Below are 72,089 nucleotides of genomic sequence, written 5' to 3' on the forward strand. Positions count from 1 at the left end.
ATCTTGATGCCCTAAATGCTATTGCAAGAGGGCTATGCAATGTTAGTTTCAGGTTCTTATCAGTAATTGGACATTTATCATTTTGGCCATGATTGATGTGTGCCTCCTATGAACTTGAGCCCTACATGTGTTTTGAAGTATGCCATGCCATCTTTACAGGGGTATATGCCATGTATTTTTGTGATCCTTGTGGTGACTAGCACAAGCATGCAAAGTAGCTCTCATAATGTTGCTGATTTCAGGGACTTAGAATTCTTCTATGTCTTTGTCCTGTTAATATTTTTATGCCATGTATCCTTGTTGCTACAGAGTGATCCATGCCTCTTTTGAGCATGATCAGTAAGGGTGTTTTGTAGATATTAGTGTGTTCTATCCATCCATGTCTTTGTTTGCAATTATGGAGCACCCTAGCTTGACTCAATCCAGCTCTACTTTTGCTATAAAATGTTCCTGGTAGAATGTTTACATGTTGAGCATTTTTGCCGAGGTTGTTGTAGTTGATCCATGCATGTTATGATGTTGCTCTTGCCATGTTTAGATTCTATGCCATGTCTACTTGCTGCGTGTATGCTTAGTTTATCATGCAATGCCTTGTGGTGAGTGCATCGAGCTCGTAAACATGCCTACTTGATATTTGTTTTGCCATGTTCAAGTTTTTCTACTAAGTCTGAATCTGTTAACGATAATTGCTATATTCACATGGTTGCCATTGTATTTTCTGATCCCTTTTGGCTTATGGTCAGTAAGGGATTTTTGTTGTATGCTTTGAGTAGCTTCATGCCATGCCTTTCTTTGCCATGTTATGTTCCTGTAGCATGTGGTTATCGTGCTCTAAACATTGCTTCCTGATGTTAAATTCCTGACATGTTGTTAATTTCACTAAGTCTGTAACCTATTATCTTTTGCACTTTTGCCATGCTTGTTTGAACCTGCTATTGAACGAATTAACTGTAGCTTAGTGTTCATCTTTTGTCAATCATCTTGAGTGGATCCCTGCCATGTATTTTGTTGCTATGTTAGAGTGTAGTAGCATGTTGTTCTTGATGCATTTAGATGGCCTCGTGCTATTAATCGCAGATCGGTGCCATATTTGTTTTGCTTGTCATTTGCAAACCGTGCATCCGATTCCGGTGATCTTTATATCTATTTCGACCGAAATCAACTCATCTTTCCAGTGGCACTCTTAGTTTTCCAAGTTTAGGCCAGCTTCAATCTTTCCTTTCTGAAACATGCATATGCATCGCATATCGCATCCCGCATATCATGCCATGTTTTGCATCATGTTGCTTGTGCATTGCACGTGGTTGATTGTGTCTCCCTTTGCTTGTGTTCTTGCTTTGGGTAGAGCCGGGAGACGAGTATGTGATCGAGGAGCCCGTTGAGTACGCTTACGAGGATCAAGCTAACGTCAACTCGGAGAACTTTGCAGGCAAGATGACCATACCCTCGAAATCACTTCTATCTTTGCTTGCTAGATGCTCGCTCTTTTGCTATGCCTATGCTACGATACCTACCACTTGCTTATCATGCCAACCTCTAACCCACCTTGTCTAGCAAACCGCTATTTGGCTATGTTACCGCTTTGCTCAGCCCCTCTTATAGCGTTGCTAGTTGCAGGTGAAGATTGGAGTTTGTTCCTTGTTGGAACATGTTTATTGTTGGGATATCATTATTATATCTTGTCTACTTTAATGCATCTATATACTTGGTAAAGGGTGGAAGGCTCGGCCTTATGCCTGGTGTTTTGTTCCACTCTTGCCGCCCTAGTTTCCGTCATACCGGTGTTATGTTCCATGATTTTGCGTTCCTTACATGGTTGGGTTATAATGGGAAACCCTTGACAGTTCGCCTTGAATAAAACTCTTCCAGGAATGCCCAACATTGGTTTTACCATTCGCCACCTAGCCTTTTGCCTTGGGTTTCATGGACTCAAGGGTCATCTTTATTTTAAACCCCCGGGCCAGTGCTCCTCTGAGTGTTGGTCCAAACTGAGCTGCCTGCGGGGCCACCTCGGGGAAACTTGAGGGTTGGTTTTACTCGTAGCTAGTCTCATCCGTTGTGCCCTGAGAATGATATATGTGCAGCTCCTATCGGGATTTGTCGGCACATTCGGGTGGCTTTGCTGGTTTAGTTTTACCATTGTCGAGATGTCTTGTAACCGGGATTCCGAGTCTGATCGGGTTGTCTTGGGAGAAGGAATATCCTTCGTTGACCGTGAGAGCTTGTGATGGGCTAAGTTGGGACACCCCTGCAGGGATTGCAACTTTAGAATGCCGTGCCGGCGGTTATGGGCAGATGGGAATCTGTTAATGTCTGGTTGTAGAAAACCAGAAACTTAACTTAATTAAAATGAATCAATAGAGTGTGTGGCCATGATGGTCTCTTTTCGGTGGAGTCCGGGAAGAGAACACGGCCTCGTGTTATGCTTGATCGTAGGTTGTTCTAGGATCACTTCTTGATCATAGTTCATCGATCATGCCTTTGCCTTCTCTTCTCGCTCTCTTGTGCGTATGTTAGCCACCATGTATGCTAGTGCTTGCTGCAGCTCCACCTCAAACCTTTTACCTACCTATAAGCTTAAATAGTCTTGATCACGAGGGTGTGAGATTGCTGAGTCCCCGTGACTCACAGATTACTTCCAAAACCAGATGCAGGGACCGATGATACCGCTCCAGGAGATTCGACTGAGCTCAAGTGTGAGTTCGATGAGGACTCAGGACGATACTACGTTTCCTTTCCAGACAATCAGTAGTGGTGCTCAGTTGGGGCGATCGGGGACTTTGTTGCATTTGGGGTTGTTCTTTATTTTGGTTCCGTAGTCGGACCTTGATTGTATCTGGATGAATGTAATGATATTAATGCTATTGTGTGACGTGGCAAGTGTAAGCCAACTATGTACCTTTTTCCCTTATTCATTACATGGGATGTGTGAAGATTACCCCACTTGCGACATTGCTTACAATGCGGTCATGCCTCTAAGTCGTGCTTTGATACGTGGGAGATATAGCCGCATCGTGGGTGTTACAAGTTGGTAATAAGAGCCTTCCCCGACTTAGGAGCCCCTGCTTGATCGAATCGCTGGCGTTGTTAAGTCTAGAAAAATGTTTTGAGTCATTTAGGATTATATATATCGGAGAGTAGGATTCTTTTTACTCCTTAGTCCCTTTGTCGCTCTGGTGAGGCATCCTGACGTAGAGTTTGACTCTTCTCTTCTCAAATTTCACAAAAAAAAATTTAGGATCACGTGGGTATCTTGGAATCGTTCTGATGGATTTGTGACGAGAACATTGTTCTTGGTGCCTCCTGACATTTAGGGGTTGTGGCAGTGTCCCGGGGAGTTGAGCTCCGAGGTGTTGTCGTCATAATTTTATCATTCAGTTCTGGAATACCTGAGTTTCGTCGACATCAAAAATCTCTTTTATGTAGTTGTTGGTGAGATAACCTCGACGCCACCCAATATTGGGGCGGGAGTTCGGGAGTATCGCCATAACTCGTATAACGGATGCTTTTCGAAGGTTGAGGTAAATGATTTCCGAAGGTTTCTTGGTTATGTGTTGAAGGATGGATACAGCTGGATGTAGGATTTGCTAGCTTTGGGTGAGATATTATGCTTCCCCTGTATCCCCAACACCTGATTGCTTAACCGGGAGAATTTCGGGAGTTTCATAGGTGGGAATTCTTGTAGCTCTAGTATTTCTTCCGCGGATATTTGGTTTGTGATTGGGTAATCCTCACCAAGTATTTGTTCTTGTCCGTACCTTGTTGTTTTATTCATCTGCCTCTATCTAAGTGGCTTCTCAATTTATGGAAGTGTGACCATTTCAATTGGATTGCATTCATTCATTTTTGTTCGGATGTTAAGACTATATGTTGCAATTTTGATCCATTTGATTCAGCTTGAATATATGTCTGTCATGATGCTAACGGATGTCACCCTCTTCAGGATGGCTCCTCCAACGCGTCAGAATCCTGAACTGCCGCCACCACCTCCACCTCCGGAGGCATGGCAAGCTGTGATGGCCGCTACCAATGCCAACACGCAGCTGATCATGCAAATATTGCAAGAGCACAACCAAGGGAACCAAGGCCATGGCAACAATCAGAATCAGTTTGCTACACTCAACCAGTTCCTCGCTAACCAGCCAAAGACCTTCAGTAACTGTGTTGAGGCAACAAATGCTGATGATTGGCTCGTGGATATCTGCAAGCATTTCGAGTGCAGCAATGTCAGGCCTAAGGACTTTGTCAAGTTTGCCTCGTTCCAACTCAAAGACCAAGCTACAGAATGCTTTCAGCAATACAAAGATTCCAGAGGAGTTCGTGTGATTACCTGGGATGAATTCCGTCAAGACTTAAAGCTCACCACATTCCTCAGAGTGTTGTTGAGAGCAAGCGTGAGGAGTTCCGCAACCTGAAGAAAGGCAGCTTGTCTGTTTAACAGTATAACATCATGTTCCAGAAGCTCGCTCGTTTCGCTAAGCAAGACGTCCCTGACAAGAAGAGCATGATTTATTAGTTCAGAGGTGGCCTCAGGGAAGATCTCCAACTATCTCTTGTGCTTTTCGAGCCGCAGAAGTACGATGAGTTTTACAACATGGCACTGAAACAAGAGACTGATCAACTCAAGTGCGATGCTTCCAAGAAACGAGTCAGGGATGCAACTCCTTCCTCAACTCAAGTGGCAACTAAGCAGCAAAAGTATTGGTTGCCTCCTCCTCCGTTCCATTAGCCTTATCAGCAGAGGAGCAAAGGTGGCAATGGATCTTCCCACCCACCCAACCTAGGCTTTCAGAACAAGACTTCGTCTCATGCTCCAAGATCAAGTGCTCCGTATCACCGTCCGCTCTCGGAGGTCACGTGCAACAAGTGTCAGCAGAAGGGTCACTATGCAAACAAATGCTTCAATCAGAGGCATCTTCCTCCTCCTCCTGTGAGATCTGCTAGCACCGCAGTGGTCAAGCATTATCCCAAGCATGCCAAGGTCAACTTGTTGAATGCAGCTCAGGCCGAGGACTCGTCAGCTGTGATTATGGGTAACCTTCCTGTTAACGATATTCCTGCAAAAGTTCTTTTTGACTCTGGTGCATCGCATTATTTCATGCCATTCCCATTTGCATCGGAGCACAGCTTTGGTACTAAGGCATTACCTAAAGCATTGCAAGTTGTTTCTCCGGCTAAGCGTTTGAGTTCTAGCATGATGGTCCCGGATATTTCTATCATGATGGGCGACTTCAAGTTTCTGGCTTCTCCAATGGTCCTTGGTAACTTGGATATTGATCTTATTCTCGGAATGGACTGGCTGTCTAAGCACAAGGCTCAGCTTGATTGTGCTGCCAAGAAGATTCAATTGACACATTCGTCTGAGGATGTAATCATCTTTGCTGCTCGTGATGATACCATTCGACTGTTTTCTCTCAATGAGAAGGCTGAGTTGGATGCCATCTCTCAGATTCTAGTCGTTTGCGAATATTAAGACGTCTTTCTAGAAGAGCTTCCAGGAATGCCTCCGCACCGGCTAGTTGAATTCGTCATCGATCTTGAGCCTGGCACGGAACCTGTTTGCAAACGTCCTTACAAGCTTGGACCTGAAGAGTTGAAGAAGCTGAACAAACAACTCGATATTCAAGAGCGTATGGTCTCAACCGAGCAAGTTCTTCTCCATGGGGTTGTGGTGTTATTTTTGTCAAGAAGAAGGATGGAATGGACCGACTTTGTGTCGACTACTGTCGGCGTTCTAGGAACGGGGGTCCCTAGACTTGCCTGCCTGCGGCGTGGCTCAAGTGGGGGCCCAGCGCGGCCCATCTTCATCAGCTCAAGCTCAAGACCCTCGCGAGGGGCCAAGCCTCGCGGGGTGGATGACAGAGAGCTTCCTCAAAGGCAGCCTCATCAGGCAGGCTTGCGAGGAGGCGGAGAGATCAAGGCAGGGGTACCTCGCAAGGTGCCCATGACGCAAGCCATGACGATCGAGACCAGGCGGGCGTCGTCCTGCGCAGTGTCCTTGTTTCCCATTTGGTGCAAAGGGGGCAAGCACAGGCCAAGGCATCGGGCAAAGGTTACCATTCCGGTGCAACGAGACCAAGACCAACAGAGCGGCAGGACGGAGGTCACCGTGGAGCCCAAGACGGCGTCATCACCAGTACTTTTGGCAATCGAAGACCACCTTTGGTCAGGATAACTTGTACTAGATGTTCCCCATCAAAATGGCCAATTGTTGGTGCCCTTCCCACTCATTATTTGGGGAGAGGCCCAGGGCGCCTATAAATAGAGCTAGCCACCACAGAGTAGGGGGATCCAGAGATCCACACAATGATCTAGGAGAGGGACATCTAGAAATCTGATAGAGCCCTAGCAGAGAGAGAGAGGGGGGGCGACCGAACTCACCAAAGCAGTTCATCGCACCAGCTCAAGAACACCTCTCGCGAGGTTGTTCTTCCTTTGTACTATTCATCGCCAGCCCCGGAGGCAATCCACCACACCACACACTGGAGTAGGGTATTACACCACAACGGTGGCCTGAACCAGTATAAACCTCGTGTCCCGTGTGTTGTTCGTTGTTTCCTGCTTAGATCACGCAAGGAGATTGGACATAGATCTGTAGGGGAGAGATCTCCACGCGCACCCCAGTGTTCGAACCGCAAGGAAATGCTGGAACCCGAAATCCGACATTTGGCGCGCCAGGTAGGGGTGCGCCGGAATCTTTCTTCCGATGTTCGCGTGTGATCTTCCGTCGTGTCCATGGCTAACGCTCGTTGGGCTCGCGCCGAGCGCCGGGCTGCTCTCGCCACCCGCGTCGCCCAGACGGTGCCCGTCGGCGGACACCCTCGTCGTTCCCCGTCACCTGCCGCCAACGCCGCCACCGGCCCGGCGTGGAACGAGCAGCGGGCCTCGTCCCAGCATCCTTCGGTACGGTGGGAGGGCCGCACCACGACACCATCGCTAACTCCAGCCGCTTCGTCGTCCCATGCCCGTCGCGCCCCCACGGACGCGCACGCCGCGCTGCTCCTGGCAAGAGAGCTCTTCACTACCGCCCCATCGACGACCTCTACGAGGACTGGCTCGCCCGCATCACCGAGCTCGTCAGCGCTGCAGGGGGTCCCCTTGCCGTCCTTTTCGCTGCCTCGCCCTCCATTCCGCGCAGGAGGCGAGGATCAGGAGGTGCCTCCACCACCTCCTCCCCAAGAAGGTGCCCTGGCTCCAAGGCGCGTAGCCCCAGGGCGATACCCTCCGCGTCCGGCACCTGTGCAGCAAGAAAGGAGCTGCCAAGAGATCCCTCGTCCCCAAGAAGGTGCTCGCGCGCTCCCAGCGCCGGCGCGCCAAGATCGCGTCCCTGCACCTCCACGCCAAGACTCCGCGCTGCTCCAAGCGGCGGCGCGCGGTAATCCCCAGGAACAAGCCCAGCACCAGCAAAAGGCACCGGTGGCCACAGCAGGCTGCCGCGCCCTCACCCCCGAGCTGTGCGGCGTCGCATGGCCAAGCAAGTTCAAGCCTGACCTGTCCCCTCGCTACGATGGCACGGCGGACCCCGCGGAGTTCCTACAGCTCTACGAGCTGTGCATAGAAGCCGCCAACGGAGATGAAAGGGTCATGGCGAACTGGTTTCCCATGGCGCTCAAGGACAGGGCCCGCACCTGGCTCCTGGCACAATCTCCTGGGACGAGATGCGCACTCGCTTCATCGCCAACTTCCAGGGCACTCGCGACCGGCCCCCGGCCATGAGCGATCTGCGCCGCATCAAGCAGCAGCAAGAGGAAACCCTGCAGAAATACATCCAGTGCTTCAAGAACGCTTGCCTCAGGATCCCCAAGGTGACTAAAGAAGCCATCATCTCGGCCTTCTCCGATGGCGTACGCGACATCAAGATGAAGGAGGAGCTAGCAATCCATGAAGACCTGTGCACATCCCTGGAGCTGTTCAACTTAGCGACCAAGTGCGCCAAGGCTGAGGAAAGGCGCCTTTCCCTCCTTGAACTCTCGGCTGCCGACCCAGAAGAGAAGAAGCCCAAGGCCAAGGACGTGAGGCGCAAGGGGGCTGACGCGATTGCAGCGGAACCGGACACCAAGCGAGGCAGGGATCAGCCTGAGTCATCCAAAGGCAGCCGGTACTGCGTGTACCACGACCTCCACACCCACAACACCAACGAATGTCAAGAACTCAAGGCTGTGAGAGATGGACGTGTCGGCCGACGCCCCGAGCGCAACGATAGGGGCTATGCCCGAGGAGGAGGAAGAGGTGGCAGACGATGGGAAGACCGTGGCCCTCGCCAAGGGTGGCGTGACCGACCTCGCGAGGATCGCTGGCAGGACCAGCCTCGTGAGGGAGGCTAGAGAGATCAGCCTCGTGAGGATCGCCCGCACGACAACGCAGGCCTTCCTCCTCTGCCGCCAGCGCCAAGGAGGAACAAAGACCAACATCAAGACGAGGGAGCTGGGGGCTTCCAGGAGCCGCGCGCAATCGCTTGCATCTTGGGTGGAGCGCAGGCCCCAGCCTCACAGCGCATCTTCAAGAAGTTTGCTCGCGAGGTGAATGCAGTCCTCCCCAAGCTTGAGGCCACGCGCCTTCTCAGGTGGTCTGCATGCGCTATCATGTTCAGCTCAGCGGATCAGCTCAAGTGTGCGGCAACGGCCGGAGTCCTCCCGATGTTTCGCTCCCCGGTCATCAGCAACATGCAAGTCACCAGGACCCTCATTGACGGCGGAGCAGGACTCAACGTCCTGTCCGTCGAGACGTTCAACAATCTCCAAGTGCCATACGATCAGCTTCAGCCAACCAAGCCCTTCTCAGGAGTCACTGATGGTTCCACTGTTCCAATAGGGCAGGTTCGCCTTCCAGTCACCTTCGGGCAGCGCAACAACTACCGCACCGAGCTCATCGACTTCGACGTCGCCCACATCCGTCTGCCATACAACGCCATCCTCGGGTACCCAGCCGTGGCCAAGTTATGGCAGTGACTCACCATGGATACAATGTCCTCAAGATGACAGGAAGTGGTGGAGTCATCACCGTACCCTGTGAAGAAAGGGACGCAATGTGTTCACTTGAGCGCACGTTCCAAGCCGCAGCAATCAAAGACCCGGACCACAGGAACGGAAGACTTCCCGAGGTGACCCGCAAGAAGAAGAAGGTTTCGCCTGGCCCAAGCCATAAGGAGGCAGGCACCTCCGGAGGTGTTGCGTCAAGATCTGCGCCCAATCAGGGAGCGCCACCCTCTCTTGCATAGGAAGGCGCGCCCGGCGCCCTCCTCAGGCAGGGCTCGGGGGCTCTTTCTTGGAGAGCCACCGACTTTGCCAAGGTCGTGAGGGAGGTGCTCGGGCACCACTTGGAGGGGTGCTTCCAAGCACGTTTCCCTCGGGAAGGTACAAGGCAAGGAAGACCAAACCCTCAGGAGTTCATCGCAAGAAACACCCAGGAGCTACAGGAGTCGAGAGTCATGCGCGGTAGCCGCCGCCTACCCACCGTAGAGCCACCTCTAGGGGAGGATGGTGGGCTGCGTGTCTACGTCGACGTGCCAGGGCTCAACCAAGCTGCGTCTCAGGAGCGCCTGTGGCCTTCGCGCATGGGGCGTTGTGAGGGTCCACCTCACAGCTACGTTCGCATGCCTTTCGGCTTGCCGAACGCGGTCGCCGCTCATCAGCGCCTGCTGAGGAGCATTCTGGAGGCCCAGGAGGTCAGGCATTGTGCGGTCCTGGTGGAGATGGAGATGGCCCTCGGAGACCCACTAGTGCCCCCGGAGCCTCCCGAGGCTCCTGGGCCTGGGGGCTCGTGAGGATCGACGTCTTCATCGCGCATTGCTCGCTTCTTCAACATCACTTCATCTTCAACGGCACTAGGTGACATCTTTCTAAGTTCTGTTTTTAGCTGGGAGCGCCCATAGGGCCGCATCATTCCTAGGTCGCGTGGGTCCGTCCCTGCGGCATATATCCGTTTTGCTTATGCTCTTTACTTACCTTGTTGGGGGCGCCCCTCGGGCTGCATCATCCCTGAGCTGCTCGGGCCTGGCCTAGTGGCGTTTGCTTTTCTCGTGTTTATTTAAAATGAATTTCCTTCTATGTGCTTAACATACCCGACCTAATTGCCTGCTCGATTGACGCCTACCTATGGAGCCACTCGCTCTGGCACGGCATTTGCGCACGGGTCCGTCCCTGCAACATCGGTAAATCTGAGTGGTCGAGCTCTGGCCGCGGCAGCCCCGCAAGGCGCCATCTCACCAGGCCCTCAGTGCCCCAATCACCTCCCCGGAGCGACAAAAGGTTGGATGGCAACAGTAACAATAGGTCTTGTTTCTCTTATGGTTGGTGTGCAGGACCTACTCTAGGAGCAATGCTAGGGACGTCGCGAGCTGTCTCTCCCTCTCTCCGGCACGGACCGCTTGCACGTTAAAAGGGGGGCGCCTGAGCATCGCGACTCATGGGCTCCTACTGGCTCTCCAGCCCTCACCCCCTGGCCTTGACCCATGGCATCGTGACCTGTCATACCAGCGGCAGCTGAGCTCGCTCGAGGGCCGGGACCTGAGGACGTAGAGCATTAAGGAAAGTGTGGGGGAGCGGGAAGAAGCTCGCGACCTAATCCAGCAGTGCCTCAGCGGCCACCACTCGGGCCGGGCGCTTTGTCGAGGAACTACACCAAACTCAAGAGGTAAGTCACGCCCTTACAAGAGTTGGACCAACACAGTGCAAAACCCTCGCTCAGTGCGGCTCTGTCACGGCAACGTTGCCTTCCTTTCTCGCCCAGCGAGGGCTACTTGAGCGCTAAAGGGGACCTCCCGAGCATCGCGACTCGGAGGCTCTTACCGAACCTCGGGCCGCTCACCTCCTGGCCTTGACCACGACATCGTGACCTGGCATACCAGGGACGGCTGAAGCCTGCCTGGGGACTGGGACCTGTCAGCGTAGAGTGCCAAGTCCTTGTGAGGATAGAAAGGGGGAGCCGAGACAGGACAAGCACCTCGCATTGATTCAGATTAAGATATAATATTCACAAAAGACATGGCAGGTGCCTTACATATCCCCACGGGGTGTTGCTTCGATTCCTCGCAGGGAACAAAGGTACTAATCCTAAGGAACGCTAATCGCCTGCACCTCCGCAAGGGACGCCATCATCAACAGTGGGCTGCCCAACGCCGGCGCCAACCCCATCCAGATCAGTGGCGTCGGCGGCTGAACGTAGCTGCCCCGCTCCGAGCACGGTGTGAGCTCGGGGGCTCGTAGCTGTCGTCACTCGTCTCCGGAGTCGCGAGGAGCTCGGGGGAGCCGCTGGATTCCCCAGCTCCTCTGCTGCTGCCTGAGGAGCTGCTGGGGGGCCGATGGGCGGGCCAGGTCCTCGCCGGTTCGTTGCCCCTGCCGCTTTCACTAGGGCAGCACTCCAGTCGGCGCCCTTCAACACCAAAGACCTTGAAGAACATCAGGGAGGCACCGTCGTATTCAAGATGAATTATGAGGGCACCTACCATCCGGCAGACCCGGGCAATTTTGCCCCAGCCTTGGGTCATGAAGACCTTGCCCGGAGCGATGACCGCGACCTCTGCTCCGGTCGCAAGGTTACTAAAGTCAGCGTGTGCAGCCAGAGCTCCAGAGCACCGCTCGGCGGCATCTCGAAGGAGAAGGAAGGAGGAAGGCGAATCCAAGAGCTTGGAGGCATGGCGGCGTGGAGCACGAGCTCACGAAAGGAGCGCTCGGTGTGGACTCCAGGAGGAACGACGCGCACCACCGTGACTCGCCGGCGTCGACGGCGGCACCGTCGGTGTCGCTCGATGCCTTCTCCCCTAGGACCCACGACGCGGGCATACAAGGGTAGCAGAAACCCAGGCGGTGGCCGCTCGTACCAGGGCCTCGATGCCTCCTGCTGAGCACCCTCATCTCGGTGGCAGAGGACCAGCCGCTTCTTCGGCGGAAGTGGGTCAGGACCCTCTCAGGGGGCCTTTCCCTTCTCTTTTGCAGAAAACCGGCGGATTGGTCACATTGGCGCAAGTAGGAGAAATAACAAGGAAGAAGAAGGAAAGGAGCAGCAGGAAGGGATGGACTAAAGGGGCTCGCGCAGCCCTGTACTTATAGCCAGAGGAGGCCAACCGAGGAGCAACACGATCGCAGGTAATCATGACCGGTTTCTCTGCATGCAGGGACTTCTCAAGTCGTGCGGTCGCCGAGGCATCATGGGGAAGCGCAGACGCCCACGTCCAATCAATCGCCACGTGGAGCCCAAGGCCGCAGGCTATTGGGGCCCGCGGAGCTTCGCGCTTGCCCCTTCGCTTCCCTGCCATGTCAAGCCCGGGTGCGCCTTGGGCCCGGGGGCTACTGTTGGCATTCTGGGAATGGGATTCCCCAGACTTGCCTGCCTGCGGCCTGCAGCGTGGCCCAAGTGGGGGCCCAGTGCAGCCCATCTTCATCAGCTCAAGCTCAAGATCCTCGCGAGGGGCCAAGCCTCGCAGAGCGGACGACAGAGAGCTTCCTCAGAGGCAGCCTCATCAGGCAGGCTTGCGAGGAGGCGGAGAGATCAAGGCAGGGGTACCTCGCGAGGTGCCCGTGACGCAAGCCATGACGATGGAGACAGGCGGGCGCCAGGCGGGCATCGGCCTGCGTAGTGTCCTTGTTTCCCCTTTGGTGCAAAGGGGGCAAGCACAGGCCAAGGCACCGGGCAAAGGTTACCATTCCAGTGCAACGAGACCAATCAATCGCCACGTGGAGCCCAAGGCCGCAGGCTATTGGGGCCCGCGGAGCTTCGCGCTTGCCCCATCGCTTCCCTGCCATGTCAAGCCCGGGTGCGCCTTGGGCCCGGGGGCTACTGTTGGCATTCTGGGAATGGGATTCCCCAGACTTGCCTGCCTGCGGCCTGTAGCGTGGCCCAAGTGGGGGCCCAGTGCAGCCCATCTTCATCAGCTCAAGCTCAAGATCCTCGCGAGGGGCCAAGCCTCGCAGAGCGGACGACAGAGAGCTTCCTCAGAGGCAGCCTCATTAGGCAGGCTCGCGAGGAGGCGGAGAGATCAAGGCAGGGGTACCTCGCGAGGTGCCCGTGACGCAAGCCATGACGATGGAGACAGGCGGGCGCCAGGCGGGCATCGGCCTGCGTAGTGTCCTTGTTTCCCCTTTGGTGCAAAGGGGGCAAGCACAGGCCAAGGCACCGGGCAAAGGTTACCATTCCGGTGCAACGAGACCAAGACCAACAGAGCGGCAGGACGGAGGTCACCGTGGAGCCCAAGACGGTGTCATCACCAGTAATTTTGGCAGCCGAAGACCACCTTTGGTCAGGATAACTTGTACTAGATGTTCCCCTTCAAAATGGCCAATTGTTGGCGCCCTTCCCGCTCATTATTTGGGGAGAGGCCCTGGGCCCCTATAAATAGAGCTAGCCACCACAGAGTAGGGGGATCCAGAAATCCAGACAACAATCTAGGAGAGGGACATCTAGAAATATGATAGAGCCCTAGCAGAGAGAGAGAGAGAGGCGACTGAACTCACAAAAGCAGTTCATCGCACCAGCTCAAGAACACCTCTCGCGAGGCTATTCTTCCTTTGTACTGTTCATCGTCAGCCCCTGAGGCCATCCACCACACCACACACTGGAGTAGGGTATTACACCACAACGGTGGCTCGAACCAGTATAAACCTCGTGTCCCATGTGTTGTTCGTTGTTTCCAGCTTAGATCACGCGAGGAGATTGGACGTAGATCGGTAGGGGAGAGATCTCCGCGCGCACCCTAGTGTTCGAACCTCAAGGAAATGCCGGAACCCGAAATCCGACAACTACCGTCCATTGAACAAGAAGACCATAAAGAACAAGTACCCACTTCCGAACATCAACGAGCTTTTCGAACAACTCAAAGGTGCTCAAGTATTCTCCAAGCTTGACCTCCGTATGGGCTATCATCAGATTCGCATTCATGAAGAAGATATCCCCAAGACAGCTTTCAGAACAAGCTATGGTTCATATGAATACACTGTCATGTCTTTCGGCCTCGTCAACGCCCCTCCAACATTCTCCCGCATGATGAACTTCATCTTCAATGCCTACACAAATGACTTCATCTTGGTCTACCTCAATGACATTTTGGTCTTTTCCAAGAACAAAGAGGATCATGCCAAGCACTTGAGATTGGTGCTAGATAAACTCAGAGAACATCAGTTCTATGCAAAGTTTTCTAAGTGCGAGTTTTGGCTCGATGAGGTTCTCTACCTTGGGCATATCATCTCTGCCAAGGGCATAGCTGTTAATCCTGAGAAGGTGTCCGCAATTGTGAATTGGGAACCGCCTAAGAATGTGAAGCAACTCCGCAGCTTCCTTGGGCTCGCAAGCTATTGTCGAAGGTTCGTTGAGAACTTCTCTAAGATCGCGAAGCCTCTTTCCAACCTTCTCTAGAAGCATGTCGAGTATGTCTGGTCGCCTAAATGTGACAGCGCTTTCAACACCCTGAAAGAGAAGTTAGTCACTGCTCCAGTTCTGACTCCTCCTGATGAATCCAACCGTTCGAGGTCTTCTGTGATGCTTCCATTCACGGTCTTGGTGCAGTGTTGATGCCAGAGAAGAAAGTTGTGGACTATACCTCTCGCCAGTTGAAGCCCAATGAAAAGAACTACCCCACTCACGACCTCGAGTTGGCGGCAGTTGTCCATGCTCTTTTAAATTGGAGACATCTCTTGTTGGGAAGGAAATTGGACATCTTCACTGATCATAAGAGTCTCAAGTACATATTCACTCAGCCAAACCTCAACCTCAGGCAGACTCGTTGGGTCAAGATGATTCAAGAGTATAATCCGAGTATCGAATATACTCCAGGCAAGGCCAATGTAATTGCTGACGCATTGAGCAGGAAGGCTTACTGCAACAATTTGATTCTCAAGCCCTACCAACCAGAGCTTTGTGAAGCTTTCCGCAAACTCAATCTCCAAGTTGTTCCTCAAGGATTCCTTGCCAACCTCCAAGTCTCTCCTACTTTGGAAGATCAGATTCGCGAGGCTCAACTTCTTGATGCCATGGTGAAGAAGGTGAAGATTGGGATTGCCAAGAGTCAACCCAAGTACAAGTGCTATCGTCTTGATGACAAGGATACTCTATTCTTCGAGGATCACATTGTTGTTCCTAAAGGTGACCTTCGTAAAGTCATTATGAACGAGGCTCACAATTCACTCCTCTCTATCCACCCTAGAAGTACAAAGATGTACTAGGATCTCAAGCAGTCATATTAGTGGAATCGAATGAAGCATGAGATAGCTCAGTTCGTGAACGAATGTGATGTCTGCAGAAGAGTGAAAGCAGAACACCAATGACCAGCTGGTCTCCTCCAACCTCTTGCCATTCCAGAATGGAAGTTTGACCATATTGAGATGGACTTCGTGACAGGATTTCCAAAGTCCAAGCGTGGCAATGATGCTATCTTTGTTGTCATCGACAAGCTCACTAAAGTGGCTCATTTTCTTCCTATCAAAGAATCTATCACAGCAGCTTAGTTGGCAGAGCTATATACCTCCAGGATTGTCTCTCTGCAGGGCATTCCGTAGTTGATATCTTCAGATCGTGGCAGCATCTTTACCTCTAAGTTCTGGGATTCTTTTCAGAAGGCCATGGGCACCAACATCCGTTTCAGCACAGCTTTTCATCCTCAAACTAGTGGCCAAGTCGAGCGAGTAAATCAAATTCTTGAAGATATGCTCAGGGAATGTGTCACCTCTTTCGGTATGAAGTGGGAAGATTTTCTTCCATATGCCGAGTTCTCCTACAACAACAGCTTCCAAGAGAGTTCGGGCAAGGCTCCATTCGAGATTCTCTATGGCAGGAAGTGTTGTACTCCTCTAAACTGGTCAGAGACTGGTGAACGCCAACTTCTTGGCAATGACTTGATCACAGAGGCTGAAGAAATGTGCAAAGTCATTCATGAAAATCTCAAAGCCGCGCAATTGTGCCAGAAGAGTTACTATGATAGCAAGCATCGTGACTTGGCTTTCGAGATCGGAGACCAGGCCTACCTCCGCGTCTCTCCAATGAAAGGTACTCGTCGCTTCGGTATCAAAGGGAAGCTTGCCCCTAGATATGTGGGTCCTTTCAAGATCATCGGCAAAAGAGGCGATCTAGCCAATCAACTTGAGCTTCCGTCCAACTTTGCAAACGTGCACGACATGTTTCACGTGTCTCAACTCCGCAAGTGTTTCAAGACTCCTGACCGCACAATCAACTTTGAAGAGATTGATCTCCAAGAAGACATGTCTTATCATGAGCACCCTGTTCCTATTCTTGAAGAAATAGAGCGCAAGGCTCGCAACAAGTCTATCAAATTCCTGAAAGTCAAGTGGTCACATCATTTCGACCGTGAAGCCACCTGGGAACGCGAGGATCACCTCCGTTCTGAGTACCCGGAGTTTTTCCAGTCCTAGATCTCAGGACGAGATCTTTCGTAGTGGTGGAGTGTTGTAACATCCCATATGTAACCTACCATATTTGTATTCCACCTCTTGCCATTTCCGGCACTAAGTTATGATATTTCCTTGCTGTCGGGTTTTTGTCTTCGTGTTGTTTTTGTCTTTGTCATGCATCTCATATCATGTCATCATGTGCATTGCATTTGCATTCGTGTTCGTCTCATGCATTCGAGCATTATCCCCGTTGTCCATTTTGCATTCCGGCGCTCCTATGTCCTCCAGTGTCCCTTTCTACCTCTTTTCATGAGCGGGTGTTAAACATTCTCGGATTGGACCGAGACTTGCCAAGCGGCCTTAGTTTACTACCGGTAGACCGCATGTCAAGTTTCGTGCCATTTGGACTTCATTTGATACTCCAACGGTTAACCGAGGAACCGAGAAGGCCTCGTGTGTGTTGCAGCCCAACACCTCTCCAAAGTGGCCCAAAACCCACCAAAACCCTTTCCATCATCTAGGCCGTTCGATCATGATCGTGTGGCCGAAAACTGTGCTCAATTTGGAGCCTCCTAGCTCCTCCTACCTATATAAAGGCCTCTCCCCTGAAATTCCGGATCCCTACCTACCCTAACCCTAGCCCTGCTCCTCTCCGCGCGTCGGACGCGTTCGCCGGCGCCGGACACACCTTGCCGCCGCCATTCAGCACCTGACACGTGGCAGCGCCACCGCCTCCGCGCCGCCGGCCCGCCGAAGCCCACGGCGGGCCCTCTCACGCCGCCAACCGGGCCGCGCCCCGCCGCCCATCTCCTCCTCGCCGGCGTCGGCCCCGCCGCCGCATGCTCCGCTCCGGGCGCCGCCCGCCATCGCCGCCCCGCCGCGCCACCGTTGCCCGCCGCGCCTTGCTGCCCCTCGCCGCCGTGCTCCACCCGGCTCTGGATCCGGTCGGCCACCCCCTCTCCGGCGAGCCCCCGCACCCGCTCCGGCTGCCCCCGCTTCAACTCCGGCGGAGATCCGGCGAAATCCGCCGCCATCTCGGATTGCGTGCAAACCCTGGATCCGATCTGAGATGGTTGACTTCTCTCCTAACTCCCAGTATTTTTAGCGTTTTTCGTCATGCCATAACTCTCCATCCGTGGCTTCGTTTTGGGCGTGTAGCATATCAAATTGTTCGTCTCGACGAGTACTTCGTTTCATTCCATTGCACCATGTTCATTTGAGTTCATCTTGATGCCCTAAATGCTGTTGAAAGAGGGCTATGCAATGTTAGTTTCAGGTTCTTATCAGTAATTGGACATTTGTCATTTTTGCCATGATTGATGTGTGCCTTCTATGAACTTGAGCCCTACATGTGTTTTGAAGTATGCCATGCCATCTTTACAGGGATGTATGCCATGTATTTTTGTTATCCTTGTGGTGACTAGCACAAGCATGCAAAGTAGATCTCGTAATGTTGCTGATTTCAGGGACTTAGAATTCTTCTAAGTCTTTGTCCTGTTAATATTTTTATGCCATGTATCCTTGTTGCTACAGAGTGATCCATGCCTCTTTGTCCTATTAATATTTTTATTCCGGTGATCTTTATATCGATTTCGACCGAAATCAACTCATCTTTCCAGTGGCACTCTTAGTTTTCCAAGTTGAGGCCAGCTTCAATCTTTCCTTTCTGAAACATGCATATGCATCGCATATCGCATCCCGCATATCATGCCATGTTTTGCATCATGTTGCTTGCGCATTGCATGTGGTTGATTGTATCTTCCTTTGCTTGTGTTCTTGCTTTGGGTAGAGCCGGGAGACCAGTACGTGATCGAGGAGCCCGTTGAGTACGCTTACGAGGATCAAGCTAACGTCAACTCGGAGAACTTTGCAGGCAAGATGACCATACCCTCGAAATCACTTCTATCTTTGCTTGCTAGATGCTCGCTCTTTTGCTATGCCTATGCTACAATACCTACCACTTGCTTATCATGCCTCCCATATTGCCATGACAAACCTCTAACCCACATTGTCCTAGCAAACCGCTGTTTGGCTATGTTACCGCTTTGCTCAGCCCCTCTTATAGCATTGCTAGTTGCAGGTGAAGATTGGAGTTTGTTCCTTGTTGGAACATGTTTATTGTTTGGATATCATTATTATATCTTGTCTACTTTAATGCATCTATATACTGGGTAAAGGGTGGAAGGCTCGGCCTTATGCCTGGTGTTTTGTTCCACCCTTGTCGCCCTAGTTTCCATCATACCGGTTTTATGTTCCTTGATTTTGCGTTCCTTACACGGTTGGGTTATAATGGGAACCCCTTGACAGTTCGCCTTGAATAAAACTCTTCCAGCAATGCCAAACATTGGTTTTACCATTCGCCACCTAGCCTTTTCCCTTGGGTTTCGCGGACTCAAGGGTCATCTTTATTTAAAACCCCCGGGCCAATGCTCCTCTGAGTGTTGGTCCAAACTGAGCTGCCTGCGGGGCCACCTCGGGGAAACTTGAGGGTTGGTTTTACTCGTAGCTAGTGTCATCCGTTGTGCCCCGAGGACGAGATATGTGCAGCTCCTATCGGGATTTGTCGGCACATTCGGGTGGCTTTGCTAGTTTAGTTTTACCATTGTCGAGATGTCTTGTAACCGGGATTCCGAGCCTGATCGGGTTGTCTTCGGAGAAGGAATATCCTTCGTTGACCGTGAGAGCTTGTGATGGGCGAACATGGGACACCCCTGCAGGGATTTGAACTTTCGAAAGCCGTGCCCGCGGTTATGGGCAGATGGGAATTTCTTAATGTCCGGTTATAGAAAACCTGAAATTTAACTTAATTAAAATGAATTAACAGAGTGTGTGGCCGTGATGGTCTCTTTTCGGTGGAGTCCGGGGAAAGAACACGGTCTCGTGTTATGCTTGATCATAGGTTGTTCTAGGATCCCTTCTTGATCATAGTTCATCGATCGTGCCTTTTCCTTCTCTTCTCGCTCTCTTGTGCGTATGTTAGCCACCATATATCCTAGTGCTTGGTGCAGCTCCACCTCAAACCTTTTACCTACCTATAAGCTTAAATATTCTTGATCGCGAGGGTGTGAGATTGCTGAGTCCCCGTGACTCACAGATTACTTCCAAAACCAGATGCAGGGACCGATGATACCGCTCCAGGAGATTCGACTGAGCTCAAGTGGGAGTTCGATGAGGACTCAGGACGATACTACGTTTGTTTTCCAGAGGATCAGTAGTGGTGCCCAGTTGGGGCGATCGGGGAATTTGTTGCATTTGGGGTTGTTCTTTATTTTGGTTCCGTAGTCGGACCTTGATTGTATCTGGATGAATGTAATGATATTAATGCTATTGTGTGACGTGGCGAGTGTAAGCCAACTATGTACCCTTTTCCCTTATTCATTACATGGGTTGTGTGAAGATTACCCCACTTGCGACATTGCTTACAATGCGGTTATGCCTCTAAGTCATGCTTCGACACGTGGGAGATATAGCCGCATCGTGGGCGTTACAGTTCTCATATTTGAGTTTTATCAAATATCGTAACAAGGATCACTTTGGTTTTAATTATTTTTCTCCCCAAAAATATTTCATATTAAAATTATATGAGAGGAAATAATATGACTTCTCCAAAATAAATGAAATGTTGGAGGAAAATTATTAAAATCAATTTGTATATTTTATTTGGGATTTTATCTACATTTTATTTGGATTAGGAAAAAATATGCGTTTTCCAAAATTGCATTAGAGGCCTAAGTAAATGTTCACCTTGTCTGGTTTATTTCAGGATTTTTGGAGTCTGTTTAGTATTTCTTTTTTTCGTTTTTCTGCGCGTCGGTTTTAAAAAAAAATTGGCCGGACCGCACAGGGCCGAGGCCCAACCGGCCCAGCCGCCAGCCGCGCCGCCTTCCCGCCCTGTACCAGAGACGGACTTGCCGGAGGAGTCCGACATCGCCTCCGCCTCATCGCCCCCTGCCCCAAGCCACGCCCCCCGGCCCCTTTATATGTCGCCCTCCCCACCGCCTCGACCACCACCACCACCAGCCGCCGCCGCCGCCGCAAGCAGCAGCAGCCACAGCCCGCGCCTGCCGCCACCGCCGTCGTTGCCCGCGACACCCGCTGCTCCGCCGCCCGCGCCGTTGCCCGCTCCGCCGAGCCGTCGCCCCGCTGGAGTGCCTCGCCTCACCGGAATCCGAGCCGCCGCCGACGGATCTCGCCGTTCGTTTTTTTGGTTTTTAGGTAAAACCCTGGTTTTTTTCAAAAACCCTAGTTCCGTTTTTTTAGATCGGTTTTATTTTTTCCCGGTTTAGTTATTTAGCGAACGCCCTCGTACATTCGTTTTAACGAACCGTTTTCACCCGCTAAGCACAGACAGCGAACGTTCGTTCGTTACCATGTTCGTTAGTTTTTTCTTTTTCTAGGGTTTTCAGCGATTATTTTCGATCGCAATTTCTGCCCTGATCTTCGTTTTAGTTTATCTTTTCGCTTGTTTATCGGAATCAGGCGATTCAAGCGCCTGGATCTTCGTCTCGAAGCCCTCTTTACGTTTAACCAACTTGAACAAGATTTTGGTACTATAAAATTTGACTTTAGTCCATAATAGTAATCAGACCTTGTTTCTTTCGCAGTTTGAGTTTCGTTGCTCCGTTTGATTTGTGTCTTTTTGCAAACCGAAGTTCTTCAGTTGAACTTTCTGGTTGGATCTTCTTATTTGAGATTTACCCGTGCATCCTTTCTTGATTGCTTATGTAAGCTATTGTTTGTTTGCGATAGAACACCCGGAGTGCGATATAAATAAACCTATTATCATGTAGTGGGAGGTAGACTACACTAAGCAAGCCATAGTCAATTATTCAATGAAGTGAAAGCACAACGACTAATAGCAGCTAGGCAGTATAGATCAGGTAGGAAGATAGTGTGAAGCCAATCAGAACAAGCGGTCACTCAGTGAAGACAAAAGATAATGCAATCATACAATGACTTCACTAGATCCAATAGTAAGTAAAGGAATGAGAAGGATGAAACTAGTGACTCGTTGAAGACAATGATTTGTTGGACCAGTTCCAGTTGTTGTGACAATTGTACGTCTGGTTAGGGAGGCTGAGATTCAACTCAGAAGACCACGTCTTCACCTTATTCCCCTTGAGCTAAGGACACCCAGTCCTCACCCAATCACTCTAGTAAGTCTTCAAGGTAGACTCCCAAACCTTCACAGACTTCGTTCACCGGTGATCCACAATGACTCTTGGATACTCAGAATGCGACGCCTAACCGGCTGGAGGATTCACAGTCCTCAAGTGTAATAAGTCTTCAGATCACACAGACAGGAAGACTTCAGTGATGCCTAACACTCTTTGGCTCTGGGTGGTTAGGGCTTTATCCTCGCAAGGAATTCTCTCTCAAAGGCTTCGAGGTGGGTTGCTCTCAAACGACAAAAGCCGTGCACTAACTCTGAGCAGCCAACCGTTTATGGTTGTAGGGGGTGGGCTATTTATAGCCACTAGGAAACCTGACCTGATTTGTCCGAAATGACCCTAGGTCACTAAGGAACTGAGACGTGTTCCAACAGTCTGATTTTAAACACACGCGACAACTTTACTTGGGCTACAAGCAAAGCTGACTCATCCAGCTCTGGATAAGATTTGCTCTCATTGTCTTCGCTCGAAGACATAGGATTTTGGTTGAGCATCACTTCAGTCACTCTGACTTTGTTCACTTGGACCCCACTTAACAGTACGGTGGTTCCTATGACTCAACAAAGAAGAAAATGAGACAACAAAACAACTAAGTCTTCGCGCCCCATAGTCTTCACGCAATGTCTTCTCTTGTCATAGTCTTCAGTGTGAATATCTGCACATACCACCATTGTCTTCAATGTCTTCATACATTTTTAGGGGTCATCCCTGGTAGATAAACCGAATCAATGAGGGACTACTACCTGTGTTATCCTATAATTCTCACAAACACATTAGTCCCTCAACCAGGTTTGTCCTCAATACTCCAAAACCAGCTAGGGGTGGCACTAGATGCACTTACAATCTCCCCCTTTTTGGTGATTGATGACAAACTGGTTGAAGTTTTCAACGGGGATAAAAGTATGTGAAATGTCAAGGATTTAGGTATTGTCTTCATAAGTGGCAAAGGCTCCCCCTGAAGATGTGCATATAAGTAATTTGCTTTTGGAATGCAAATGCACATGGCAGGTTGTACTTGTGGAGATCCTCTTCAACTTATGACAACAATTCATCATGCATGAAATGTATGTGAAGATAATGACATGCATAATGAAAAATGGACGTCTGCAGAATGACCTAAGTGCGGAAGTTATCATCGCACATGCGGAATTTATCATCGCATCACAGAATAGCAAATAAGTAGCAGACGACAATCGAGTTTAAGTGTTACAACTCAAAGAACCAAGTGTATCAAAAAGCAAGAGTTGTAAACACTAGGCAAAATATAAAACCACCGCCCATATGGACCCGCTTGAAGACTATCAAACTCATATGCTTCTCCCCCTTTTGTCAGTAAGGACCAAAAAGGTTTGAAGACATAGAGCACCTACTCGTTCCCATGAGGAGTTGGTGAAGCAGAAGGGTCGTCGGTGTTGGTTGGCGGTGGAGACGAACTTGGTGCAGTGTTGTTTCGCGCTGAAGGTAGTGAAGTAGCATCGTCTTCATCATCGATGACACGTGCATTCACTGTTGTAGCAGAGGAGGAGAACTCGGAGTCTTCAAGAGACGGAGTACGCCGCAGCACAGTCCTTCTCGGAGGTGTTGAGTCAAACTTGAAGCGTTCAGAGAAGCCATCATCTTCAACATTATCATGGTGACCAATGTCTTCAGCAGCGGTGGGGTCAACTGTTGGAATGTCTTCAGCTTCAGGAGCCTCTGTGGAAGCAGGCTCATGAACTACCATCCGTCGTTCTTGATGCGAAGAGTCAGGACGAGCAACCGAGATGGGCTCGACAACAAGGAGCTCTGTGGGAGCAGCCCGATCTTTCTTGGTTTTGCACTTCTTCTTGGAGGGAGCGACATCAGAAGCTTCAGGATTTTTCCTCTTTCTGGCTTCAGCCTCGTCAGCCTTTGTCTTCTTCAGTTCTGAAACGGTTGACTTGACCTTTGGCTTCGAGACGGACATGCTGCTTGGGAAGACAATGCGAGGTTCTTCCCGCCTTGAAGGTGCAGATTTGTCAGTCGATGGCTTCTTCTTCTTTGCAGCCATTCTGGGGTCGATGCCAGGACACCCAAGAGCCTCGCGCTTCTCAACTTCATTGTAGGCTTGCACGCACTTGTCAGCCAGACTCTTCATGTGCTCACGAGAACCTTTAGCTTCTTCTCGTTTCTTGAGAAAAGCTTCCTTGAGCTCGTGCAGCATAACCTTGAAGTTTTTGACATCTTGCACGCCAAGCTTTGCCATGTGCTTCTTGAACTGAGCTTTCTCATAGTCGATCTTGTGCTTCAGTTCAACGATGCACTGAGCTAGAGCTAGCTCAGAAGCAATGGCGCCAGTGAAAGAGACGCTGAGGCCAATTAGAAGTTGCAGATCGTCAAAGTTGAGATTGGGGGTTTCAAACCACTCATCAAGGAAGTTGTGGATGATTTCCATGTCAAAGAGAGGCAAATCATTGAAGATTTCTGCTTCTTCCTTGCTCTTAATCAGTTGCTCAAGAGCGTCATCTGCAAGATCTTCATCACTGGACAGATCAATGTGTTCGTCTCGCAGAATGGTAGCAGGGGTCAATGCCTGATCAGTATTCTTTTTCATCCTCATCTTCTTGGAGATACGTGATAGATCTTCAGACTGCACACTGTGTTCAGGAGGTGCAGTAGCCAGTGGCTTCGCACGTGAAGCTTTTGGAGGAGCAGCTAACTTTGAAGCTTTAGCCTTCTTTTGCTTCTGCGGCTTTGGAGTAGGAGCTGTGGCTTCATCAGTGTCGGCATCATCATCAGAATGATCCACTTTTCCACCTTGAACAGAAATGTGAGTGATAAGGCCATCAAGGTTGTAGAAAGGTCCGACGATATTGGGTTCAGCATCGCGTGTGCCGTCAGCCCGGGGAGCAGAAGGACCAGGGTTGAAGTCTAGTCCCAATGACTTCTTGTTTTCCTTGGCCAATGCCTTTGCATGCTGGAAGTTGCCTTTGAAGAGATTATCGTCACGACACCAGAGAAGTGATGATGGGTCGGCATTTTCAGGCTGTGGTCCACGGACCATACAGGGATAGAAGCCCTGAGCAATAGCTTCAGCTCTGGTCTTGGGTGGAAGGCTTCGGAAGAGAATGTCACCCCAAGGACTCTTGATGGCATTCTTCTCAGCATACTCCTAGGTCACAAACTTGTATTTAAACCATTGTTCGGCCCAATATCTTCGAATCCATTGGATTCGTGTCTTGCGCTGATTGTAATCCTCTTCTGGATCTGTCTTGTACAGCTCTGAGAGGTCATCAGGCAGATCTCTTGATGTTCCCCCTCGACGCTATCTTCCACCCTTCCTTGTTGATTTCTCTGTAGCCATGAACTTCAAACTGAATGGCTTCAACACGTTCAAAGGCTTCAAAGGCTTCCGCTTGCTGGTCAAACAGGAACTGGCTTCGGGAGAGTTAATGTGATGCTGTAAGAATTCTGCAAACGAATGCAGACTATGAGAACCAAGGGATTCTCCCACGGACATGTAGCTGTGACAGCATTAGAGATGTGAGGGAAGGGGAGAGGTCATATGCATTCTCAGAAGATTTTCAAGATAAATCAGTTTGAAGACATTGACCTCATGGTGCGAAGACATTCACTTATGTGTTTGAAGTTGGTTCCAGATTTGTACAAATCCAGGAATAGGTACAAGTGAGGAATCTAACTCGTTATGAAGCTTAAGTGAATATACTAGGCATTATATGAGATGCAGACAGGATAGATCTACATTGAGTAGGCAGAAACCACTTTCGGTAAACAGGATGAATCTTTTATGATCAAAAAGATGGTAAAAAGAGAGTTTTATTTACCACACAATGAACTGCTATATGGGAAGAGTAGGAGACTAAGCAGTTCAATCCACCATGCCATAACTTGGCGACGGAGGACACCTACGGTGGCGACGGAGAGGACGATGACCACGGCCGGCGTGAGGACGGCGTCGGTCAAGTCGCGGCAGCTAAGCGCTTCGTCGCCAGCATCGTTGAGAGCTATGGTGGCTCTAGGGTTTTGACGATGTGGAGAGGTGGAAGAAGGTTTTCTTGACCGCAGGGGACATGTATTTATAAGGAAGTATGCGGCACAGCATAATTATGCAGATGCCCCTAGCGGTTCACATCTGAGGGACACGTGGCAAGCATGCAACATACTCGGAGTTGTCCCATGTTCCCACTCCCGCCCGAACTGTCGGATGGTTGTTCCGGCTTCTCTGGGTTTTAGGTAATAAGGACAGAGCATTTAAAACAGACTTAATGTTTGTCTCTGTATCTTCTGTTGACAAGGACGCGGAGAAGTCATTCGATAGTTTCAATAGAATGCATATGATTTGGACAGATAGAGTTTGAGATAGAAAGCATAGAGAGATTAGGGTCCGATCACATTCACTTAGTTCAAAAGATTCAACAAGGAAGATGTAGCCATAAGTGAATGCTGTAGAGGACAGAACACTAATATGTATATATCAGAAGACAATCAAATCAACATAGTGAAGATAATCATGAAGACAAGTTGAAATTGAAGAGAAACCAAATGTGAAGACATAGCAAATGTAACGCCATGAGTAAAACACTTCAAACAGAAGAATTTGGTGGTGGCGTTACCCACCATACAGGAAGTATTAGACCCAGACGACGCACAATTATCGTGGCGCTCTGAAGTCAAATTCCACGTTAATGTATTCACACTCAGAATGTAAGTCTTCATTGATTGAAGATATACTTTACTTCGTGTGTTGCACATCTATATCATCAACATGCTTAAGTGTTAGGTTGTGTGCCTGATCACGGGACATTTGAGAATTCCAAGATATTTAGCTCACACCGTAACTTGCAAAACCTCTTCTCATCCATGGGCTCGGTGAAGATATCTGCCAATTGCTCTTCAGTGTTGACGTGTATGATATCAATATCTTCCTTCATAACATGATCTCTGAGAAAGTGATGATGAATTTCAATGTGCTTTGTCTTCGAGTGCTGAACTGGGTTGTTGGCAATCTTGATGGCGCTTTCATTGTCGCAGTAGAGTGGCACTTGCTTCAGATGAATGTCATAGTCTTTGACTATTTGCTTCATCCATAGAAACTGAGCGCAGCAAGATCCAGCAGCAATGTATTCAGATTCAGCAGTGGAGAGAGATACATAGTTCTGCTTCTTTGAAGACCAACATACAAGTGATCGTCCCAGAAAATGACATGTGCCTGATGTAGACTTGCGATCCACCTTGTCACCAGCATAATCAGCATCCGAGAATCCAACTAGATCAAACTCTGAGCCCTTTGGATACCATAATCCTAGTGTTGAGGTGTGAGCAAGATATCTGAGAATTCGCTTCACAGCTAAGTGATGCGATTCCTTTGGTGCCGCTTGGAACCGGGCACACATGCAAACACTAAGCATGATATCTGGCCTAGATGCACATAAATAAAGCAAGGAACCAATCTTGGAGCGGTATACCTTTTGATCGAGCTCTTTACCATTGTCGTCGGGACCCAGATTATGTTTGGCTGGCATTGGCGTCGTGAAGCCTTTGCAATCTTGCATCCCAAATTTCTTCAGGCAATCCTTGAGGTATTTCTCTTGAGATATAAAGATGTCGTTGCATTGCTAACGTATTTGAAGACCAAGGAAGAACTTCAGCTCACCCATCATGGACATCTGATATTGCTCTTGCATCATATATCCAAACTCGTCACTGTATTTCTGATTGGTGCAGCCAAAGATAATGTCATCAACATATATTTGGCACACAAACAGTTCACCATCATATGTCTTCGTGAAGAGAGTGGCGTCGAGGGGACCAGGTTTGAAGCCTTTGCTCTTCAGGAAGTCTTTGAGTGTGTCATACCAAGCCCGAGGGGCTTGTTTGAGGCCATACAGTGCCTTGTTGAGCTTGTACACCATGTCAGGATGTTTTGGATCTTCAAAGCCAGGCGGTTGTGCAACATACACTTCTTCTTCAATCTTGCCATTGAGAAAAGCGCTCTTCACATCCATTTGATACAGAAGAATGTTATGATGATTTGCATAGGCCAGTAGTATGCGTATGGCTTCAAGCCTAGCCACAGGAGTAAATGTTTCATCGAAGTCAATCCCTTCAACTTGAGTGTATCCTTGAGCAACGAGACAAGCTTTGTTTCTGACAACTTGACCATGCTCATCTTGCTTGTTGCGATATATCCATTTAGTGCCTATTATATTGTTCTTACGAGGATCAGAACGCTTAACCAGTTCCCATACATTATTCAGCTCAAACTGTTGAAGCTCTTCTTGCATAGCTTGAATCCATTCAGGTTCCATGAAGGCTTCGTCAACTTTCTTGGGTTCAGATATTGATACAAATGCGAAGTGCCCACCGAAATTTGCTAGCTGTGTTGCCCTTGAACAAGTGAGTGGACCTGGTGCATTGATGCTATCAATTATTCTCTCAATCTGTACTTCATTTGCAACACGAGGATGTACATGACGAAGATTTTGTTCTTGCTGATCATTGTCATCGTTAGAAGGATTGTCTTCAGGCTGAGCATTGTCTTCAGGTTGATCAGGTGCGGAGATGATAAGTTCCTCTTTAGGCTGAGCTTCAGATGGTATGATTTCTCTAGTTCCCATAAGTTTGATTGATTCACTGGATGGAACTTCATCTAGCACATTTGGCAGGTGCTCTCTTTGCGAGCCGTTAGTCTCATCGAACCGCACATCCACAGTTTCAACCACTTTATAGTGAAAGAGGTTGAAGACTCTATAGGAGTGTGAATCCTTTCCATATCCAAGCATAAAACCTGCATGTGCTTTCGGTGCAAATTTTGAAGTGTGATGTGGATCCTTGATCCAGCACCTGTCACCAAATACTCTAAAGTAACTGACATTTGGCTTCTTCCCCGTAAGGAGCTCATAGGATGTCTTGTTGAGAAGCTTGTGAAGATAAACACGGTTGATGATATGGCATGCAGTATCAATGGCTTCAGGCCAGAATTTTCTTTGAGTCTTGTATTCATCAAGCATTATCCGGGCCATCTCAATAAGTGTTCCGTTCTTGCGTTCCACGATGCCATTCTGCTGCGGCGTGTACGGAGCTGAGAATTCATGTGTGATGCCCAAAGTATCAAGATACGTATCTAGGCCAGTGTTCTTGAATTCAGTGCCATTGTCACTTCTGATGTGCTTTATCTTGACGCCATAGTTGTTCATGGCTCGATTGGCGAAGCGTCTAAAGACATCCTGCACTTCAGTCTTGTAGAGGATTATATGCACCCAAGTATATATTGAATAATCATCAACAATGACAAAGCCATAGAGACAAGCAGTAGTAGTAAGAGTTGAGTAATGAGTGGGACTGAAAAGGTCCATGTGGAGCAGTTCGAAGGGTTGAGTCGTTGTCATGATTGTCTTCGAGGGATGCTTGGCCCTCGTCATCTTTCCTGCTTCACAGGCACTGCATAAGTGATCCTTCTTGAACTTGATGCCCTTGATGCCTATGACATGCTTCTTTCTTGCAAGAGTGTGCAAGTTCCTCATGCCAGCATGCCCTAGCCTCCGATGCTAGAGCCAGCATTCTGAAGCTTTTGCTAGAAGACATACGGCAAGTTGTGGTCCTGCTACAAAATCTACTACGTACAAATCATCTTTCCGATAACCTTCAAAAACTAGAGACTTGTCAGATTCCATTAGAACAAGGCAACGATATTTTCCAAACATCACAATCATGTTTAAATCACAAAGCATCGAGACAGACATTAAGTTGAAACCAAGGGATTCAACAAGCATGACTTTATCCATGTGTTGATCCCTTGAGATTGCAACTCTACCTAGACCCAATACCTTGTTTTTTCCAGTGTCAGCAAATGTGATGTGACTTTTGTCAGATGGACGTAAGGTTGAGTCCATGAGAAGACTTCGCTTGCCAGTCATGTGATTAGTACACCCACTATCAATAATCCATTCTGAAGCAGTTGGTGTCGTACCCTACAGTGCAGTTAGGGGGATAGGCTTCACGAAGAGAATTGTGAAGCATAAACATTTGACGAGCAAGTGGATTATGAAAGCTTAGATCGAGGTTAGGACTGATAGGGCAAGTAGCAAGCGACTCAGGAACAAAATACATAATAAGCCCATTTGGGCATTTGATCTTGCGCCCTACAAGATGTTTAAGGTCCCCAGCAATAGCTTCAGACGATTTTGGTTTTCGGCTGGAGACCTTTCCCTACAAAAGAGAGTTAAGCTTTCTCAGCCACCCACATCCTCAAGGGTGGCTTCGAAGCAATGAGTCTAAGTGCAGCATCTGAGAACTTTGGCTTTGGAGCCCTAGCAAAAAGTCTTGCAGGTGGACAATAGTACTCATAAGAATAAGCAGAGTAGTTCTTGGTCTTATGAACATGGCGGTTTGATGAACCGCGCTCATATTCATAGGCCCGAGTATGGCTTCCCTGCAAAACATTTGCATTAGTGCGACTCAGGTGAGTCCTTTGTCTGTATGAAGCTTTTGGACCATATGAAGCCTGTGGTCTGGGGTTTGTCTTCTTCACTTGTGGTGTCATGATGACATTCACAGGAAGATTCTCCAGCAACCTTTTCAGCACCCAGACTTTCTTCACATGTGACCCATTCCTGCAGTTAGTACCAATATACCTGGCAAACACTTCACCATTCTGATTCTTAAACATTTTATAGTTTGCATCAAAGGATTCATCAATAACAATGGGATTAGCACAAGTGAAGCCAGATAGGGTGGATGCATCCGCTGATGGTTCCTTTGCAGCAACCCATGTGGTTTTGGGGTACTACTCAGGTTTCCAGTAAGAGCCATCAGCATTCATTTTCCTTTCGAACCCAACACCCTCTTTCCTAGGGTTTTGGTTCAGGATCTGCCTTTTGAGGACATCACATAGTGTCTGATGCCCTTTGAGACTTTTGAACATCCCTGTTTCAAGCAATGTCTTCAACCTAGCATTCTCATCAGCAATAGCAGTGGCATCCTCAGCAGAGGGGTTAGTTACCACATCTGCAGTTGAAGATGTTGCAACAGTAACAGCAGTAGAACATTCAGCAACAGAAGTAGCGTTATCACGCTCAATGCATTTAAGACATGGTGGTTCAAATCCTTCCTGAGAGGAACTGATCTGTTTGGCGCGAAGTGACTCGTTTTCCTTCTCAAGATCTTGCTTCCTTTGAAGATAATCATAGGAAAGCTTTTCATGAGTTGTTGAGAGCGTTTCATGATGACTTTCAAATTCCTCATACTTAACATGAAGATTTTTTATGTCTTCAATTAAGGACTGAGATCGAGTCATTTCAGCGTCTAACAGGTCATCGCTTTTGTCTAATAGTTTTTGAATATGTTCCATAGCTTTCTATTGTTCAGTTGAAATTTTTGCAAGTGTTTTGTAGCTGGGTTTGGAACCACAATCAGAGTCATATTCACTTGATGTTTGATAGTGAGTGGCACGTGAGTTTACCTTGGCACCGTGTGCCATGAAGCAGTAGGTGGGAGTGGAGTTGTCCTTGTCATTAGCATCAGCGTTGGTGACGGAGTCATTGTCTTCAGTGTTGAAGATGGACTTGGCAACGTAGGCTGTAGCCAGATTTGCAACGCCAGGATCGGACTCCTCCTCAAACTCCACCTCCGCCTCCTCAGAAGCGGACTCCTCCTCTGAACCCATTTCCTTGCCAACAAATGCACGAACCTTTCCAGATGAGCTCTTCTTGTGTGATGAAGACTTTGAGGAAGACTTGGAAGAAGACTTTGAGTATTTCTTCTTCTTCTTGTCGTCAGAATCATACTCCTTGATCTTCTTTTTTATTCTTGTTCTCATTGTCCCACTGCAGACACTCAGAGATGTAGTGGCCAGATTTCTTGCACTTGTGGCATGTTCTCTTCTTGTAGTCATGAGCAGAAGCTTCATCATTCCTTGAGCTTGATTGTGAAGACTTTCTGAAGCCTTTCTTCTTGGTGAATTTTTGGAACTTCTTCACAAGCATAGCAAGCTCCTTTCCAATGTCTTCAGGATCATCAGAACTGCTGTCAGATTCTTCTTCAGATGAGGAGACAACTTTTGCCTTGAAGGCACGAGTTCGCCCATAGTTGGGACCATAGATGTCTCTTTTCTCAGAAAGCTGAAACTCATGTGTGTTGAGCCTCTCAAGTATGTCAGACGGATTGAGTGTCTTGAAGTCAGGATGTTCTTGAATCATCAGGGCTAGGGTGTCAAACAAGCTGTCAAGTGATCTCAGGAGTGTCTTGACGACTTCATGCTTGGTGATCTCAGTAGCGCCGAGGGCTTGAAGCTCATTTGTGATGTCAGTGAGTCGATCAAATGTGAGCTGGACATTCTCATTGTCATTTCTCTTGAAACGGTTGAAGAGGTTGCGAAGGACACTGATTCTCTGATCTCTCTGGGTTGAGACGCCTTTGTTGACCTTGGAGAGCCAGTCCCAGACTAGCTTAGATGTTTCCAAAGCACTCACACGGCCATACTGTCCTTTGTTCAGATGACCACAGATGATGTTCTTGGCAGTGGAGTCCAGTTGAACGAACTTCTTGACATCAGCAGCGGTGACACCTTCACCAGCCTTGGGAATGCCATTCTTGACGACATACCATAGGTCGACATCAATGGCTTCAAGATGCATGCGCATCTTATTCTTCCAGTAGGGATATTCAGTTCCATCGAAGACTGGGCACGCAGCGGAGACTTTGATTATCCCTGCAGTCGACATAGCTAAAACTCCAGGTGGTTAAACCGAATCACACAGAACAAGGGAGTTCCTTGATACCGAAAGTGCTAGTGATCGACTAGAGGGGGGGTGAATAGGCGATTTTTATGAAAGTCTTCAAAACATGGAAGTTTTAAAGACAAACGATAGAAATAAACCTATTATCATGCAGCGGAAGGTAGACTACACTAAGCAAGCCATAGTCAAGTATTCAATGAAGTGAAAGCACAACGACTAATAGCAGCTAGGCAGTATAGATCAGGTAGGAAGATAGTGTGAAGCCAATCAGAACAAGAGGTCACTCAGTGAAGACAAAAGATAATGCAATCATACAATGACTTCACTAGAGCCAACAGTAAGTAAAGGAATGAGAAGGATGAAACCAGTGACTCGTTGAAGACAATGATTTGTTGGACCAGTTCCAGTTGCTGTGACAACTGTATGTCTGGTTAGGGAGGGTGAGATTCAACTAAGAAGACCACGTCTTCACCTTATTCCTCTTGAGCTAAGGACACCCAGTCCTCGCCCAATCACTCTGGTAAGTCTTCAAGGTAGACTCCCAAACCTTCACAGACTTCGTTCACCGGCGATCCATAATGACTCTTGGATGCTCAGAACGCGACGCCTAACCGGCTGGAGGATTCACAGTCCTCAAGTGTAATAAGCCTTTAGATCACACAGACAGGAAGACTTCAGTGATGCCTAACACTCTTTGGCTCTGGGTGGTTAGGGCTTTATCCTCGCAAGGAATTCTCTCTCAAAGGCTTCGAGGTGGGTTGCTCTCAAACGACAAAATCCGTACACTAACTCTGAGCAGCCAACCGTTTATGGTAGTAGGGGGTGGGCTATTTATAGCCACTAGGCAACCCGACCTGACTTATCCGAAATGACCCTGGGTCACTAAGGAACTGACATGTGTTCCAATGGTCAGATTTCAAACACACGCGGCAACTTTACTTGGGCTACAAGCAAAGCTGACTCATCCAGCTCTAGATAAGATTTGCTCTCATTGTCTTCGCTTGAATACATAGGATTTTGGTTGAGCATCACTTCAGTCACTCTGACTTTGTTCACTTGGACCCCACTTAACAGTACGGTGGTTCCTAAGACTCAACAAAGAAGAAAAGGAGACAATGAAACAACTAAGTCTTCGCGCCCCATAGTCTTCATGCAATGTCTTCTCTTGTCATAGTCTTCAGTATGAATATCTTCACATAGCACCATTGTCTTCAATGTCTTCATACATTTTTAGGGGTCATCTCTGGTAGATAAACCGAATCAATGAGGGACTACTACCTGTGTTACCCTGTAATTCTCACAAACACATTAGTCCCTCAACCAGGTTTGTCGTCAATACTCCAAAACCAACTAGGGCTGGCACTAGATGCACTTACACTAGGATATCCCAGAGTACCAGTGTGATCATCCTACAATCCGCCACCCAGGCTCAAAGGGATAATAAGACTATTAATGCTAGAAACTTCCGTGTGTAGCCACAACCAATTATGGGCTCTAGCATAGTTGAGTAAGTTGCGTGAGTTCTTGAAGAGGTGGACTAGGAGATGTAGGGGATTGTAGGTGTACCGGTCCACCCAGAGTAGAGAACAAATGCTTCTGAAAGATTGTATCTCGGTCATCCGTTTCTCAAACACCCTGTAGTGCGAGAAATCCAACGAAGGAGATCGAGTCTTGTGGGGAAAAGTGTGCAAACCTCTGTAGAGTGTATAAACTAATCGTGGTTAGCCGTGTCCCCGGTTGTGGACATCTTGAGTATCTGGTTCTAGGATTATCATATGGATCTCATCACTCTAAATTAATTTGTTGGGTTGATAATTAGTTTTAATTGGGATTGAGTTGGAGGAACCTTCTCAATATTGTTCAACTACCATGATAGTTAAATAAAATATATTCCTTTGTTGTAGGGAAAAATTGGCTTTTCGCAAAACATATTAACCATACAATCTCCACTACCCATATATGCATGTAGTGATAGCATTTATCTGTTCATTAATCTCCTGTGTTACATTGCCAGCATATTCCATGTGCTGACCCGATTTCGGGCTGCAACGTATCATGTTGCAGACTTTTCTGACGAGGAGTAAGGTGTGATAGGTCGTTTGTCATGCACTCAGCTATGTCGTTGGAGTTGATGGACTCACTTTATCTTCCAAGCCTTCCGTTGTTATCGTATTAGATGGCCTTAAGCCATATTTTATTGTAATAAGTTCTCTCTTGAGACATTCGATGTAATAAGTGTGTGACTGCCAGTCTGTTATAAATCCTTTGAGTACTCTGTGTGTCAGCATTACCGATCCAGGGATGACACTGAAGCACAGAGACTTGACCGTTTAAGGTCGGGTCGCTACAAGATGGTATCAGAGCACACGCTGAATGTAGGACACGACCACTAAGAAAAGCCATTGGCCACTCTTCTCTACTTATTTCTGACTCCTCTCCATTTTCTACTCTTTAGGATGGTGGATACGAGGAACAGGTTTGCACAACCAGATGAAGACACACCTTTTGGACGACACTTGAAGGAAGTCACTGTAACACCCACGATGCGGCTATATCTCCCACGTGTCGAGGCACGACTTAGAGGCATAGCCGCATGGTAGGTTTGTCGGAAGAGGGGTAATCTTCAGACAATCCCATGTACTGAATAAGAAAGGGATAAAGAGTTGGCTTACAATCGCCACTTCACACAAATACAAGTTAAACATACGTCATCCAGAATAGAATCAGGGTCCGACTACGGAACCAAAATAAAAGAAGACAACCCCAAATGCTAGATCCCCGATCGTCCCAACTGGGCTCCACTACTGATCAAAAGGAAACTAAACAACACAAGGAACAAGATCTTCATCGAGCTCCCACTTGAGCTCGGTTGCGTCATCTGCACTGGCATCATCGGCACCTGCATCTGTTTGGAAGTATCTGTGAGTCACGGGGACTCAGTAATCTCACACCCGCGAGATCAAGACTATTTAAGCTTATGGGTAGGAAAGGGTAGTGAGGTGGAGTTGCGGCAAGCACTAGCATATATGGTGGCTAACATACGCAAATAAGAGCGAGAAGAGAAGCAACGCAATGGTCGTGAATGCTAGAAGTGATCAAGAAGTGATCCTGAAGCTACTTACATTCAAGCATAACACAAGAACCGTGTTCACTTCCCGGACTCTGCCGAAAAGGGACCATCACGGCAACACACGTGCTTGATTCATTTTAATTAAGTTAAGTTTCAAGTTCTCTACAACCGGACATTAACAAATTCCCATCTGCCCATAACCGCGGGCACGGCTTTCGAAAGTTCAAAACCCTGCAGGGGTGTCCCAACTTAGCCCATCACAAGCTCTCACGGTCAATGAAGGATATTCCTTCTCCCAGGAAGACCCGATCAGGCTCGGAATCCCGGTTACAAGACATTTTGACAATGGTAAAACAAGACCAGCAAGACCACCCGCTGTGCCGACAAATCCCGATAGGAGCTGCACATATCTCGTTCTCAGGGCACACCGAATAAGCTAAGCGTACAGGAACCAACATAACCCAAGTTGCCAAGGGACGGTCCCGCACGGTGCTCTTGTTTGGACCAACACTTAGTGGAGCACTGGCCCGGGGGTTTAAAATAAAGATAACCCTTGAGTCCGCGGAACCCAAGGGAAAAGGCTTAGGTGGCAAATGCTAAAACCAAGGTTGGGCCTTGCTGGAGGAGTTTTATTCAAGGCGAACTGTCAAGGGGTTCCCATAACACCCAACCGCGTAAGGAATGCAAAATCAAGGAACATAACACCGGTATGACGGAAACTAGGGCGGCAAGAGTGGAACAAAACACCAGGCATCAGGCCGAGCCTTCCACCATTTACCAAGTATATAGAGGCATTAAAGTAAACAAGATATTAATAATGATATCGCAACAATAACCATGTTCCAACATGGAACAAACTTCAACTCCACCTGCAACTAGCAACGCTATAAGAGGGGCTGCGCAAAGTGGTAACATAGCCAAACAATGGTTTGCTAGGAAAAGGTGGGTTAGAGGCTTGACATGGCAATATGGGAGGCATGATAAAGCAAGTGTTAGGTATCGCGGCATAGCAATAGAGTGAACAACTAGCAAGCAAAGATAGAAGTGATTTCGAGGGTATGGTCATCTTGCCTGCAAAGTTCTCAGAGTTGACGAAAGCTTGATCCTCGTTAGCGTACTCAACGGGTTCCTCGATCACGTACTTGTATCCCGGCTCTACCCAAAGCAAGATCACAAGCAAAGGAAACAACAATCAACCACGGTGCAATGCGCAAGCAACATGATGCAAACATGGCATGATATGCGAGATGTGATATGCAATGCATATGCATGCTCCGGAAGGAAAAGATTGATCAAGGCATAAACTTGGCAAACCAAGTGTGCCTCTGGAAAGATGAGATGATTTCGGTCAAAATCGATATAAAGATCACCGGAATCGGATGCACGGTTTGCAAATGGCAAGCAAAACAAGAATGGCACAATTCTGCGATTAACAGCATGATGCCATCTAGAATGCAACAAGAAACTAAGCTACCGCACTCCAACATAGCAAAAACGCACATGGCAGTGATCTACTCAAGATGCTTGACAAAACATGAACACTGAGCTACGGCAAAAATACACTGGAATAGGTTCAAACAAGCATGGCAAAAGTGCAAAAGATATCAGCTTCACAAACTTCGTGAAAATACTAACATGCCAGAAATTAACATTAGGAAGCCAGGTTTAGAGCAAGCAAACAGAATGCTACGAGAACAGATCATAGCAAACAAAGGCATGGCATGAATCTACTAAATGCATAGATCAAAAGTCCTTTACTGACCATGAGCCAAAAAGGCACAGAATATATGATAGCACCCATGTAAACACAGAAAGTTTCGTTAACAGATTCAGACTTAGTAGAAAACTGAGCATGGCATAAATAGAGTTATGAAGGCATCTTTGCGAGCTCGATTCACTCATCACAAGGCATTGCATGACAAACTAAGCATACTACCAGCAAGAAGACGTGATCATAAGGCTAACCATGGCAAGAACAAGTTTATAGCATGCTTGGATCAACTACAACAACCATGGCAAAATGATTAACATGTAAACAATCTGCTAGGAACACTTTATAGCAAAAGTAGAGCAAGATTAAGTCAGGCTAGAGCACTCCATAATTTCAAACAGGGGCATGGATGGATAGAGCATAACCATATGTCCAAATCATCCTTACTGAAGATACTCAAAACAAGCATGGATCTGACTAGAGCATCATGGATACATGGCATAAAAAATAACAGCAGAGCAAGGACTTGGCAAAATGCTAAGTCCCTGAAATCAGCAATATCACGAACGCTACTTTGCATGCTTGTGCTAGTCACCACAAAGATCACAAAAATACATGGCAAGCACCCCTGTAAAGATGGCATGGCATAAACCAAAACACATGAAGAGCTCATGTTCATATGAAGCACCCATCAAATGTAGCAAAAATGACAAATCCTCATACTCTGATAAGAACCAGCACCTAACAATTTATAGCACTCTTGCGTCAACTATTTGGGCATCAAGATGGACTCAAACAAGCATGGCACAATGGAACAAAATGAAGAGAACATCCTGATGAACATTTTGATACATTACGCATGCAAAACGGAGTTACGATCAGGAAGTTATGGCATGGCAAAGGGGCACCAGAATGCAACAATTTCGGGACTTAGAAGAAAATTCAACCTCGGGTCTAGGGTTTGCATGGGTCCCGAGGTCGGCCGGAGATCAGAGGCGGAGACTCGGCTCGAGCTCCGGTGAGGAGGCAGCGGGGACGGGCGGATCCGGCACGGGGGCACCCATTCCCGGTCGAATCTGGCCGGAGTTGGCGAGCACGGCCGTCGGGGCGCTGGCGCGGGCGCCGGCGGCCGGATGGTGAGGGCTCGAGGGCGGCGCTCCCCTGATCCAGCACAGGATGAAGCGGGAGGAGCGCGGCTTGCGGGAGCCCGGGCGGCTGCGGGCCGCGGTGGCGGTGCTCGGGCCCGGGTCTGCCTTGGCTGGGCTCCACGGGCCGCGCGTGGAAGGGGGCGTGGGGCGGACGCGTGGTGTCATCCCGTTGGCTAGGCGTGTTCTTCTGGGCAAGGTGGCCGCTCCTGATTGGTCGAGGGCGACGGCGCGGAGCTGCTGGCGGTTGGCGGCGCGATAAGTGGCGGAGGAGGTATGGCTGTGCGCGGATTTCGTGGGGAAGGAAGAAGAAGGCCAAAAATGGCAGGGGAGACGTCTGTATATAGAAAATTGCTAGGGTGGGGGGGGGGTTTGCTTCGTTTCGGATCCTCCGATCGCGATCCAACGGTGGAGGACATGAAGATGGTTTGGAAGGGTTATTGGGCCGTTTTGGAGGGGTGTTGGGCTGCAACACACACGAGGCCTTTACGCTTCCCCGGTCAACCGTTGGAGTATCAAACGGACTCCAAATGGCACGAAATTTGACAGGCGGTCTACCGGTGGTGTACCAAAGCCACTTGGCAAATCTCGGTCCATTCCGAGAATGTTTAACACCCGCTCATGAAAAGAGACAAAAGGGGGATGCCGGTGCATGTGGGAGTGTCAAATTGCAAAACTTACAATGGGGAAAATGCTCGGATGCATGAGACGAACACATATGCAAATGAGATGCACATGATGACATGATATGAAATGCATGACATGAACAAAATGCAAAACGAAGAAAAAACCCAACCACGAAGGGAATCTCATAACTTAAAGCTGGAACTGGCAGAGTCGGAGTACAAATATGGTAAGTTATATCCGGGGCGTTACAGTCACTAAGTACTTGAACATTGGAATACCAAGCTTCACTGGGACCTACACCGCCACTTTACCAGAAGAGGAGCGATCACTACAAAAAAATACACTTCTGTGATGATACGTGTTTGTCACAGTAGGTCGCGTTTTTGTCATGCATGTACATCCATGACAAATTTATGACAGAATCAAGATAGTCATACCTATGCTGTCATAGAAGTGTTCCATGACATTACCAAAATTATCATCACGGAAGTGTCCACTTCCATGACGATAAATCAGGCGTCACAGAAGTGCTTTCGTCAAGGGTGACCGACACGTGGCATCCACCGTAACGGAACACCGTTAAGCTATCGGGTCGGGTTTTGGATCCGATAACCCGTTAACAGCCCCGACCAATGGGAAATTTCCATGTGTAAAATTCTTATTGGTCGGACGAAACACGTGTCAGCTCATCAGTGGGTCAGATAGGCGCCTATGATACGTCGACACGTGGCACGGCCCAACAGAGGCCCATTCCTGTGAAAAGGCCAGCCCGTTTGACTTGGTCAAAAGGTGGCGGGCCGGACCATGTAAAGCCTGTTAACGGCCTGTTCGCATATAGCCCATTTACAGCCCGCTAACCCAAGGCCCGTTATGCCCTATCCGAATTGGGCCCAGTAGCGTCATCTGGGCCACCCAATATGATTCCAACCCGTTTTTCATTTCTGGCCCATGTATGGCCCATGACGTCTTTCGTCCCATATGAGGCCCTATGTAACTCTTGGCCTATTAACGGCCCGTGGTGAAAGTGGCCCGTAATGAACAGTTATCACTTTACACCCATTAACGGCCCGTGGTGAAACTGTCCCGTAATGAACAGTGTATCGCTTTATACCCATTAACGGCCCGTTATTCCGTTGGGCCGTTTCCAGCCCATGTTATCTTTTGGCCTTCTCAGAGCCCATTTATTCTTGGGCTCATTTCCAGCATTCGTTTACTTATGGCCCGTTACTGTCATTTTCTGCTTGTGGGCCAAATTCAGCCCGTGGTTACAGTCGGCCCGTTTGTGGTCCCTTAATACGTTGGGCCGTTTTCATAGCGTCATCAAATACAGCCTATTAACTATGGCCCGTTATGGTCGGCCCATGAACGGACGATTCCAACTCTAGCCCGTTTACGGCCATAATGCGGTCTGTTATTGGCCCATGTTTGGCCTCAATCATACTGCCCGTATAAGGCCCATTGATGATACGGCCCGTAGAAGGCCCATTGTTTCTATGGCCCGTAGAAGGCCCACTGTTTCTATGGCCCGTAGAAGGCCCACTGTTTCTACGGCCCGTAGGAGGCCCAGTGTCACTACAGTAAATAGGTTATTGCAGCCACTAGCAAACCGCGGAAAAAGAACTGCAATGACTAGAAGCAAACAAATAAACAAGACAACAAGGAAATAAAAAAGCAAGCAACTTACGCTATGCTATCACGGCTATCACACATATTACATCCACCGGGCATCAAAGTTCGCCACCAGTGCAAATAAACGCGCCGACAAAAGAATATACAAAACTGAGAGCACTTCAGAATGCACTAGGCCTGGCCAGGTTGCCCCCCCCCCAACAGATGAAGAAGCTGAGTAGACCTCAGTTGTGTCAACGATAGACGCATCAACACTAGATTTAAGGCATGATGGTGCGCACAGCAGTCCTCTGACATCTTCATTGCATCTTTGACTTCAAGTCGGAGCTGAGTTGAAGCAAGACTTTTCGTTTTAGTTGAGACTGAAGAAGTCGAACTGATTGAGGCAGCGACTGCACCGAGGTTGTCTCACACCTGCTGGTGAGTAGCTTCAACTCACTGTCTTCATCAAGACAGGACCTTGGGGTCATCTCGCTGTCCTCAAGATGGTTTGGCTCACTATCTTCCCTAAAGTTCTGCCTGGCGTAAGAGATACGAGTCTGAAAGAGAAACAAGGAGACATGTAACAGGTTTCACAATTATATAAGCAAATAAATGGATCTGTTCTACATAAGGAACATGTTTTTAGAACTACAATTTGAAACTGGTAGTTGTTGCAAACATCCAATCAGATGTAAATAGCAAAGCAAACAATAGTGGAGGAAATGATGCATATCCAAATATATACTAGAGCAAAGTTTGAAGGCTTGAGAAGGATGAACTTACATTACATGTTAACACGGGCTGGACAAAGCCCTTCTCCATGTTGATGGAAGGATAATTCAATAAATTCCCCAAAGAAAATTCTTTATAAGCGTTGCCATTATTCTACATTTTGGAAAGAGTAAATATAGATCAAATAATATTGGAAGAAACAGAGGATAATGAAGCTCAGGTGCAGACTGGTGATACATAATCAAATAGCAATTAATTAAGTACAGCGTTACAAGGCAAAAGGGAGAGAGGTATTGACAAGAGCAATGCAGAGCCCATTATTGTTTTGAGATCGTATGATCAATTGAGCAAGGAGATTCATCTGAAATTAGTTTTCATACAAGAGAGAAGGTAAGGCACAAGCAGAAATTTAGGAGTTCAAATTTTGAATTGATATGATACACAGTACCTGACGCTGGGCTCCCATCAGTTCTAATAGGGGTTTGGCCACTGGAGTAGGGGTAAAGTGTGGTACAGTTGGGCCTGTGTTTCTGTGGCTGCTGATCTATCTGATTTAAGAGGTATCACTACCTTTTCCAAATACCTAGTTTGTACTCCTTGACGACCTGCACTCACCCTCTGCCTTTTGGACACCTATTACGAAAGAACAACATTTGACTGGAAAAACATAGTGTGACGACACATGGAATAGGTGCAGAAAATGGATAGGTATGGCATATACTCATATATGATGCTTAAACTAAGCAGATGGTGTAACAAAGTAGAAGTAATGCAAGAGGTCAGAAGCAAAATATGTGCGACCAATACAACTTTGCAAAGTTAGATCAAGCACCTTGATGGTTGAATAAGATAGGCCATCCTCCACCATGCCAAGTTTGTTAGGCAATGGATCATTCCGCAATATTCCTCTCGCGCGCCCATTCTCATATTCATTTTGATAATGTTCAATATCTGACATGCATGAAAACATAAAAACAAGTGAGATTTTCTTTGTAATGCAGAAGTGATTCTAATCCAATACTGCCTCCCTGTAAACCCCTTTGTGCTATCTCTGCAATTCTTTTAAAAGATGACATGCATGCAGTAATTTGTTGTGTGCATTAATATAATGTGGCCTACTACTCAAAATATTAGAGCTCCAGAAGTGATGACACTTCGCAGATGATAGCTTCAACATATAGTAAAGAAGAACAAGTCGACCTGACCTGACAGATTCAAAATATACTAAGGGAGAACAACTCGACCTGACCAGTCGACCGCAAGAGAAGAGTATCATCTTAAAGAAGAGCAGAAGAGAAAGAAGATTGAAGATATTACAAGTCTTTTAATACAATGTCGGTTGGCCACCCATGATGAACCAGAGCGCATAGAGAAATACTATTCTTTCCAGTCTCTCCATTTGTGGCTCACATGCATTTCGAAACTAAAGTAGGAACATTTAGCTAACCAATTAAACATCTCTCAGTTTTACTAATATCAACAATAATATCAGATATGAATTTGTACAACTAAGCTTGTTTAGCTCGATGGGTGGAGCAGTGCTATTACAACACGAACCACGTAGGCTGATTGTGGTCATCATAAAATGGGGAAAACATAAGCATGATGAGTACAGTGTTGACCGTGGCAGTGGGATGGCAGATCTGAAGCTGCAAACCCGCAAAGGGTAGTTAGCAACCGATGTTTGCTTTGAAATAACAACTAAGATTTGGGATGGACAAGAAAGTACGGTCAACAAGTGACAAAGAAATGCAATTATGCTGTCTCTCTATATGTCGCGACATGAATTTGGAAACTCAAGTGGGACCTTTAGCTAACCAATTAAATGTGTCGGTTAACTAATATCAGTATCATATCACAATCATATTTGAACAACTAAGCTTTCGAATTCTGAGTGTTGTGTTGTTTAGCTTGAAGGGTGGAGTAATGCTAGTATGACAGAAAGCACCTACGCAGATCATAGTAGAGTAGATAAAAGGGGAAAACCCTAAGCATCAAGAGAAAAATCAGGAAAGTGGAACTAGCCGGACCAGTGGGTGGCGCACATGCTTTTCGAAACGAATATAGGAACATTAGATGACCAATTAAACGTTCTCTGTTTTAGTGATATGAGCATCATATCAGATTCGTATTTCAACACGTAAGCTTTGGGTTGAGGTCTTCAGGAGCAGTGCTAGCATGACACGAAGCACCTACGATGATGGTAGTGAATATAAAGGGGGGAAACCATAAGCTTTACGAGTATAGTGACCGTGCCATGGCGGATCTGAAGGTGCAAACCGGACAAAGCTACTTCGCAACCAATGTTTGCTTTCAACTAGCCACTACGATTTGGTACGGACAAGAAAAGTACAGTAAACAAATTACGATCTATTTTCCGGGTGAGATCAATAACTTAAGCACATATGGAAGAGTACCACCTCTCTTGCGATGCCGTGTAGGCCTATGCTGATACGTTGAGGGTGCTGCGGGTGCGATGGCTGTCGGCGGCGGGGAAGAAGACTTTAGACGGCAGACGGTCGGGTCGGGGGATATATCATGTTGCCGTGGACGAGGCGGTTGTAGGAGCGGCAACGGAAAGGTGGACGACGGCGCTGATGAAGCGAGAGGAGGCGATGAAAGGATCCTGGTCCAGCATTGTGGATGAGAGACGTCCATCTCTTGCAGTGGACGACAGGGTAGGGGTAGCGGCTCCGGCAAGGTGGAGGATGGGGTGGCGGACGGAGGAGGCTGGCCGCAGTGTGGAGGTTATCATGCCACCGACGGTGTATGAATGGGGAAATGGAGGGGAGGGGGGATCTCAAACTTTGGGACGCGCTTCTCTGAAATGGGGGAAAGTTACGAACTTCTCCCCCGTTTAAAATTTCGAACATCGCGTCGGTTGGGGATAGGACGGTAATCTCGCATCTCCCAAATATTTGCCGGTAACTATTTCGGGTGAGGAGAGGGTGTTTTGCCGCCCACGGTTGGCGCCCACGGTGTATGAACGGGGATGACAGGTAGGGCGGTTGTGTCATGTCTGATGGAAGTTACACATCTGCCCCTATTTAAAATATTAGCCTACATCAATTTCGGGCGAGGAGAGGGTGTTTTGCCGCCCACGGTTGGCGCCCACGGTGTATGAACGGGGTTGACGGGTAGGGCGGTTGTGTCACGTCTGATGGAAGTTACACATCTGCCCCTATTTAAAATACTAGCACATATGCCCGTGCGTTGCAACGAGGAAAATTGATGTTTTGCACAAGCATAATGTCCCACAACATCGGATTCATTATGAAGAACATGTTGCAACGCAACATCGTCCTTCTACAAAATGAACATAAAAAAACACGTCGCAATTTAGTCGTGTTCATATTTTCTTTGCGGGGCGTAATGTCCCACTGATTTCATTTAAATACAATTGTTTTTAATGACATTTAAGTATGATCCTTTCAATAATTACCATGAAGTCCTCACCCGTTTTAGTTGGGAATCAAAATTTTCCTTTTCTAATTTAGTAGCCCCAACACATTAAGGCCTATAGATCCTTTCTTTTAATTATCCTACCTTTTTACCTCAAATCCTTCATGTAGAATTTATTAAGACCACAATCTTTCTAATAGTTATTCCACCGATTTACCCATAATCCTTTCTTTAATTAGCCACATTCGTTTAAATATTATATTTAAGCCCACAATCCTTCCTTTATTAGCTCATTCGCTTAATTAGTTCTCCCTAAACATGAGCCTTGGACCTCACCCTTCCCCATCTACAGGAATGAAGGGCGATTTGTGCGAACCCCGGGCTCTCCACCTCGCCGTTGCCTAATCGGCGGCTCCCTCGCCCTCCCCCGGATGCTCCAGCGGCGGGAGGACAGGGGAGGCCCGATTTGCAGCGTGTACATAGTGTAGGAGTGCCTAGGGAGCCAGCCGGTGGCGTCGTGGAGGCGGCGGTGTGACTGGATCAGCTTTTTGCAGGTGTTGGTCTCCCCTTCGACGGCGAAATTCTGGTGGAGCTCAGTGGTGGACCAGCTCCTTTCTTCGTGCTCGCTGCTTGGTGGAGAGGCCGTGCACGGTTCCCCCGTGCCGGAGATCGAGGGATGGCGATTCCGGTGGTTGAAGATCTGGAGAAGGAAGGCGATGTTAAGGGGTGCGACGACGACGACGGCCATGGGTGTAGGTCCTCAGGGACCATTGATCGGAAACTTCCCGTTTCGCTCAGGGGCTGCTTCGATCGAAGGCGTCAGCGAGCAGCGGCGGACGGCGCGTCAACGGCTCGTCCACGGCACCGGCGTAGTCGGGTTGCAGAGGGGCTTGGTTGTAATTTCCTTTTCTGTGTGGACCTTTCAGTAATTTGGCCGTTTTAATATCAACTCCTTTTCTTGCAAAAAAATAAATAAATAAACATAATGACCGCCACTCGTATATTTAGAGTGAGTTGGGATTAGTAAATATGAAAGGTGACCCAATTATTTTTCGCGGTCTCTCTATGAAAGCCCATAAAAGGCCCATCAACATACAAGTAACTGGCCCAGATCACTTAACGTGTGTAAACCAAACGTAAAGGACTAAACCAAACCAAGAATACCTATTCCCTTTAATAGTAGGTATAGATAAGCCTACATCGATTTCGGACGAGGAGAGTCTGTTTTGCCGCCCACCGTGTATGAGGCCTCTTTTGGTTCATAGGATAGGATTATCATAGGAATAGGAATTTTGAAGGAAATGAGATGGCATGTATCTCAAATCCTATGAGTAGGAATAGGAAAGGAGATGTCATTTGGTTGACACCAAAGGAATTTTTCCATTGAGTCTAGGCTCACTTTTATTTTCCTATGAAATGTGGAGGATAGGAACCAATCCTATGTAGGAATAGGAATCTATTCCTATGAACCAAAGGGCTCTAAAGGAAAAAATCCTATAAGAATCCTATCCTCTGAAATTCCTATGAAATTCCTCCAAACCAAAGGAGGCCTGAATGGGGAAATGGAGGAAGAGACACATGACTTTCGGACGAGCTTGAATCAAATGTGTTTTGCCGCCCACATTTGGCGCCCACCGTGTCTGAATGGGCTCAGAGGCCGTCGTGTCATGTCTGATTGAAGTTACTAGTCTACCCCGATCGACAGCAGTGTAAATCCTATCGATAAGGATGTCAAGTGTCAGGGGTAGACAGTAATTTCCATCTCTCAAACACTTTCTTCGAGAAGCCCACAAATTATAGTGGGTGTTTAGCCGCTTCGTTCAAAACTTGGGAGAATTAGCATTCAAGTTTTCCCTGGGACCTGGCAAAATAAATTCAAATCCAATTTGCATTCGATTACGAATATCCATAGATAATTATACGTTTTGTTATTTATTTCTTCAAAACCACAACAAAGATTTATCCCACCTTTATATATGATTATGATTTAGAAATGTCGTGATCTTCGAATTCAGTAGGTTGGATACACTCTGAGTCAAACAGTTATTTCATCCAATACAATATGCTCACACGACAAACAGTTCACCTTATGTCAATCATACAAGTACTGAGGATTACCTCGCCTAAAAAATTCGGATCATTACAACACATGGACAACATAGGGGGTCTTGCAACATAATCCATTTAGAGACATGACACAACATGCAAGTACAATAATCTAATGAAAATTTCAACTGGTATCTAAAGAAGAACCGGGATTATCTTGGGCTTCAGATAGCAGAAACAACAGGACCTCCTCCGTCTTCGAATGCAACATTCTTACTTCCTCCAATTATTGGGTTGCTTGCATAATGTGTGCCGCTAATTCCGTAATTTCCAGCCTCAAGATAAATATTACCTCATTCATGGCAGCCACACCATCTCTTTCTGCCTCTAGTAGAGCCTCAAGCACTATAATATCTATGCTCAAACTGCTCTCCGGCGGTGTTGCCTCTGAACTGCTACCATCTGGTAACATGGATGGCGCACTGCTTCCACAAATAGATTCTGGGGTTGTACATTGTGTCCTAGTGTGAACGGCATCCTGAAAGGTTTCCGCTGGACATCAGTAAGAGATAGTTATCATATGATCCAGACAGTAAGCTTACATGGTAAACGACGGGCAAATTATTGCCGAGCATGGCAAACTATATTTAAATGGTTCGAAGCAGCATCAGCCGAAAAGAAATTAAAATAGTAAGATGAAACTAGGGATGTAAGTGGCAAATAAATGAAATCCGCCAGTCCCATCTAGTTAGTTTTTGCTACCTCCCTAGTTCATTTTCCTCAAAAAAACAAAAACTCTTTTGAACTATCATACCACTAGTGAACTTTAATTGGGATTAAACCGGACCCAGTTGACATCCCTAGTTGAAAGGGAGTGTACAACCGCTATATTTAAGTTGCCAAGGCATCTAAGCAATTGAAATAATCTGAGAAAGCACTTAACAGCGTGGCCTCATATAAACTACAAAGACAGTCTTGTGATGAAGTTGAGAGGAAAAGTTAAGGACTCAAATGAAATAGGCATGCATTTGTTTACGATAGTACAGCAGGCATTGCTGACATATTGGCCAACTCAGGTATAGCGTAACAACAAATAAGCATTTGGATCAAGCAATACAGCAAAGCAAACAACTGAACTATTTGTAATTAGGTAGGATTACACGTTGAGGGTGCAAGCCAATAAAGCATCCCACTTGCATTACATTTCACATGTACTAAAACACACTGGCATACCATATGTTGCTGTGAAGCCTAGCTGCTGTTGCAATGTTCTTTGAAGATATCATCAGCATCCCGTGGTTGCAAATCTAGTTGTTGTAGTTTATTCTGCACCATCTATTTAGGTAAAATTAATTTTAATCGCATGCACTCGTCCGAATTGATCATCAATGGTTCATCTAAACTAATGATAGAAGGATGTGTGCATACACGACAATACTCCCTCCGATTCTTTTTACTTTGCGCATAACTTTTTCTCAGTTTTCTCGTATTAGTCTGCGCATTTCCGATTCCTAGCGTTGGTTTCCTTTTGTGCCCCACCCCATCCGCCTCTGCCCTAATTAATTGGCAAATTAGTCCAGAAAAATTAAACCAGTGCCCTCCTTGGTATGCGGGTCAAGAGTTATGCGCAGAGTAAATAGAATCGGAGGGAGTATATTTTCTTCCCTCTATTTTTATGCTTGTTCGAGGTGCCAGCCCCAAAAGAACAAATATTTTGCTTGATGGGGTTGGCAGCTCCATAATTAATAGAAGCATCAAATTAGTCATGCAAATTGGGAAGATCAAGAACACACAAACAAGTAATGAACATAGGCTCGGAGCAGTGATGTAATAGCTAGCATCAGAAAATGTAGGGTAAAACGAACAAAAACTAGCGGAACCACATGCTAGTTTGCTGATGTGTAATTAAGCATAGAGAACATTAAGCAGTCTGATGGAACCAACAGGTGGCATCAGAACAAAACTAAAGCATATTAACTATATGTGCACTGGTATGTAATTTAGCACATGTAACGTGTTCACTGCCAGAAGTATGGCCCTACAGGTGCAAGCAGAATAACGCGTCTCATGAAAAACTAAATGATGCCCTGAAGAAATTCAAAGGTGCGGTGCTTATGCTAGGAAAGTGAATGTAGGCGCCGGCCGTTGGATAATAGTACCTGATTCTCGGCGGCGTATGGGTATCGTTGTCCTACTTGATAGCTAAGGATCGTCGATGGTGCTCGTGTTGCGGTTGAGTTTGGGCCGGCTGTCGCCGTCGCTGAAGCGGCTCCGGTGCTACGGTTGTGGCGCCTGTCAACATACAAGAAAGCTCATCTGTGGTAAGTGAACAGTTGCACGATAAAGAGAAAAACCGAAGGAGTACAAATCGAAATAACCTGATGAGGCTGCGGTGTCGGTAAAGCAGGGCCGGTGGAGTTGAATATGGCGTCCGTGGAGCGGGTCCGGTGTAGTGGACGAAGGCTTCGGCGGGTGCGTTGTACAGTGCTTTCGGTGAGGCGGATCTGTTGCGGCGGACGAGGGCTTGTATGAAGGGCCAGCGAAGTGGCAGACGAGGTAGTCAGTGAAGGGCCTACGCTGTGGTGGACGAGGGTGCCGGTTAAGCAGATCTGGTGCGGTGGACCATGATGGCTGTCAAGGAGATCTGGAGCGGTGGACAAGCCAGTCGCTGAAGCGGCTCCGGTGAAGTGGTGAGTTGGTAGTTGGGGGTTCCATGGTGCGGAAGGTAGATCCGGCGGGGTGTGAGGTCCACCGCTGCGGCGGAGGACTAGATTCGGCGGCTTGCCGTGGTTGGGGGGGTTGGGGAGGGGAAGGGGAGGGGCTCTGGGGAAGAATGTTGGGGGCAAAGAGGGGAAAACAATGGAGTTACCAAAGCAGCCCTTTTCCATTCATGTGGTAGGGGTAAAACAGGAATATCGCAGGGCTAAACTTTCGGGCACGTGATATTTTGATGTGAGCGGGAAGTTTGAAAGCTTTTGGCGCCTAAAATTATAAGTATTCTGCTCTCGTACCGCCGACTATGATATCATGGCCGACAATTTGTTTGTTTTGCACGCAAAAAATAATATGTGCAAGTTTTGAAAATCAATGTCTCCAACTCGAAACTTAGATTGTCCATTCAATTCAAATATGGATCATTGAGCTACTACAAGAAAATACCATCATATGGTCCAATTCAAATGAAATTCCAAATGTGTTTATCCTAAATATGATGACAAAAGCAAAAATGTGTATGTGTATGAATAAAGTGGATGATTACAAAGTTTGAACATGCCCGTATGTGTATATCTCTAGGTTTGATATATGAATTTGAAATCACGAAATCCCGGCTTAAAAATGTACCTCCATTTAAATGAATTACAAAAGCTAATGATGGAGTCGAATTCCAAAATTCCAATCTTAGGTTTGTAATTCTGGTACATCAAGGTATATCACGCATGTTCAAAAGTACCATTATCTCATAGTACAAACTGTGAAACAAATTGATCAACCATGAGTGCACAATATCTCAATTACGCTAAAGTCCCTCAAATATAGACACCTCACTCTTTATCTGAAGTCAACCCCCCCCCCAACACACATACACAGAGAAGTCATTCTCTCCCCCAAAGACCAACACACAAGCACATTAACACCCATCTCTCTTGTAAAGTCCGGACCCCAACATAGGTCTCTATCACTTTGTCTCTCAGGAATGCACACATCTCTTCCCTCACTCTCTAGGTCTCCTGCTATCTCTCTTACCCAAGCACACGCACTATGTAGAGTGTATATTTCCCATACACACAAAACGTCGCCCCCAAACGTCTATCTCCCTAGTTATGTGGTTCTCGCGCACTCACCTCACACACCACCCCCACTTCAAACAAGCACACTTTGTCTCCTTGTGCACCACTCTCCTCTTTCTGTCTCTCCCACATGCGGACCCGCCCCAGCTCCTTCCCTGTATACATATATGTCGTGACTCTTTGCATAGCTACCTAATGTATAATCGTTCTCGATTTCACACATTGTTCTCTACAACATCTATTCTAGATCTCTCATGAAGTCCCTATCACACACACGATGACTCGCTTCCCTTGCGTCTCCGTTCATAGGCCAATTTCGGACAACATCAACATTGTCTCCCTATCTATACGCCATTTATGGACACAAACGACCCCTCTCGCCCCCTCTCTTCCTCTCTCTCTCTCTCTCTCTCTCCGTCGCTAGCCCTCTCTTTCTCTCGCTCTCACACCCCTCTCCCACACACACACTCGATGTCTGTTCCAAATAGTCTGCTCCCCCACCCGCACCCGTGCTATCTCGCTACTACACATGTCACACCATTCCCACTTCCCTTATACTAGGTTTATATCATCAGTGGTCTCTCTACTCCACATACACTCTCTCCCTCTCACACACAAACGCATGCACAAACACACACAGACACGCACAAACACCCATTTACCTGGATCCTCATCTCTCCTCATGTCCGCATGTGTATCTCACACACTCACTCTCTAATTATGTATATGTGTCTCCATGTTACACAACACAAAGCCCCATGTACATGTCTCTCTCTATCCTCCACACACATAGACACAAAGAATCTGTTATCATTGCCTCAGTCTCTAACATATCACTCTCTCTCTCGCAAACACGCTCAACAAGGGTTCCCCCGTGAATAACTTACCGTCTATTCATGAACAGTCGTGGCAGTACGGCGAACACGAGACGTGAAAAAGAATAAATCTACATGTGCTTAGACCACCTAGTATGACTACTAGGACTAGAGCAAGCCAAAAAGCACGCCGCCATCACCCCCTCCTTGTCGGCGACGGGAAAATCTTCGTTTTACACAGTCGAGAAGTCATTGTGTTAAGGCCCCACATGCCGAGGCGTTGAATATAATGTAGATGCTAGTTTACGGAAGCAAGTATCGATAATACGTTTGTATCTCCATACTTATATTTCATCTCTTATAAAAAACCGAGTTGGTGATGATGGTACATGTGCCATCTTGCAATATAGAACGTCCGATCTATATCTGACGGATGGAAATTAAACTAAAAGATATCCTCACCCCTCTCCACATTTGCAGACGAGGCCTTCCCTCGTTCATCCTTATCTCCAACAAACCTTATTATTGAGAAATTAAGATAGGAAGCCTCTGGAACAAACTGTCCTAGTGGCTGCTGCCGGCGTCGTCAATCCCCATGCCTCCGCTCAGTTCGACCACCAACCACCACCACACCCCACTCCTCTTCACCTTATCTCATATTTCTCGAGATATCATTAGTTTTTACACATGGGATTATTCCCGCAAGGGTCAATCACAACAAGTGTTTTATAAAAAAATGCATCTTGATGTTTCGTGCAATGCACGGATCTTGCTAGTACTCCTACACAAGACTAAGTTGGTGATGCTGGTGTGTCTGCCATCCGTCGTTTCTGACCATTAGATCTACATCTAACGATTGTGAGGTAAGTTGTTGCCTTTTCTCACCAACATCCCACTTCTCTACCAATTTGCAGAAAAACCCATAATTAGTATCTTAAAACCAACCACATCCCTCCCTGACCTCACCAAAACAGCCCAAGGAATATATTCTAATTGAAACATAATATATCTCTACTGACATATGTATATCAAAATTAGAGTGTTTTGTACCAAGTTTGTGAATAAGTATTATTCTAATTATGATTTGTTGCAACGGACATGAACATTGCTAGTATTTCCAACCATGCATTTATTTTCCTAGTATTCCATAGTTTCGAGTTTTCCATCAAGATATTAGTCACTCATGGTTGATATTTACTTTCAATCATGTACACATATGCACTATGTAACTAGCCTTGCTTATTGGCTTCCAAAGCTTAACTTTCACTCCTACTTACAATATGTAGAGTATTTAACAAAAAACTACCACTTTCAACCAACCCTAGGAGGAATCTATTGTACAAAAAATAGCAAAAACATACCCAAAATTTCTTAAAATCCACGCCAAAAACTACCTAGTACTCCTACCGATTAGGTTCGTTTAAACCCATTTATGACAGGGTTGGCCCACATGTCCGTGCTGATGAGGCAGATTAAACCAACACATTTTGTTTGATCGTTGACACGAGGGACCCACATCTAACCTTCTATCATGTTATTCCCCCACAAATCATTATTTTTCCTGAACATTACTTCAAATAGTACTGATGTGTGTTCGTCGGTGGCGCCGGTGATGAGCGAGTTGGCCGCCGCTCCGCCGGACGGGCCGGACGTCGCGCTGGCCTCCGCACGGGTTGGCAGGCTGGCCCGAGCATGACTCACGAGCGAGCAAGCCGCTGCGCTGGCCTTCGCTCGAGCCAGATGGCTAGCCTTAGCGCGGCGCGCGTGAGCAAGCCACCGCGCTGCCTTGCCAATCTAGCTAGCAAACCTTGCAGACAAGCAGCTGGACGGAGCTATCTTGGCTAGCTAGCGGCGGCGAGCACCGGACGGAGCTGGCATCCGAGCTGCCGCAACATGGGCTCCGCACCGCCGGCGGTTTTGACCTCGCCTTCTGTCGGCGGCGATAGCTGCGTCCCATGGCCGAGCATGACTAGGTGTACGGGCCGGAGGTAGGAGGTCACTCGAGGATTTTTGTTGGTAAGAGCATGTACACTGGTTGATAAGGTAGTCTTATCTTAAGTCTGCCACGTATGCAAGTGGTAGTAGTTTCTTGGCATTTTAGTTGTTTCTTGCATTATTAGAGTAAGTACAAAAGAGCTGAGTCAGCGGGCTATAAGAAATAAACTACTACTACATGTTGGCTATAAGATGGGTTGTAGATGACATGGCACTGGCTTATAGCCAGCAGCTGGCTATACTATTAACCATGCTCTTAGGGGTTTCTTGTAAGGAACAATGTACGTACTACTAGCGACAAAAGGCGATTCTAGGTTGCGTTGTACTCCAACGAGTACTACTAGTGGTCGCGGGAGTGTATACCTCGTTTTGTGGGTTCGATCCCGGCCAAACGCACGATGGCCTTTTTTTAAAATAGTACTACTACACTTCGCTGCGAGCCAATATTTTACACGGGTAGTTTGAGTTTTGAAGTCAAATGGACGTGCGGCCCCACAATCTGGGTGCACTAGACAGCCTAGCCACGTGAACGGGTTTTCCTTCCCAGCATCCCGTGGCTCGTGTGCTCGCCCTAGCCGCACCTCGCTTGCAGCTTCCAGCTAGTAGCATATTTAAACTAGCGCCTCCCAATTAAGCCCGAGGAGCCAGAAAAGCCTGGTGGGGCATTGGGAACTGTGCAATATGGCTCTGTACGTAAAGTGCTCTACTACTACTCTATAACTTGTGGCGTTGCATGCATGGACTTCACTCCATTATCGGCTCTACTATAAAAGAAATTCCTCTTGCCATGTTTTTTTTGAAACGGAGGCAAAAGCTTTGCTTCATCTCATTCATAAAGAAGGAACTACTAACAAAGTTCAACAAGATCCATTACACCTCCACAAATGGAAGCGAAAAGCCTAGCCTCGCTATATCAAATAACTCAAATGTTCTGCCCCCGAAGTAACCATGGCTAATAAACAGGCTGCTAGTGTGTGCGTGAGAGGAGCAGCTGAGTAGGCCAGCTACGTGAGAGGAGCGGCTGAATAGAGCACCGGGAGTACCCACTAGGATACTATGCAGGTGTACTTCCCCTGCATTGATAGTACAGCGATGGTTCTAGAGAACAGTACTACCCTCCACTTCCAACTATAGCTCCTTGGCCCTAAGATTCAAGAGTTCAAAACTGGTGCACTATACAAGACTAGACTAGAAGTACAATACATCGCACTACTAGTTGAGAAAAGTAGTACTAGTACCGCTACAGTATGAGTACGTACTCCTCCATCACATAATGTACGACGTTTTTTGACACTAGTTGGCGTGTACAAAAAATGGCAAATACATACCCAAAATTTCTTAATCCATGCCAAAAACTACTACCTAGTGCCAAAAATTTCTTACTAGTGCTATTATTTACAGTATAATGCAATCCCATAACGTTCCATAATGCTAGTACTAGTACTCCATGGTACCAAAAACTACTACCTAGTGCCAAAAATTTCTTACTAGTGCTATTATTTAGAGTAGTAAATAATAGCCTCACCCCTTCGCTGAGGAACGATCTACAGTTGGAAGGGACGAGACCCTACGGTTACTATGCTCTTATCTCCTCCTCGCCAGTTCCCCTCCCCCCGAAGAGAAGGCAGTTCGTCGCTGCTCCCATGGATTCGCCAGGTGGTTCTCCTCCTCGTTGGGGCTGGGAGACCTTGGACGACGATTCTCTGGGAGAAATCGCACGCCGCTCCGACGTCCTCACCGCCGCAAGACTCGGTGCTTCCTGCACAAACTTTTTCAAGATTCTGCTTAAATAGGCTTGGGAAAAGGCCATGCTTGTTGGTCTTCCATGCGTCCTTGAGGAGAAGGTTCTTCTATGGGACAATTCTTCGAACAGTCCACCGCTCCCTGGCCATGGTTGCACGTTGACTCCGCTAGAGTTGACGACATTGAGAGGTAGTCGGATTTTGTCTGATGAGCAGGTCAGTAATGGAGTTTGATCATGTAGTACTTAGTTATTCCATTTCCATCCTGTAATTTCTCCGCTGCCGACCATCTTATATATAGGTCTGGGTCAGTGCCAATGAAGATTGGCTTGCATACCTCCGGCTGGATACCACCATGATTTTGCACAACATCCACAGCAGTGCGGCTGTTCCGGTAGATCCATTCTCCACCATTGGGATCGGCCTTCCGGACTGGCTGGGCAAGAATACGTATGATGATGCCTACATGAGATTGAAGAAGATAGCAATTGCGGACCCGCCGACAAAGTGGCGTGGCTACGATGATTACTATCTCATCGCGGTGTCCGACATAAGGATTGACATCAATGTAGGAGGCAGTAACGGCAGAGGTTGTCGCATGTTGGTGGCGGCAGATTTGTACCCCTACATGTTCGAAGACGCCGTGCGCCATCTAGGCCGCATCTTCGCGGTGACAAGCTATGGGACTTGTTTCATCTGGTTGACATCCTACGGTATGGGAGATTACAAACGGAATGCATAGACCATCATTTGCATCCCTAACGGTACTCCATTATTTTGCAGGGACCATTCATTCCCCGATCAAAATAAGATCGCCGATCATGGATGTGCATTTGCATCCGCGATTCGGTCTAACCTGGAACCTTGTAGCTGACTTTGGCATATTGGGATCAACTATCTTAGCAGTCGTTACCCATGGTACCACTGATGCGCAACATGGTCACATAATCTACCATGATCGGACCGTCACCATCTACCCAGGTATTCCATTTTTTAACCCTCTCGCCTTCTCTTTCATTGTTGTACTAGTAATATACTTTGTAGTACTAGTAGGAGTACTTTTTACCTTGGAGGACGCGTATATCTAGCTAGGCCCTTGAAGACTTGAACCCACTAGCTGCCACCATTTTTGTTTTTCCATGTCTTACTATCTCATCCATGTAGCCAAGAGTGGCTATATATAATAAGCCGGTTATTTTACTTCCTCTATACCGGAGTAGTACTATTTGCTGCACAGTATTATTGACCGCCACATTTGAGCACACATTATTATGCATGGACCTTGACTATGTACGTCACCATGTGTCCAGATCTGGGATGCCGCGTGTACCAGATGAACGGCGCCGAGTTCGACCCCTGTGATGCTACGTGGGTGTCGAGGAACACTCTTGGAGAGTACTCGCTTTTCATCGGGGACAGTTACCCCATTGTGAAGCGGATGCCACCTTCTGTGCACGACACAGAAGGCCTGTCGTTCATGAAGCATGGTTGTGTCTTCAGTGTGCACCGCCGGATGAACATGCTGGGACACGCTATCCCTGATTTATGACGCTTCAGCTTGGATGAGTCTCCATCATGTGGAACCGGACTAGAAAGCTGCGACAATGATTCCCATTGCCCACCGCTATGGATCGTGCCATCCATGAAGAACACCTGGGACTGGAACCTGGAGGACATGTAGCCCATCTATAACGTGTAAGTGGAGTACGGTAATTGTGAACAGTAGCGCTGTGAATATATGTAGACTAGTCGTGCACAAATTTATCACATGAGTTGGAGATGAACTTGTGTGGCATACTGGCATTTGTCCTTTAGAATTTATTACCAGTAAATGTGTTATGTGTACGTGCAACTTGTGTGGTTGTTGCATGGACTCCAACACGCTCTTTGAGAGAAAAAGGTGGCACAGCTTTGGATATACGTGACGTGGCGGCATCATACAGTAGCATCGTTCGCTATAGTTGTACTAGTACACTCCTAGTAGGACGACAACTCCTATAAAACCTTGTGCTTGGCTCTTTGCCTCTTCGGGAGGTTCAACAGTTTGTACTCATGTGAACCTTGCACTTGGCTCTTCGCCTCTTCGGAAGGTCCAACAATGATGATACTACAGTATAATATGCTTCTGGCAATCTGACACCGATTGAACTGCTGCACGTCCACCGCGAGGGCGAGGGAGAGGGCGATGTAGTCAAAACCCTCTCCTCGTCCTGTGAACCACCGCGTGCGTGGGCGAGGGAGAGGCGTAGTAAGCAAGCGTCTCTTCGTTCGGCGAGATGACGGGACACATCAAAGCAGTACTAGTACTAGTACTAGTAGTCCATACTGCGTCCTTTTCGATTAATATGGCTTAATTTGAAACGAGAAAAATACACTGGCGGTCACCGTATGTAACAGTACGCTCTTTACGGTCACTATATATAGTTTTGCGGTGATTATGCGATCACTAGCTCATCGTAGAGCACCGTATTGCACCATACTGACCGGCCACATAGTCGACGTGGCACTTTGTTGACTGGTTAAATTTTCACCTGGTTTCTGGGTCCCACCTGTCAGTTGGCAGAGCAAAGAAATCAGCTAAACAAAACTTTACGCAGGCGCAACACAGTCCAACCCTTGCACGCTTACCGCCCTGGCTGTGTATGTGAGTGCATGCATGTGTCCTCCCTCGGTCTTCCAACAAAGAGTGTACTACATGATGTACATCTACACTTCCAATGCATTTAGCCTTTAATCTAAATCGAATCTGTGGGGCATACCCACAACTCCCCTTCTGATCTGCAGCTGTCCTCTTTATGGAGGCTCATGACTTTGAACTTTTGTGGAACATCAAAGATGTGAAGCAAGTTAATTGCATGGCCTCTGATCATCTTGTGATCACCTGACTTTGTCCAGAGAGTGTGCCTGAGGATCTAGTTGATAGTTGGCAAGCCTGACAGAAGGTAATGTACAGATCCAAACTTGTGTGTTTCAAGAGCAGCATCTGGGATCTGCTTGTACATGTGTGCCATCGTGTTGTGATCCTTCTTCTTCTTGGCATAGACATCCAAGTCATCTTCACTCTCTTCTGGGGCATTTATCAACTTAGCCCATTCTGCAACTATGGACTGGTACCTCATACCTTCAGACATCCAGACAATCCTTCCATCATTGATTGACTAATGCACCAACTTGTGCTGTAGGTGTAGGCTACATGTCTATCCTTAATTACAGCATGCAACGGCCTTCATTTAATATTCTTATCTCAATGGTCGCATGCACACATAAGTCTGCTACTTTTGGGCGTTAATTATGCCCTGGTCAATGTGTAAATCTCTAAATGTACAGTCTTTCACGGACGTAGGGAGTAGGTTGAGCACTTGAGCGTGAGCGTGTGTATTGCGTCGTGTGTTGTGTGCCGCATGGGTGCGTGAGTGTTGCGTGCGTCCATGTGTACGTGTGAGTGTTGAATGTTGCATGCATGCATGCATGAGGCTTACTCCCTCCCATTGACATGTTCATATTTCAAGCTTCCTCTGTTCCCTCCATATGGTGATACTCCCTCTGTTCCCAAATAGTACGGAGTAAAAGCCTCCCACTGTTCCCAAATACGGAGTATTTGTCTTTCTACAGATTTCAACTAGTGACTAGGTACAGAGCAAAATGAGTGAAGTGAGCGTAAAGGCATAGGGATACTGTAGAAAGGAAGTCCTCGCAATCCATTTATTCCCCATCTCGGTCAGAGAGAACTATTCAACTAGTCTCTTCTTCTTCCTCCTCTCTTCTTCTTCCTCCTCTCTTCCCCATCGTTGGCCGCACACCATTTACCTCCGCTCACTGCTCGCCCGCCCGCGCCATCTTCCTTGGTAGCTCGCGCGTACCATATCCCCCCGCTCACTGCTCGGCCACACGAGGAGAAGCTTCTTTGCTCGTCCGCCCGAATCCACTTCCCCGCTAGCTCGCAGGCACCGAAAACCCCAATGACAGAACCGAATAACACGCAGAGCCACGATTGGAATTCCCTCCCCGGTGTTCTCTTGGAGCAGATCTGTAGTCGTATGGACCTACTCAGCACCGTCCGTCTGGCCGCATGCTCAGTGTCTTTGTACCGTCTACTCATCTGCAACCGGCCGGCTCTTTTTAAGACACCCTGCTTGCTGATGCCCGATCCTTGCAGGTGGCCCAGACACCGACTTGACGATCCTACGGAGGTTGCCGTGGTGCCCCTCGACATGCTACCACTACCCGTCCACCTGTCCTACATGCGCGGCCACTACTGGGCGGGCATGAAGGCCAACTCAATCGTCCTCATCCACCACACTGGTAGTCCATGGCGTCTCGTGGATATCTACACCTAGCGAGAGATCACCCTTCCATCGTTGTATACCGCCGCCATCGAGCCTCGCGGCCCACCGGACACTCCTGCCTACTACGCACGAGACGTGTCAAGCTTTTGGCTCGACCTCTGTTTGCAGAAAGTTGTAATCTGCGAAGTGCCCACACCGTCAGAAGAGTACATGGATTACAAGCTCATTTCCTTGTTCAACAAGGGATTAGTCTATCTGGAATCTGGTCACCATACATGGTTATGGCTCATCATCAATCCTGTTGAGGAAACATTTCTGTCTGATGCTATAGTGCATGATGGCATCATTTACGCGTTCGACGCTTAGATTGGCTACCTATATTGGTGGAATCTATCGTCGTGTAATTGTTCTATCTCATCTCATCTTTACCTTATGAATACGACTGCTTGTTCATTTGTTACAAATTTAGAATGCATAGCATGTCTATAACCACATCATTGCTATATGGTCCTCTCATTTCCTAGATTTTTATGACCACACGTGTTATTGATAGAGTTGATATGAGAACAATTGGCATCTAATGATTGTTAAAATGCATATTATGAGCATAACATCATGATTGCTATATGTTACTCTCATTTACAAGATTTTTATAACAACGCATGTTATTGCTTAGAGTTGATATGAGAACAGTAGTAGTAAGTGCTATGGTAGAATATGAGTAGGCGCTGTGATAGCTGTTTTCCTCTCATTGTTACATGATGTTTGAACCATGACATATTGCTAGAATATGAAAGCCATTGGCTTATTTTTTAACTTGGGGTATGATTATGACCACGACATTGCAATTCTCTGTCTATGATATGTGTCACTGTTATAATAATCTTAATTCCACACATACTCTGAACATGATTGTTTATTTTTGTCCTTTTGGTCTCCAATTTGAATTGTTGCAGCAGACGCAAATGCACTGGCCTTCATGATTCCAGGACCTGGAATCATACCAGTCGATGGGTGGTGGTTTATCGCTCGTTCAGTTGACGGCGATCATTTGATGCTCATTCGCACGTACCAAATTCACCAAACCATTACATCAAACCACATGCAGTACAATGCGTGGGGCGTTCGTGACATTGATGGCTATGGCTGCTTCGTGTTCGAGAAAGATCCCAGCTCCGTTGGGCCAGGCGTATTCAACTGGAGGCGGGTTTATAGCCTCGGCAACCACTCCTTGTTCCTCGGGCTCAATTATCCGATCATCCAACCAATCATCGATCATATCACCGGCGATGATTACTGTGCTATGCAACTTCCATTCGAGAGGGGGGCTGTGTTTACACATCATACCATGGGTTTCATGAATCACCATATCCAGAGATTCGTCGACACAGGTTGTTGCCAGATAATCTTCAATGTGTGAAAGGCATCAAGCTTCCATGTGATGGATGGCTTTTGCAAACCCGACATGCGGCGATGTGATTCATGCCAACACCAAATATGCACAACTTGATTCGTGCTAATATCTAGACTGTGCCATGTATTCTGTTGCTATAGCACGACCCTCTTTTGTTGGATATTATGTACTGTTGTTAGTTTGAAGCACTCCTCTGGTTTGAAGGATAGATACCTTCCTGGGATCAAGTGCATCCTAACTCACCTGCGTAGGATGTACTGATAATGATGATGGAGATGTTGTGCAGAAGCCACATATATATATATATATGTATATATATATATCAGTTAGGCTTCAAGTGCGGACTTGTTAGTTAAACCTATGTATAAATTGTGACACTAAATACGACTAGTAAGTAGTACAGTAGCAGTACTAGTATACGTCGGTCAAATTATTCATCATGTCCACACATTGAATTGACGTGACAACACGCTGCGCGTGAGGTGACACAAGAATCCCGGCGGCGTGTTCGGGTATTCTGGACTTTAGATTTGGAGTACCAGTTATCTGTCGAAATCTTTCATCATTCACTTAAAATAGTCGATTGATCATACATTGAGTACCATATAACTGGAATTACCGATGCAAGTCGAAGAAGGATTGGCCCGTGCTGCCGGCTAGCGTCAAGTTCAATCCCACGGATCAGGAGCTGATCAAGCACCTTGAGGCCAAAGTGAGTGCTGACAATGCGAGATTTCAGTCTCTCATCGATTTGTTCATACCAACCATCGACAGCGAGCACGGCATATGTTACACCCAACCTGAGAAACTTCCAGGTAAGACACGGATCGGCCGTCTACTTGCACAAACATATTCCTTTGTTTATAGCTCTATTTTTTCTTTTTAGACGCATACCTGGTGTCGTGGGTTTGTCACGGCAGATGTCCTCGTGAAAGGACTTAGTTGTGGAGCCATCGCAATGGGTTAGCTTAAAGGGGTTAAACCGGACAAGGGGACACGGGAGTTTATACTAGTTCGGCCCCTTCGATGAAGGTAAAAGCCTACGTCTAGTTGTGATTGGTATTGCTAGGTTTCGAAGGCCAGGGAGCGAATCCGCTTTGTCTGGCTTTCGAGTTGTTGTTGTCTGTCTCTAAACCGCGGCCGGGTCGTCCCTTTATATACATAGGTTGACGCCCGCTGGGCTACAGAGTCCGGAAGCCGGTTTATAAACGTATCCAGTTCGGCCTCTCTCTTTCTATCTTACTATACAAGTTAGATGACTGGGCCGGTTTACATTTACATACTGCAACTCGCCTTTGGGCCCTCCGTAAAGCGCTAGCATCTTTACATCTTCATGGGCTTCTAATCTTCAAAGAGTCAACCCGGCTACCCAAGGCCGGTTTACCTCCAGTAGTAATATCCCCAACATTAGGCCCCAGATTGGTTTGAACTTGTTCATGTCAATCTTCCACACTTTAGAAAAAATCTTCTCTCTTGTCTTCGTTTTTGATCTTGTAAACCGCCGTGACATCATACTTCAAAATTACGATAAACCGTCCTGACATCATCCATCCGTTGATATCGGAGATTTCCTTCCTTTAATATATATCCAGTTATCGAGGCGACACCTTTATTAACTTATCCATTTTTTGGACTCCTCAATTCCCGCACTTGCCATTTTTTCACTTCGCCTTATAAATAGGACCAAGGGGTCATTTTCAATGTTTCCCCCCGTGCCTCTCCGCATCGTCTTTCTCGCGTCGCTCAGCCTCTGGAACTCCGCCGCCACCGTCGACCGTCGTTTCTGCTCCGACCTTGGCCGCTGCATCGCCCTGAATGAACCAGAGAACTGTGACGCCCTTCCGCTTCCTCACTAGCTATTGTAAGTTCTCTGCTTTTTCCACCATAGATCTGTTCTAGGGTTTCGATATTCCTCGCAGTTCTTCCGAAGTTCATCAGTGCTATTCTTCCATGTTCTTCCTTTAATAAATGGACACTTCATGCTTGATACATCTCTTACCGTAGCTTACCTACCATGATCATCACAAATCTTTATGTGCAAAAAATTGATCTGTCTGTGAAAATTGCTTCAGTTCTGCACCCCTTCAAGATCCAATTATTTTTGCTTTTCTGTCTTATCTCTAGATCCGAAAGTTTTAACACGTGTGGATTTTGTACGCTGTTGGATATCCTGGAGTATGTTAACCCTTTCAATGCGCCCTACATCTTTTGAACAGGATGTTAACCCTTTTTATTCTGTTTGCAGGGCCAAAGCCAGACCCAGCAAGAAAGCTCGGGTCACCAATCTGCCAGAAGACCCTGTTGCTGAAGAAGAAGAACCAAGAGTTGAACCGGAGAAAACAGGTGAACCGGAAGGCCTCCATCCTGAAACAACGTTTGATGATCCGCCCCTTGATGGCCAACATACTGACGAACCCACAGATGTTGAGCCTGCCGCCCCTGATGCTGAACCGGCCGAACCAAACCGGGCTAATCCAATGAAAAACACTGAAATTCCATCATCATCCGTCCAAAATCCTGAAGGACAAGGCGATGACGTTATTATTACTGGAGCAGGCCACAGTTCTCCTGGTCATCCTGTCATTATGGCTCAGCATAGTGCCAAAGAAGAGCAAATTGCCAGGGATAAAGGTAAATGGAGCAGCAACTTATCAAACTATGCTCATCTTAGTGCTGATGAGCTTCATTCTGGCTTCTTGAACCGTCTGCACTCAAACCGGGATTATGAAGCCGGTTTGGTGAATTTGATGAAAGAACGATATGAGGTAAATTCTTCTCCCTTGCACATTGATTTATAGCTAAAATACTATTCCAAGTAGCCCCCAAGAGCCGTTTTATGATTGTCAATCATAAACTGGGTCTTTGTAACACTTTAAGCATCCCATCATTAATCCTTGCCAAGGCGTGTCTTCAATCATAGATAAAACTCATGTTTGAAAAATGAGATAACATTCTGTAGCATAGCCCCCAAAGGCCGGTTTAACTTGGCAAGTTAATCCGGTTTTTAATCCACACCGCCAATTTAGAACAAACGTACATTAGCCCCCAAGTGTCAAGGATAATGCTTGCATTATTCTGGAGACTTGCATAGAAGGTAGTATTTGAGAGCAAATAAGCATTATCCCCCAAGTATGAAGTGGATAACTTGTTATATGCTTTATACTTAGTGCATATATATGTTGTTTTGTTGAAGATACCTTCAATGTTGCAGGCTGAACTGAGAAGCAAAGATGCCAAAAACTCTGACTTGCAAGAAAATGTGAAGTCGCAACAAGCCGAAGCTGCAAAAGCCAAAGAGGAGCTGACCCAGGCCCTGGCCGGAATGGAAAAATTGAAAGAATCCTTCAATCAAGATCGTGCTGCATGGGAGACCAAAAAAGCCGGTTTTACCAAAAGAGCCGTAGATGCCGAGGAAGCCCTGAAACCGGTGGCTGAAGAACTAGCCGGTTTGAAGCGCCAAATCAACGCTATGACCTCTGCTATCTTTGGTAAGTATATTCTTATGTATGTTGCATCAGTCAATGAATCTTAAAACTGACCACGATGTGGAAAAAATCTTTGGCAGGAACTCGGATCACTCATCTTGGTGCAGATATACGGATGAAGCTCAAAGCGGCATACACATCGGTTGAGCAGCTATACTCTGGATCTCAGCGAGCCATTAGTACAGCAGCTTATAACAAACTGGCACCAACATTTATTAAGGAAACCCTTGAGAAGCTGGGCATGTTACTGGCGCGTATTGCCGAGTTGAAAAGAGCCGCTGCAAGAGCCAGGGCATTAACTGCCCTTATTTGAGCCAAGGCCTGGATTCCAGATCTTGAAGCAGAGGATATCATTAAAGGGTATCCAGGCGTTAAAGAAGACGGTTCAACCTTTGACAATGATGATCTTTGGCGGTTGACCAAACAGATGCGGCCAGCAGCCAGCAAATTAGCTGAAGACACCGATTTGTCCCATTTTCAACCGTTTTATGATGCAGAAGGGAAAAGACAACCGGCCGAAATCCATGAAGTCAAAGAACTTGTGCCTCCGATTCGTAAGCACACTTATGCCCCTGATATTAACCCTTCTGATCTAATCCATGAAGAAGCAGTATTCCGAGCTTTAACCAGAATCGATTGGTCAACGGCTGATTTCCAGCGGCTGGGGAGGGATGAAGAAGTGCGTACGCCAACTGATCCGCAACCATCAAACCATCGTGATGAAGAGTCCTGATCTAGTCGCCGGTTTATATGGCTACTGTTAAAAACAATGGCACTGTTGAACCGCTTTAAAGCTTCATGTAATAGGATTGCTGAAACTTTGTTTATCTGCCATGCCATCGAGCATGCTTCATATCCCTTTGTGACAATCTGTGCCGCCCTTCAGGATATATTTTATGCATAGTCTATGATGACTTGCCTTCCTCATTGAGTGAGCAAACGTGTACACAGCAAAGATGTTTAACACCAACCTGATATGTTTGATAATCTCATCTTCATAATGCCGGTCTATCTATTAAACCAGACCGGTATACCTATCGGATTTTCTTCATAACACTGGTGATTTAGTCAAACCATACCGGGTCAGTGACCACCGATTTATAACTGATCATGAGCCAACAGCTGGTGTTTGGAAAGCAAGCCGGATCAAGGATACCGGTTTATCAAAAAATACTTATGATTGTCAACAAACAAAATTCAAATAGGAAAATATGCGAGGCTTTTTACGAGCTGCCAGGCTCCAAATCGAGGCTTTTCATGGGCTGCCAGGCCTCAGAGTTAAACCATTTAACAAAGCCTTTTAAGATGGGCCTCCAATTAACCAATCACCATTTTAACTATGACAAGTTCAGGGTCTGTAAAATATTGACTTGTCAAACGTTTGATGGGTCATGCCAGGATTACCTGGATAGGAGTGGCTTACTTGATGAAGGCAGGTTAACCCGGGGTTTTAGGTGAATACACTAGGGTTCCAAGCCGTGACTTGATAGCCAATTACGAGGGTCCTTTCAAACTCTTTGTTGCTTTGCAAAAAAAGATCCCCCAAGTAACTTTGTGAGCGATGCTCAGCGTGTGCCTATGTTTGAGTTTGTACAGTGCACAATACTCTCTTTGGCTCCACAAATTTGTCCTTGTGTGGCTGAAAAGCCTATCAAGAGGTGTAGCTGTGGTTCAAACATGACCAAGCCCCCTAGTGATTTTCTTTATCTTTATGCAGTTGCTGAATCCGGTTTAACAAAGACTCCACTTTGATCGTTAACCTGTAAAAGCACACATATGATATAAGAAAGAAAAGATACGCCGCTTATAACGGAGGCTCCGGTTTATTATATGGTATATACACTGTCACAAATATGTACAGGTGAAAAAGCCTATGGCTTCAAGTATAGTAAGGTCGAAGGAGAGCTATGCTCCATGGCCGCTTTGTCTCCTCCTCCGATTGACGTGAGTCTTCATGCTCTCGAACATCAATGAGGTAGTAGGATCCGTTGTGCAGACTTTTGCTGACCACAAAGGGTCCTTCCCAAGGGGGGGATAACTTATGCATATCAGTCTGATCCTGGATGAGCCGGAGCACCAAATCACCTTCTTGAAAGGTTCTAGTTTTAACCCGGCGGCTGTCATAACGTCGAAGATCTTGTTGATAAATCGCCGAACGCACTGCTGCAAGATCCCGCTCTTCATCCAACAGGTCCAGAGAATCCTGGCGTGCCTTCTCATTATCAACTTCAACATAAGCTGCCACACGGGGCGAATCGTGACGGATGTCACTAGGAAGAACCGCCTCTGCTCCATAAACCATGAAGAAAGGCGTGTAACCCGTAGACCTATTGGGTGTGGTGTTGATGCTCCATAACACAGAAGGTAGCTCTTCGACCCAACAACCCGACATCCGCTTTAAGGGAACCATAAGCCTTGGTTTGATACCCTGCAAAATTTCTTGATTTGCCCTTTCCTCTTGACCATTAGATTGGGGGTGAGCCACTAATGCTAGATCAAGCCGGATGTGCTCACGTTGACAGAATTCTTCCATCTCTCCTTTTGACAAGTTAGTGCCATTATCTGTTATAATGCTATGTGGAAAGCCAAACCGGAATATCACCTTTTTGATGAATTGAACCGCTGTGGCTGCATCACACTTGCTGACTGGCTCTGCCTCTACCCATTTAGTGAATTTATCAACTGCTACTAACAGATGGGTCTTCTTGTCCTTGGAGCGCTTGAAGGGTCCAACCATATCCAGCCCCCAAGTGGCAAACGGCCACGTAATTGGAATCATCCGCAACTCTTGAGCCGAAACATGCGCACGGCGGGCAAACTTTTGACATCCATCACATCTCTTGACCAAATCCTCTGCATCAGCATGCGCCGTCAACCAGTAAAAACCGTGGCGAAAAGCTTTAGCAACCAATGACTTTGAACCGGCGTGATGACCGCAATCCCCTTCATGAATTTCTCGCAAAATCTCACAACCTTCTTGAGGAGAAACGCATCGTTGAATCGCTCCTGAAACACTATAACGATGTAACTCCCCGTTGAGTATGGTCATGGACTTGGAACGCCGGATTATCTGTCGGGCCAATGTTACCTCAGCTGGTAACTCCCCCCGGTTCATGTAATCCAGATATGGGATCGTCCAATCCGGTATGGCATGCAAAGCTGCCACCAATTGAGCCTCCGGATCAGGAACAGCCAAATCTTCTTCGGTTGGTATTTTGACTGACGGATTGTGCAACACATCAAGAAAGACATTGGGCGGAACCGGTTTACATTGGGAACCAAGACAACTTAAAGCGTCTGCCGCTTCATTCTTCCGCCGGTCTATATGGTCCACCTGATAACCTTTAAAGTGACTAGCCACTATGTCCACCTCTCGCCGATATGCAGCCATGAGTGGGTCCTTAGAATCCCAAGTGCCAGACACTTGCTGAGCCACTAGATCTGAATCACCGAAGCACTTAACCCGTCTCAAATTCATCTCTTTAGCCATCCGAAGACCGTGGAGTAAAGCCTCATATTCAGCTGTATTGTTAGTACAAGGGAATATTAAACGGAGGACATAACAAAACTTATCACCTTGTGGGGAGGTTAATATGACTCGAGCCCCGAACCCTCTAGCTGTCTGGACCCATCAAAATGAATAGTCCAATATGTACTATCTGGTTTCTCCTCAGGTGCCTGTAACTCGGTCCAGTCGTTGATGAAATCTACGAGTGCCTGGGACTTGATCGTCGTGCGGGGTATATATCTGAGCCCGTGGGGTCCAAGCTCAATGGCCCACTTGGCAATCCGGCCAGTTGCCTCTCTGTTTTGAATGATGTCACCCAGAGGAGCTGAACTGACTACTGTGATAGGATGGCCCTGAAAATAGTGTTTGAGCTTCCAGCTTGCCATAAACACCCCATACACCAGTTTCTGCCAATGCGGATACCTCTGCTTTGACTCAATGAGCACCTCACTGATATAATAAACTGGCCGTTGAACCGGATACTCTTTTCCAGGCTCTTTGCGCTCTACCACAATGGCTACGCTGACAGCCCAGGCATTAGCAGCCACATATAATAATAAGGGCTCTTTATCGATCGGTGCTGCCAGTACGGGCGGTTCCACGAGCTGTTTCTTCAGATCTTCAAACGCCTTATCAGCTGCTTCACTCCAGACAAAGTTATTTGTTTTCTTGAGCATCTGATATAAGGGAATGGCCTTCTCTCCAAGGCGGCTGATAAACCAGCTCAAGGCTGTAATCCGGCCGGCTAGACGTTGCACATTGTTAATACACGCCGGTTTAGCCAAGGACGTAATCGCTGCAATCTTTTCTGGACTAGCCTCAATGCCTCTGTTTCAAACCAGAAAGCCTAAGAGCTTGCCTGCCGGGACACCGAAAACACACTTCTCCGGATTGAGCATCATCTTGTAGACCCGGAGATTGTCAAAAGTTTCTCGTAGATCATCTATCAACGTCTCCTCCTTTCTGGATTTGACCACAATATCATCTACATACGCATGGACATTGCGCCCAATTTTCTTATGAAGGCAATTCTGAACACATCGCTGGTAAGTTGCCTGGGCACTCTTGAGTCCAAAGGGCATGGAAACATAGCAGAAGGCTCCAAAGGGAGTTATAAAGGTTGTCTTCTCCTGGTCCTTAACTGCCATTTTGATCTGATGATAACCAGAGTAAGCATCCAAAAAACACAAATGGTCACAACCCGCCGTAGCATCAATTATCTGATCAATGCGAGGGAGAGCAAAGGGGTCTGCAGGGCAAGCCTTGTTTAAATCTGTGTAGTCCACACACATGCGCCAAGTGCCGTTTTTCTTAAGAACCAGCACCGGATTGGCTAACCACTTTGGATGAAAAACTTCAACAATAAACCCAGCAGCCAACAAACAGACGACCTCTTCACCTATACCCTTGCGCCTTTCCTCGTTGAAGCAGCAGAGGAACTATCGGACCGGTTTGAATTTCGGATCAATGTTGCGTGTGTGCTCAGCGAGTTCCCTCTATACACTTGGCATGTCAGAAGGTTTCCATGCAAAGATGTCCCGATTCTCACGAATGAACTTGATGAGCGTGCTTTCCTATTTGGGATCCAGGTTAGCGTTGATGCTGAACTGTTTGGATGAATCGCCAGGGACAAAGTCAACCATCTTAGTGTCTGTAGCTGATTTGAACTTCAATGCTGGATCATGTTCTGTGGTTGGCTTTTTTAAGGAGGTCATGTCTGCCGGATCAACTTGCTCCTTATAGAATGTTAACTCCTCCGTGGCATAAACCGACTCAGCATAAGCCGCATCACCTTCTTCACACTCCAAAGCAATCTTTCTACTTCCATGTACTGTGATAGTCCCCTTATGACCTAGCATTTTAAGCTGCAGGTAAACATAACATGGCCTTGCCATAAACTTAGCATAAACCGGTCGCCCAAACAGAGCGTGGTACGGACTTTTGATCTTCACCACCTCAAATGTCACTGTTTCTAATCTTGAATCATAGTCATCTCCAAAAGCTACCTCCAAAGCTATCTTACCAACGGGATATGCAGACTTACCAGGCACCACACCATGAAATACCGTATTCGACGGTTTAAGATCCTTATCTGTCAACCCCATACGGCGGAATGTATCATAATACAAAATGTTGATACTACTTAACCCATCCATGAGCACTTTAGTGAACTTGTATCCCCCAACTTGAGGGGCTACCACCAAACCCAAATGACCTGGGTTATCAACCCGGGGCGGGTGATCCTCTCTGCTCCACAAAATAGGTTGCTCCGACCAGCATAAATACTGAGGTACTGCCGGCTCAATAGAGTTGACTACCCTTTTGTGAAGCTTCTGATCACGTTTGCACAAACTAGTAGTGAAGACATGATATTGCCCGTTGTTCAGGTGTTTGGGATTGCTTTGATAACCCGACTGCTGCTGCTGTTGATTCCCCTGATGGTTGTAACCTCCCTGGTTGCCTTGGTGTCCTTGATTGACGTGTCCGGTTTGATTGCCTGGAAACCCTGAACGGGAACCACCGCCTTCGTAACCCGGCCCATGGAAACCTCCTCCTGAACCGCCGGGCGGGCCGTTGTCATATTGGAACATATTGGAATTCTTGAAGTCCTGCATGATATAACAATCTTTCCAGAGATGTGATGCCGGTTTCTCCTTTGATCCATGCTTTGGACAGGGCTGATTCAACAAACGCTCCAAATTGTTGCCTGGACCTCCACCCCTCTGGGACTGCTTGCCTTTACGGCGCTGGCCATTCTCCTGCGCGTTTGTATTTGCGACAAAGTCCAAACCACTGTCGGCCTTGCGCTTACCAGTGTTTCCATGGCCTGCCGGATTGTGTTGTTGGCCTCTGGCATTGCCGGTCTTCTTACCCTTCTACGGTTTGTCCTCCTCTGAATCTGGATCCTTGGTATTATCTGAATCGGCGTATTTAACCAAAGCAGCCATGAGTGTTGACATGTCGTTGCAGTGACGTTTGAGCCTTCCCAACTTCTGTTTCAACGGTTTGAAACCGCAACTACCCTCTAACGTTAACACTGCGGTGTCTACGTTGATACGATCTGATGAATGCAAAATCGCTGAGACCCGTTTGACCCAATGGGTCGTGGACTCCCCTTCCTCTTGGACACAAGCGGCCAGATCTACAATTGACATCGGCTGCTTACACGTATCCTTGAAGTTCTGGATAAACCGGTGCTTCAATTCGGCCCATGATCCAATAGAGTTGGTCGACAAGATCTTCAACCAAGTGCGAGCGGTTCCTTCCAACATCATGGTGAAATATTTAGCACACACCGCCTCGTCCACATCTAACATCTCCATTGCCATCTCATAGCTTTCTGAACATCGCCCCTGGCTCCACGGAGGCAGTGGGGTGAACCGGAGTATGCTGTCGTGCCTCGTGTCGAGCTGTCAACTCGGCCTCTCGACGTGCGCGGCCATGATCCACAACATCTTGTGCATTAGCACCTCCCCCAGCCGGGTTGTTCCCTCGTGGAGAATTTCGGTGGCGTGCACTACTGGACATGGCCGGTTCGTCTTCCACGTGTCTGCTATAACTACGGCTTGGGCGGGGACTGGAGTGAATCCTCTCACGGCTGTGTGAATATGCTTGCTGTTGATTTAGCGCTGTCTGAAGGAGATCCCTGGCCCGATGTGCTTCCACTACCACTGGTGACTCGCCGTCGGTTGGGAGGGCCGCCAGGCGTGATGCAGCGGCCACAATGTTTTCCAACGGGTTGGAATAATGCCCGGGCGGCGTTGATGGTACAATGTTGTTCCGGCGAGGCAGGTCCGTCGTGCGCGGCTGAACCGGCGCTCCTGCTCCCGGCGCCCCCGCCTGGTTTAGTGTGGGTTGGTTACTAGCTCCTGCGCCTGGCGTGTTGAAAAGATTCTGCGGCTCATAAACCGACGGGAGACGTGATCGGTACCTTCTTCTCATGACTTCCTCTGAAGAATTCTGATCCAGTCTAATCCGGTAAGCCTGTGCTTCCAACTCGGCCCGCTCCGTAGCCATCCTGGCGTTCTCTGCTGCCAGGTCCGCCTTGGCCTGGTCTATCTGATCTTTCACCTTTGCGATCTTCGCACCGTGCTGATCCCTGGCTGCTGCATCTACCTCCGCGGTCATCAATGTTGCCAGAGCGTCAAACAAATCAGATAAGACTTGGGCCGGAGGTGGCGCCGAGCTTCCTGCCCCTGCTAGTGTGGCCGTCGTTGAACCGGAGAGCATTGCTGCGGCGGTAGATGAATGAGGCGCCGATTGTGTGCCGGCCATGAAGATGGCGGCCCGGTTTGGCAGACCGGGGGAATTCAGAATACTGTTGCCCTCGGATCCTCCCTCAATCCAGCCGTCCTGCAACTGTTACAGCGATTCGGTTTCTCCAGAAGACTCGCCATCAGAGCAGACTACGGTTTCTCCTTCGGACACCGGTCCGTCCTCGTGCCCTGATCCATGGACGACACCTACGAAAACATGCCTTGCCTCGGGCTGA

Source organism: Triticum urartu, chromosome 3, assembly GCF_003073215.2.
Source record: "Triticum urartu cultivar G1812 chromosome 3, Tu2.1, whole genome shotgun sequence".
NCBI lineage: Eukaryota > Viridiplantae > Streptophyta > Magnoliopsida > Poales > Poaceae > Triticum > Triticum urartu.